The sequence below is a fragment of the Amblyomma maculatum genome, chromosome 3 (assembly GCF_055883805.1).
Source record: "Amblyomma maculatum isolate TAMU_Amacu chromosome 3, ASM5588380v1, whole genome shotgun sequence".
Classification (NCBI taxonomy): domain Eukaryota; kingdom Metazoa; phylum Arthropoda; class Arachnida; order Ixodida; family Ixodidae; genus Amblyomma; species Amblyomma maculatum.
The window spans coordinates 42,318,863-42,390,951 of NC_139346.1; the positions used below are offsets into that span (position 1 = coordinate 42,318,863).

At 46.1% G+C, this 72,089-nt stretch overlaps 1 protein-coding gene across 1 annotated transcript; it reads right to left on the reverse strand.

The window, feature by feature from the left end:
* Positions 1 to 3,021: 3,021 nt before the first annotated feature.
* On the reverse strand, positions 3,022 to 59,557 carry LOC146194651 (Golgi-associated plant pathogenesis-related protein 1-like). Its single transcript, XM_084597487.1, has 4 exons — positions 59,451 to 59,557; positions 28,749 to 28,901; positions 27,938 to 28,073; positions 3,022 to 3,707 (listed from the first exon to the last, which is right to left on the reverse strand). Exons 1-4 carry the CDS (start codon positions 59,508 to 59,510, stop codon positions 3,448 to 3,450), a joined length of 609 nt encoding a protein of 202 aa, XP_084453613.1. The 5' UTR covers positions 59,511 to 59,557; the 3' UTR covers positions 3,022 to 3,447.
* Between the last annotated feature and the right edge of the window lie 12,532 nt (positions 59,558 to 72,089).

Here is a 72,089-nt window from a genome sequence, read left to right on the forward strand (position 1 = left end):
TTACTTCCCTTCGCTTGACCCCTGTCTCCCCTATCTGTGTCACGCATCCCTTGCCCAGCTCCCTCTTCTCCATGCTCTATGTCAAACCTCTTCCCAAGAACATGCACCCTGAGCATCATGCCGCTCGCCGATCTGCCCGCGCCTCCACCCTGTGGTGCCAGTACGGTACACGGCCTGACGCCGTGTATGTAGATGCGGCACCCTACCTCTCGCATCCCGCCTATGGCCTGGCCACTGTTTCCAATACACGAACCCTCCTCTCCGTCGCCACTATCCCTTTTCTCACTTCCACTGCTGCAGGGAAGCAGCCATCGCCCTCCAGCACACCGGCCCTTTTCATATTTAGCGACTCTAAGACCGCAGTCCGCAACTTTGCAAAAGGTAGAATCTCTTCGCAGTGCTCAATAATCTTAAGCACTCCTCCCCCCCCCCTTCCCATCCTATCCAACTCTTCTGGGTGCCCGCTCACGCGGGGCACCCTGGAAATGAGGCGGCAAATTCTATCGCTCGCGAGATGACCGACCGAGCTGGCCCTCTCCACCCCGGGATGGACACACGTGACTCCCTCCTCACCTTCCATGACATCCCGCTCCCCTACCGCAACTCCTGATAATTCCACCCTCCCCCTCACAAGTCCCTATCTAAAATCGAACAGAATACGTGGCGCCATTTACAGGCCTACACTTTCCTCTACCTTGCACGCTTTGCCCTTATTCACCCCGGTGCCTTCTCGCCCCAATAATACTACTACTAATAATAATAATTATTATTATTATGATTATTATTATTAGTCTGCTCGGAGAGCTGCAAAATTCTTACTCTTGTCCGGCGTACTTTCCCTCGTCTCCTGTGAAATAAACAGCCCACAGCTGTGGGAGGCTGCTTTGGCCAGCTCGGAGCCGCATAATCAAAAGCGGCTTACAACCTGAGTAGCGGAAGTCGCAGCCAGGCGTGACCTGGAGGCCACGACCAGCAGCCGGAAGGCCACCCACAGAACGGGGGCAACATAATTGGTTTTTTGGCCTTCACTGAATAAAGTTTTTACCACCACCACCACCACCACTGACTTTTCTGCAACACGGGGCCCTTACCGCAGTCGCGTTAAAACGCCGTCGGGACGCTGTCTATTAGTCCCACTACACAGCCACCACCCAACACTTACGGAAGAGCGCGTACGATTTCCTGAAATCTGGAGATGCACCCTGTACGTACACCCTCTTCCGGCCTACATGACACGTGACGACGACAATGGCAGGCGCCTTGCGGAAGCGGAGGCACTCACACACGGCCGCAGTCGTAAAACAAAAGGTCATGGTGAATAGCCTAACGTTCCGAGCTCAAGACAACACATGCGGAAGAGGGAAGAGAAATATTAAAGAGGGATACATTTCTCTCTTCCCGCACCATATTCTTTAAAACAGCGACTAACATGGGGCCCCCGCGTCTCGAACGGTTGTATGGGCTCCAACTCACATGGGCCTCGAAGGTGGAAGAGGAGGGGTGAAGGGTGGCTGTTCCTGGCCCTGATGGGGATGGAGCAGGTAGGTCACCGCCGCTTGCGGCGCAGGCTAGCCTGCCACCGAATTTGCATCTGTTGTAGGCCGTCATTGCACCCGCCACCGCTTAGGTGGTGGACGACGGCTGTGGCGGCGCGCCGTTTTCTTTCCCACTTCTTTTCCTTTATTCTCTACTTTCTCCTGTCCGCACGAGGCAGCAGAGGTGGCTCAGCTACAGAGCCAGTAGCAGAACCGTGCATTTTCTTTTCCTTCTTCCTACAGCGACAACAGCCTCGAAGGCAATAAAACGGCAGACAACCGCTGCCCGTGCGCTCACTCTCCGGGTAACGCCTTCAATCCCTTTTGGTACGGATCCTGAAACCAATCCGGCCCTCACTCTTCGAGAAATTGCTGAGTTATTCCAATTCGGCCATGAAATTTATTCCAAGACTTGTAAGGGCCTAACAAAGGTGGGGGAACGCGCACTAGTCCCTATTTACACTAAAACGCTGCTTTGCCCGGCAGTTTTAAAGCACTTTTATCCTGCCTGTACATAAAAATGCCCGCACTGGGCGAAGAAGCCTTCGGACATCTTCCACATGGTATGGGCGCGCCAATCAACCCCGAACTTCGCCCCCAAACCCAACCTCAGCATGGAGGACTGGGAGGCAGCCCTGCTCGGCTGCTTCAACCTGGCGAGTCAGAAGGCCCTGGTCCATCGAGCCTGGGCTGCGGAGATGGCCAATGGGCTCTTGTAATGAGGAGCCCAGCTAGTGATTACGAGAGGTGCCCCGGCTACCTCAAGCTTCCTCCTTCTAATAAAGGTTTCACACACACACACACACACACACACACACACACACACACACACACACACACACACACACACACACACACACACACACACACACACACACACACACACACACACACACACACACACACACACACACACACACACACACACACACACACACACACACACACACACACACACACACACACACACACACACACACACACACACACACACACACACACACACACACACACACACACACACACACACACACACACACACACACACACACACACACACACACACACACACACACACACACACCCCGCCAGTGTGGTGCAGTGGTTACGGCGCTCGACTACTGTTCCCAAGGACGCGGGATCGAATCCCGGCCTCGGCGGCAGCTTTTCGATGGAGGCGAAAAGCAAGGCGCCCGTGTGCTGTGCGATGTCAGTGCACGATAAAGAACCCCAGGTGGTCGAAATTTCCGGAGTCCTCCACTACGGCGTCTCTCATAGCCTGAGTTGCTTTGGGACGTTAAACCCCACAAACCAAACCAAACACACACACACACACACACACACACACACACACACACACACACACACACACACGCACGCACGCACCCGCTGCAGTACGTCAGGATTTACTCTATAATATATGAGACCAACACATGCATGGTCTGAAAGACAAAAATAGCAACATTTAAGCACGTACTATGGGAGTGCAAGGTGTAATTGACACATTTTATTCCCGAAACTCTCTTGTCATGGTGGCCCGCCGCTTTGGGCTGCTTCAGCCTAAACAAATAACTCTGGGCCGTCTAGCATACGCTCGTGGCGGCGGAGACAGCTCTCGACGTTCCCACGGGGGACAACTACACCATGTCACGTTGAACTATGCAGTACACCAAATAAAGTTATTCCTCTTCCTCTACCGTTGCTGCTGAAAACAATTGAAACGCGCTTAAAGCACTGTGTTCAAATTTCTCATTAGGGAGTACTGTAATTGTCATTCAATTGTTTTCCAATTTATCCAGTTGCTTAGCTTTATTGGGGGCATCTTAAAATACATTTCAAACACAGAGCTGAAACAAAATGCTTGTAGCTTATGGCTGAATCATTCGAGCTATGTTTAACATGGCCGCTGGGACTATACTTTAATCATACGCTGCTGCTGCAAGCCTTGCTGGGGCCGTGGAACGTTTTCCTCGAAGGCACCCTGCATGTTTCCCGCCGGGCTGTAGTTAGATACTATGAACACTTTGTTATCTCTGGACCGAGCGACACCAGTGCCGATGCGGTGGCTTCCACGCCAAATGCATTGAGTAAAGTGTCCCGCCTTAGGGTTGAAGTTGTTGCCATAGTTGTAGTATTTGATTTCGCTATGCCAGGTGTCCACCGCCTTAGTCCCTGCAAAGAAAATAATATATAATAATTGGTTCATAGAGAAAAGACGAAAAAGACATTTGAAAGCACAGTAGAGGTTTATGATCAACGTTGCTTACATGCATCCTCCAGTCGCAATCAGATCGAAACCGAATGGAGAGCATGAATTACTGTGCTAATATTAGACAGCGCCACTATCCGCAAATCTTTACAGTGGACTAGCCGGTCGTGCATCATCTAAGCGTAGTGTTTCGTTAAAAAAATGCGAAAGGATTGCAGTACCTGGGTCTAATCATTGCCCAATATGGTGTGGGTCTTCCAGCAAAATACGAATATAAAAGTTTTAAAACAGCCAACTTGGGAGGGCTGAGAGGCGGCCCTGTTCAGCCCGGACCTGGAGGCCCAGCGTGCTCTTGTCCAGCGGCGGCGGCCAATGACGAATAGGGCCTGCCTAGCGCCATTTAACTGGCGCTGGTCTGCCACCCAACTCCACAAGTCAGCTTCTCACCGGTGGTCACAACCTTGCGGAGACTCACCGCTAGGCGGCCATCGTGAGCGGATGCCTGCAACGACAGCTCCTGCTAACGGTGCGTGCTGTTCCTACCTTTGATCTCCTACGGCCACTTATCTGCTCGGAAAGAGATATTAGCGCCCAAGGAAAGTAAGGAAGCCGCCCATCCTGGGCGACATTCGGCCATCTAATTATTGGACTGAAACACTCAGCCGGCGAGCTAAGCCTAACCCAGCTTCGATACCTCGCCGACAGTGACGGCGACACCGGCCGTTACCATGGGAGTAACGATTGAAGGTCGCACCGTGACCGCAGAAGAGCTCGAGTCTTTCGACTGGGTGTCAGTTATATGCAAAGCCTACGCCTCAAGACCAGCCACGTCAACGAGCCTATCTCACCACTCCGGCAACGCTACCAGCGAGGCACATACCCTGAACGCTCGGAAAGCATTCCATGGAGGTGCGACCACAACCGGCAGCAGCAAGACGGGGGGCCGCCTTCCGCCTGCGACCAAGGAGGCCCGAATCACTGTGCAGCGCAGCAAACAGCTGCCACCCCTCCCGCCCAACGCTGTTCGAGTAGACGTTCGACCGCGCGGTGAACTGCTACTTCGAGAAATTACAACACCTCGACTCTGGAAAGCAGTGCAGACCGAGCTCAAAATCACACTACCAGAGTACTTCTGCCTCCGCATTCACCCGACCAACGATACGTTCACCGTGGCAACGAGACACATCCCAGCAGTCAAGACACTCAAGACACCGACCTCCCTCCCCATTGGAGAGCGAACCTACCCATGCGTGGCCTACGTGGAACCCCCACCGGGTGCTACCAGAGGTGTCATTACAAACGCCTACGACGACGAGAGCCCAATAGAGCTATATAGGATCTGGTCAGACGAAATGCAGAGCACACCATACTAGCCGCCCGGCGCATGGGCAAGACGCACTCGCAAATACATGAGAGCCATCCATCGCTGCACCCCAAACCGCGGGATCCCGGACGCCTGCACCAATAGTAGGCAGCCGGATCACCGTCCTGACGTATGCCCAAGCCCCAAGAACAATCTCTGTCCCCGCTGTGGAACGCAGCATCCGCAAGACCAACCTTGTACACCCAAGTGCATTCTGTGCGAGGGTCCTCCCCTTACCGGCACGGGATCGTGTAAAGGACGCAGCCTTCACCAGCCACGCAAGCAATCAAGCCAGCAACGAACGCAGCTACAAGAATCGGATGCACCTATGGACCAGTTTTCTTAGTTGTCCGAACTGAACCAGCCCAACCAGCATAAGCAGGCCTGGGCAGTGCCGCTAAAACAAGCCTGGAACTCCACTGCCTCTTCACTCAATCAAACATCCGCGACGCCGACTACCAGTCTACAACACGCTCTTGCGAAATCTCAGGAAGAGGCAGCGGCGGCGAAAGGGGAAGCTACAGTAGCGCGAGCAGAAGCCGCCGACCTCACAGCAACATATCGCCAGACTAGAAGCCCAGATACGTGCCCTCGCCACTGCATCTCCAGCTCCTCCTGCACCCACTACTACCGTATCTAAGTCTTCCTCACCTAACTTATCCACGGTCGATACCATGTCCAAAATCTCAAACACTAATTCCCCTCCTGATTCACTACCAATGGAAGCTGACAGGCAACCCCTACAAACACTACTCTGTGTATAATGATCCCTCCATCCACCCCCAGCTCCCTAGATGGCTAGCCAGCCATACTTGTGTCATTGGCTGCTCGATTTGAGGCAAAGTTACAGGAGGCTATAACACAAATCAATCAGAAATGTGCTATACGCAAAGATGCGGTAATCCGCATAACGCAAGACATTGCTATTCTTAATCACAGATTAGATGCCCTAACGCAAGAACTCTCTAACCGCTATAAAGATATTGAGACTCGGCTCAGTACTAGTGCAACGTGTCTTCCAAAGCGCAAGAAACCCAAAGCAGCAGGAAGACAGGAAAATCCTCTCCCTGCTATAGCTCAGGAATCCCGCCCTACCGTTTCGACTACTCCTCCGATGTGTTCTCATGATGGCATATCGAAACCGTTATCTTACTTTTTGGCAGTGGAACTGCCAGGGCTTTGACCATAAGCGTCATTATTCCACCAACTGCTGTCCTGTGCTACGGGATCCGACATCCTTGCTCTACAGGAACCCTCCAACCCACTCACCCTCCCCGGCTATACACCCATTCTGCCAACATCTCCTGCTCCCTCTCTAGTAGCCTTTTTAGTTAATCGCTCTCTCCTCACCATCTCACATCCCCTAGCGGTTACCGACATTGATAATCTTCCAATTTAACTTGTGCCACAACACACTCGAGCGAAGAGTGTTTTTATCGTAAATGTATAGTCATCATAAGTGCTAAAAACAACCATGAACGGCTATTTACACTTGCGAAGCGCGTAGCTAACAAGTGTCCCTTACTCGTTGGCGACTTTAACGCTCCACATACAGCCTGTTGTTACCCGCATGACACACCTAAAGGACGTTGCGTGTGGTTAGCCGCGCAACAAACTGGTCTCTCTCTTCTCACTGACCCTACCTTTCCTACCCGCACGGGAACCAGTGTGTGTAGAGACACTTCACCAGACCTTACTTTCGCACATCGTCTCCTTCACGCGTCTGGGTGCAATACCCAAGAAAATGAAGTGATCATTTCATCATAGAAATTCGTCTAAACATCCAGCTGCCCTGTAGGCCTCCCCAGAGGTTCAACTTTCACGAAGTGGGATTCTTTCCGAACGTGTAGAGCAGCCCGCGCCTACGCCCCCATTAATGAAATAACCGAATGGTCCAAACAACTACAAAGCGATGTCCAATCAGTAACTTGTCCCCTACCAGATGACTGCCCAAGCGACATGGTTGAATCCCGCCTCCTGCATTTATGGGAGGCTAGAGGCGGCCTAGAACGACGCTGGAAACGGCAGCGTTGGAACCGGACCCTGAAACGCCGCCTCGCCCGTATAAACAGAGATATAGAGACGCATGCAGCGACTCTTTCATGACAGAATTGGGAATCGTTATGCAACAAGATAGATGGAAATAGAGTGTATCTCAGACTTGGAACCTTTTAGGCACTTATTAGACTCCAGTAAGATTAAGACAACCCAACGAGATAACCTCACAACGAGACTAATACATACTTGCGATACACCTCCACTGGAACTTCTCCAACAACTACGTGAGCACTTCTTCCCCAAGTACCCTTCTATATTACACCCCGACTATTCAGGGCCCCCTAATGACTTCCTCGACCAACCCATCACAGTATCAGAGGTGCAGGCTGAGCTTTAGAAGCTTAACACATCTTCATACCCCAGTCCAGATGGAGTGCATAATAGGGCACTCCGGAATCTCGATTCCCAATCTATTGCCGCCCTTACTGAATACTTTAATGAGTGCTGGCAACGGGGAACCCTCCCGCCGCAATGAAAAGAGGTCAAAGTTGTGTTTATACCAAAACCTGGGAAACCTCTGCTAATTTCAAACCTTAGGTCCATCTCTCTCACCTCTTCGATCGGCAAACTAATGGAGCATGTACTACAGACCAGAATTTCTCAATATCTAAAAGGCAAAAATCTCATGCCAACCTGCATGTTTGGATTTCGTCCTGGCCTTTCTACACAAGATGTCTTCTTACAGCTACAACATCATATTCTCGACTCTCAAGCCTATGATTCCAAAGCCATCCTAGGTGTGGATCTTAGCAAAGCATTTGGTAATGTTACACATTCAGCAATCCTTCAGATTCTTACAACCCTGGGAGTCGGCGCCAAGTTGTATAATTACGTCCGAGACTTCCTCAGCCAGCGCACAGCCACACTTACCTTAGGCGACCACTGCCTTCCAGAGATCACGCTACGTTCACAAGGTACGCCCCAGGGCGCCGTCCTCTCCCCTTTACTATTCAACATAGCACGTCTCCGCCTGCCCGAAAAATTAGCCCAAATCCCCGACATTCATTTCAGCCTCTACGCCGACACCCGACGACATCACTGCCTGGGCTAACCGCGGCAGTGATGCCGAAATAGAGGGACATCTGCAATTGGCACTAAGCACCATCGACACCTATGTAAGGGAACGTGGCCTAACTTGCTTCCCTTCAAAATCAGAGCTTTTTCTCTACAGCCCCAAACAATACAATTCAGGCAGTCCGCCTATTTCCCTCAAGCTAGGTACCCATTTGATCCCACTAGTTCCACAATCCATGTGCTGGGTCTAGTTCTTCACTCTCATGGCGCGCACGGAGAAGTCACAAAGACTCTCCATACACAAAGTCAACAGACCACCCGATTGATTCGCCGCATAGCCGACCTTGGGGCTGGCTTACGGAGCGAAACACACTTCGCCTCACCCAGGCTTACATTATAAGCCGCGCCACATATGCCCTCGCATACTTCCCCCTCAATCAAAAGGAGAGAGACCGGGTGAACGGGCTCCTACGAACTTGCACGAAAACGGTTCTACGACTTCCCCCCCGCACATCTAATGCCCGACTCCTTAAACTCGGTGTACACAGCACGTTCGAGGAACGTAGAGAGGCTACATTAACGGCACAAATAGCCCGCCTATCCAACTCGGCGGCTGGCCGCTCTTTATTATCCCACTTAAACCTAAGCCCAGTTACCCCATTGACGATGTACCCCTTTCTTCTAACCTCCGCTCTAATCTCATCTTACCTCCAGTCCCCAAAAACATGCACCCTGAGCGGGACCAGGACCGCAGAATAGCCAAGGCTCATGCCCTTCACAGACAATATACGAGGACCAAGAGGTGGTCTATGTGGACGCAGCATAATATACATCAGGCTCCCGTATGGTCCTGGCTGTAGCCGACAATCAAGCAAAACTGCTTACTTACAGCTCTATAATCACAAATTCTACCACATAGGCAGAGGAGGCAGCCATCGCGCTTGCTCACATCTCTGCATCTGCTACAAGAATGATCTCTGACTCCAAATCTGCGACTCTAAATTATGCCAACGGCTACATATCCCGCACCACTGCTCGCATATTACGCTTCTGGCAGCCCCGGAACACCATAAGCCTCATTTGGACGCCAGCACATGCCGGCCTCCCTGGCAATGAAGAGGTTAATTCCCTAGCCCGAGGTCTTACATTCCGGGCTAGTGAAACAGAGCCCTCTCTACAGGCCGGGGAGCGCCTTCTCTCCTTCCGTGATATTTTCTTGTACTACCGGAACAAACGAAGGGAATATACACCTCCAGCCCCCTCTCAAACCATAGCGCAGGCCGTACACTGGCGATGCTTGCAGACTCGGACGGCTCTATACCCTACACTTCTACATGCGCGATACCCAGACCAGTTTTCGTCATCATATAGACTCTGCGGCAAACCAGGACACTTCATACACATCCTTCTTAGATGCCCCATCTTTCCTCATTTCCCATCACCGAACGTCGCGGAGTCCTACTGGGAGTCTCTCATGAAGAGCACTTCAAGTCAAAAACAACGGAAGAGTATCTCCAGTGCTATGAGGAGGATTGCTCTTCAAGGACTTTCTTTTGCTTTATAAGGGTGTCTCCCACATGCTAAGGGAGCACCCAAGTGCCATGCAGGGGTCTTCGCCCCCACTGTTTGTTCAATGGCAATGAAATGTTTCTACCACCACCACACGCACATCCATTTCCCAAATTGTTTCATTGCAAATATGGCGCTGGAATAATTTTTTTTCCTAAGGCACCCCACTACTGTGCCGGAGTACCCAGGTTCGAATCCGACCGCGGCGGCTGAGTTTCCATGGAGGAAACGAAAAGGCGTCTGTGTGCTGTGCGATGTTAGCACACGTTAAAGATACCCAGGTGGTTGAAATTACTCCGCAACCAATCTCTTTTTCCACTTTCATTTCCACCTTACTCTCTTCCCTTATGGTGCGGTTCAGGTGCCTATAGAAACAAGTGTGACAGATACAGCGCCTTTCATTTAATGTGAATCAATTTTCTATTCCGGGTCCGATCCCGACCGCCGGCGACTGCGTTTCCATGGAGACGAAACGTAGTTATGGCTGTAGGAAGGAAAAGAAAATGCACGGGCCTGCTACTGGCTTTGTAGCTGAGCCACCTCCGCTGCCTCGTGCGGACAGAAGAAAGTAGAGAAGAAAGAAAAAGAACAGGGAGAGAACGACGCTCGCTACTGTGACCTCGCCGTTTTTAGAAGCGATATATGGTGTGGGTAATGCACTGGCTGGACTGTATCCACATCCCCAATATCCGCAGCTTGTTCTTTTCTAGTATTTCGGCCCCGTGAAGCAGTATCCTGAGACCCGGTTCTGCTGCGATCTGCTCTTTTGTTTTGCTGCCTCACCAGATTCTTATCAGCTCCGACTTTTCTGTCGAGCATGACAGCCCCCGCGCCTTTACGTACTAATCCACGCAGGTGGCCGTCGCTTGTAGCTTCTCCTCTTTCTCTCCGAGGGATCCCGTATTAGTTCAAATTGTTATATCGTCCGCACACAACGCATGACCGATACCTTCGATTTTCTCATTTTCTGACCAGCCCTATCATTGCTGCAATGAATAGCAGCGGTGAAATGACTGACCCCATCGACGTGACCTTGTTGGGTGCGTGGAACATTTCGGATTGGATTTCACCCAGTCGCAGCGTGGCCGTCTGGCCCGACAGGAACGCCCTGACATGTATGACGTCTTCCCACAGCCGACCTTCTCAAGCCCTTCGAGGATCGCCCCATGGCTGACGTTGTCAAAAACGCCTTTGACGTCTTAAACCATGACGACGCCCCCGTTTGCCTTCGTTGCTTTCTGGATGACCCTCTTTGAGCTGTAGCAGGACGTCTTGTGTTGATAGGTTCGCTCGGAAGCCAAACATGGTTTGGGTAAATAGATCTTTGTCTTCCATGTAATTCTGCAGCCTTTCGGTGACCACCCGCTCATATAGAGTTTGCCAAGGCAAGACGCTAGCGAGATCTATTGCCAGTTTCTTCCCTGGCTTGGGGGTCATGACCACGTCCGCGTGCCTCCATTCCTCCGGCACCGTATCATCCACCCAGTTCTTGTTCATCAGATGTGTGAGCTCCTGTATCGCCTCGCCATTCAGGTTCCGAATCAGAGTGTTGTTAATCTTATCCGCCCCCGCTGCCGTGTTCTTCTGAGCCTTTTTCACGGCTGCATAGACCTCCTCTTTGGTGATGGGTCTATCCGGATACTCACTGTCCTTTCCTCTGTAGGGCTTGTCCTTGGCTCTCGTGTGTACTTTGTCTCCATAGTATTTGAGCTTGATCTTCTCGATCAGCTCTTCATCTGTGCCTTGAAAGATGTGCACCAATCTGGCCATGGCTTTACCAATTTCGGTCTTTTTTTCTTGGATTTATCAGTGCCCTCAGTATATACCACGTCTTGGCCGTACCTGGCGTCCAATTGAGCGAGTTGCTAAACTGTTACCAGTTCTGCCTTGCTAACTGTAAAGTGTACTCGGGTTTTGCCGTGATTTCCGCTATTCTTAGCTTCAACTTTATGTTGTGCTTTTGTTTTTTCCTTCGCTTGGTTAAACCCGTCCTGGCTTCCCACGAGCTTAAGAACCGGCTGTCCGCTTCCGGTGTTTCCATCGTCCTGTTCAGCGTTTTCGTGCATTTTTCTCTGATGTTACTTAGCCTCTTGCACCATTCTTTAATGGATTCTAGGCTTCCCAGCTTCCCCTCGCTTTCTTTTCGGAAGGCCTCCCAGTCGGTGATTTTGGCTTCGCCAATCTTTTTTTTTTTTTGAAGATTTCTGCTGCCACTCTTGTGCTCAGTACGTAGTGATCGCTCCCCAAGCTTTCCATTATATTCGCCCAGTCCTCCTCTCCGTTCCTGATTAGCGTCAGGTCCGGGCAAGTGTCCCTGCTCACGCTATTTTCTATCCAGTAGGTATGTTGGGATTCGTTAGCAGTTCCAGTCCATAGTTTTTGATTTGATTCAGTAGCGTTGTCCCCTTCGTGTCCTGTTTTGGGTAACCCCAGCTCTTATTTTTATCATTGAAATCTCCTAAAATGAGCAGTGTATTTTTTTCGGCCAACTTGATCGTTTCGCTGAAGAGTTTGAAGAACTTCAGCCCTCTTTTTTTCTAGGCGGACTGTAAACGTTCACAACGAACACGGTCTTCCTCGGAGCGTCTTTCTTCCTTTTGTTCACCAGCTCGACGATTACGTGTTCTATAGCCGTGTTTACATGAAGGTGACAGTAGCGCATCGCATCACATCCCATTTCGTAGCGCCTCACGGTAATGCGATGCGACAGCGTTTACATGTAGCGCATCATGTCTAGTGCGGTGGGGGCGGAACGCGGTGTCAGCTATTGAGATTGAGAGGGTTAAGTCGACTTATCCTAGCGCATTACCCCTGTTTACATGAATGCGATGCGCTAGGAACCGGTTGTGATGCGATGCCATACGCTTGCTGTCGCAATCATGTAAACACGGCCTATGTTCGTCTCGTCTACATTTGGATGCTGTACAGCAGTGATCACTTTGCTGCCCAAGACGGCCGCTGGCCTTTCCCCCCGACTCTCATAGGTCTCGTTTCCCTGCAGGATGGGCTTAGTGCCCGTTTCCTGTAATGCAATGACGTCCGGAGGTATCAGTTGGGCTTCTGCGTATTGCTTATAAGGAGGCCCTGCTTTTTGCGGAAGCCTCTGCAATTTCACTTCCATATAGTTCTGTATCCGTCCGACTTTTGCTATCCATAATTAGTTCTTTGAGACAGTCGTTTGAGCTGTGGCCTCATTACCTTGAGCTATTAACCCCGGCCTATAGTAGACCTTTTCTACCTTCTCCTTAACTGTTGCAAACCCGAGCTGCTTTCTAACGTAGCTCTTCAGTTCATTACTAGATTGCGCTAGCTACTTGTCCATCCGAGCATCGAGTTGGGCTAGCTTCTCGTCATCTCTGGCATTTATTCTTGTTTCCATATCTGGCAAGCTTGGCGTCACCATTAAATCTAGTAACAACATTAAATCAGACACAAATGACGACGCTGAATGCTCTCAGCATCAACAGCGACATTTATGCAACAATGGCAACATTGAAAGTGACGCTAGCAGAGATGATGCTGCAGATCACGCAAAAAATCACACAGCTAGAGGTTATTCCATTCGGAGTTGTCACCGGTTGAAGACGATTCAAGAGAAGCGCGACGCGCTGTTAGCTGCATATTTAGCGCGCCGTCGAGCGAGACGCATTTCCCGTTCTTCATCTGTCTCTGTAGCCCGCTGTCGTTTCCTGGCTTCATCGAGACGGCGTGACTTTTCTTTGTTTATCCGGATGTATAGCGACTGCCTCATCAGTTGTTGTTGTGGCTGTAGGAAGAAGGGAAATAAAATGCACATGCCTGCTACAGGCTGTGTAGCTGAGCCACCTCCGCTGCTTCGTGCGGACAGAGAGAGAGAGAGAGAGAGAGAGAGAAAAGTTTATTGTCGGGAGTAGTCTTACTGGGAAGTTATCCCGGATTCATCTCTTTCTGAGCACAAATTTATTTCTTTTTCTTTTATTTCTCAACCTTCATCACAGTTTAAGAGGCTTACTAGAGCCAGTTTATGTCGCTTAATTTCCCAGTTAGCGTCTCTAAATTAGTTTCAACATTTTCACAATCATCAGATCTATTCAGGGCCTGCCCTTGATAGCGTCCTTTCAAAGTATAATCACGTCTTTATCAAACTCCACAAAGAAACTTAGTTTTGTTAAATCTACATTTCTTGAGGGGTCTGTTTGGTGCTTAGTTGATTTGCGCATGGAGCGCTCACGTGTTCGGGCTCTTCGGCGTCGTTTTCAACTTATTTCCGATCCTACACACAGAATTTACCACTGATAAATTTATTATAAAGCTGTTGCTGTCTATAGAGCTAACGTCAGGCGCACACCTGACAATTACGTAAAGGAACTTTGCTCAAATGCTAAAAAGAAATTCCTTTTTGGCAAGCCATAGAAGTATGCTTTTGGAAGGCTCTGGACTCCCTTAATAATTCCTATGCTGAGATACCCTGACGGTACCCATACACACACGTTTCAAGACACTATAAAGCTTCTGCTCAATACGCATGTCGCTGTGGACGATTCATTTTTAGATCTACCTTTACATACTCAAGTTAAGGATTTTATTAAGCAGCCTTATAATAACTCCATTCAGTATCCACCTTCCACTCTTGAAGAAATTGAGGCTGTTATAAATTCAATAAATTTAACGTCTTCTTCTGGCCCTGATCTTATCTCTTCTCGTTTTGTCGTTTCCTTGTTTAACGCTCATCCCTTCTTCTTTTCCTCTATTTTCAATTCGTCTCTGTTTTTGGGTCATTTCCTCAACCATAGAAAATAGGCAGAGTTATATTTATTCCCAAAACCCAACAGACTACCGGACCTTCTGAGTTCATACCGCCCGATTTGTATTATTTTGTTTATTTGGTAAAGTACTCGAGCGCTTGCTTTATGGTCGACTGTACTGCTTTTTATAACAAAAAATAGCTTGCTTCAGAGGAATCAGTATGGTTTCACTCATGGCCGGAACTCTGTCCAGGCCCTTTATAAATTACGTGAATTATGGCAGGATTACAAACAGCAAAAGCACTCCGTGGTTTTAATTTTTTTGGACTTTAAAGGCGCATTTGATAGTGTTTTGCACCCTTTAATTGTGCGTTTTCTAAGGTAGCATCGATGTCCAAAAAATATATATTCCCTTTTAGCTTCCTTCTTAGATGACCGGTATTTAACACATCAATCTCCTTTTTGTTCTATTTCGGCTCCTTCTCCTCTTGGTAGTCCACAAGGTTCGCTTCTTTCCCCATTACTTTGGAACATTGTCTTTTATGACCTCCTAAATATATCTCTCCCTTCTCCAGTTCACATTCAGGCATCTGTCGACGACACCATTATCCTTGTACCTGGTAAGACAAGTCGCGAGTTATCGACAAGGGCAACCAGCGTCCGAACTTTAGTCCAGCAGTGGTGCACCGAAAATCGTGTTCAGTTAAACGCACAAAGATGTTCTTACGTTTTACTTCATAAACGGAATACCAGCATTACATAAGCGTAAACCCACCATTCGTCTAGGATCTCACAGCCTTAAGTGCGAGCCAACTAGCAAATTATTAGGGGTTGTGTTTGATTCGTACATTACCTTTATTCCCCATGTAAATCACTTGCAAACTAAAACTCTGGCCTTTACCACTAAGCTCCTTAATTGGTTTAATTTACACTTTCGCGTTTCACCTTCTAATTTGCGTCAAAGTTATCACCAAGTCGTTCTCCCCTCGATTACAATTTCTGCCCCTGCATGGTGGTATCACTGTCGACTTTCCCAACAATAGATCGCGTTTTATCACTGCAACTAATACCACTCCTCGCTCTTACCGGCGCCTACACAACCACGCGAACAGCTGCACTTCGTGTTCTTGCAAATGTTGTTCCATTGCCTATTCATCTAGACCAGTTATGCGCCGAGTTCAAGCTTTTTAAAGTCCGGCAACTTATAGTGTATGGCAACGTTACAATCAATCCTTTTGAAACCCAGCCATTGTTCAATCATTGTACTGACCATCCCTCCAATATAGTTTAAATTTCATTTTATGAAATTCACCTACCAGGAAGCCATGTTTTTGCTCTTCTCAACGCGCACTACATATCTATGTTGATGGGTCGTTCACACTTCCCTCCGCGGGTGCAGCTTTTGTAGTGCTTAACTCAACCCAAAACATATTATTTGTTCATCGCCTTTCTTTGCAGCCACCTTCCAATGCGTATGGAGCGGAACTTGTAGCCTTTAATTCTGCAGTTGATTATGCACTTAACCCTCCCACTACGCCTATTCATTTCTATACAGATTCTCTGTCTCTGCTTTCTGCCATCTCTTCAGAAAATTCGTTTAACCCCACAATTCTTACCATTAAAAAGAAACTGCGCGCTTATCGTCTCTAGCTCCATTCATGTTATTCCATATCCGGGGTCACTCCGTAATTTATGACAATGAGTTGGCCGACCACGTAGCTGGTAGAGCAGGCCAGTACGGCCGTTTACATCCTTCTACCCTTTCAAGACGTTATGTCCGTTCACGCTTGCATCGTTCTTCCCTTGTTTTGTGCAGCCTATATAGGCGCGAAATTAATGGCGGGACAGAATTTTTTAATTGGATATCTGATACCCTTATATACCACGCATTTTTCCGCCCCGTAATGCGATTACAACTCTAACTACAGGGCATGGCAGATTTTCTTTTTATTTTAAAAAGAGTTGCGTCTATCCTCCTCTTCACTTTGTTCCTGTGGCAAGACGTGTAATGACGTCCGTCACTACTTCCATGACTGCTCCCTAAGTGCTCCTTTTGCTTCCCGGCTAAACTCTTTTTGCTCATCAAATGTTACAACGTCTCATTACCCGACGCTGCTTCGGAATCCTGTCGCTTGTGCAATTTTAATTCAAATAGTTCAACACATAAGCAGCACTATACCTGACTACTGCCGCTGGCATTCTTCTCATAAGTGAACAATTTGCTTGCTATTTCGCATTCTTTAATTATATGCCACAGGGATTATTTTTCTACATACCTCCTCTGAAAGGTTACCTATGTTGTTTTCTTTTTTTCTTTATTTCTGTCCTAATTGGTTGGTTGGTTTGTGAGGTTTAACGTCCCAAAGCGACTCAGGCTATGAGAGACGCCGTAGTGGAGGACTCCGGAAATTTCGACCACCTGGGGTTCTTTAACTTGCACTGACATCGCACAGCACACGGTCACCTTGCTTTTCGCCGCCATCGGAAAGTGGCCACCGAGGCCGGGATTCGATCCCGCGCCCTTGGGAACAGTGGTCGAGTGCCGTAACCACTGCGCCACCCCGGCGGGGCTTTCTGTTTTAATTCATTTTATATATATTGGTACACACTATAGTTGACAACGAAGCGGAGACAATCAGTGGCTAGTTGGCGTAGACGACGAAGTGGTGGCTGGTTAGTGTAGACGATGAAGTTGGTTGCCTGGAACCACGCTCAGACCGCTCCTCGGACCGCTCTCGGACTTCGGCAGTCCTCTAGGCTCAGGGCGTTGCCTGGATGTTTGGCGCAATACCCGTTACAGTCTGGTGGAGGTGCTGGGTGCGCTTTCCCGCGCTTACACGACGGATCTGACTCCAGTTCACCAGCGACTCAGTCGCCGCCACCGCGGACAGTCACCTGAGGTGGGCCCCTTTCCACCCCTTCGAGCACGACGCAGCCGCAACTCTCGAGCCACCTCGACATAGCCACTGATCCCAGGCTCTCAGCTCCGATCCTCTGCCACCCGCCGCGAAAACCACCATCTTTTCACAGCGACGTCTTCGAAGACGCTGAGCATTGGCTGGCGACCTTCGGGCGAGTGACTCGGTACAACGGCTGCAGTGACGAGCGTAAGCTCAATAATGTTTACTTTGCCCTAGAAGAGTCTGCGCGTACGTGGTTCGAAAACCACGAGGGCGCCATTACCACCTGGCAAGCGATTTGCCCTGAACATCTGACCACCTTACCCAACGCCGATCGCCGCGAGAAAGCTGTAGCTGCACTTCAGTCCAAAAACCAGGGGCCAAATGAAAGCGTGCGCATGTACTGCGAAGACATGACCCGTCTTTTCCAGCGCGCAGACCCCAATATCACAGCGCAGAAGAAGCTTCGCCACCTCATGCGTGGAGTTAGGCAGGAGGTGTTTGCGGGCCTCGTTCGCAGTCCACCGCTTACCGTTGCTGAATTCCTCGTAGAGGCAACGACCATGGAAACGACGCTCCAACAACGGGCCCGGCAGTACAACGAGATGCCAGACGCCTGGCCCCAGGTGTTTTTTCGTCGTGCCATAGAGCGGTGCGGACGCCTATGTAACCTCATTCGGTCGGTTTATCGGGAGGAACTCCAACGTTTCCGTCTGCCTCATATTGCGCCAGTGACATCACTGACCGAATTCGTCAGAGATGAAGTACGCCAGGCTGCTCGTGAATTCCCGGTCACCAACGTACTGCAGCGCGTCGATAAAATGCCCACGCACACATCCATTTTTCGTCATGCAGCTGCATACGATCCTGTCGTATACCATGCCTCCACGGATCGACGACAAACCAACGTACGCGTCCGTTGCACGTCAAGCAGCTGCCTGTTCCTATTGACCCGACACCTGTAGTTAGCCACATCAGTCCGTTTGACGCATCGGCGCAAGCTGTGGCGCCTGTTCCACGCCCTCGCAAGACGGACGTGTGGCGTACGCGGGACCGCAGGCCAATCTGCTACCACTGCGGGGAGGCCGGTTACCTTTACCGTGCATGCTCGTATCGGCGAGTGGGACTTCGCGGCTTCGAACCCGATGCGCCCTGCCCACGGAACCGCGAACGGCCGCCCGAAATTGAAGCTGATCTGTCGGCCCGACAGAGGCATGGGAGATACAAGCGCTTTCACTCAGGATCGTCATCTCCGCTGCGGTACCGTTCCCCAAGCCTTCGCAGAGAAGCCAGCAATACTGAGCGGCGTTCTCCCAGTCCACACCGGGAAAACTAATTACAACGGTCTCCGGAGGCAAGACCGCTGCTGTCGGAAAAATTGAAGATCCGCTTCTCACAGGGGCAAGGTAGCGACAGCATCCGACGCGCTACTTCTGATTTGGGCGTGACACTTGACGGAACTGACACGATCGCTTTACTTGACACCGGTGTAGACTATTCAGTGATGAGCCACGCCCTCGCCCAGGAATTGAACAAAGTTGTGACGCCATGGCTGGGCCCTAGCATTCGCACGGTTGGAGGTCACCTCATTAGTCCGGCCGGAAGGTGCACAGCCCGAATTAGCATCCGCGGTTTCGTCTACGTCGGGGAATTCGTAGTCTTGCACGACCGTTCGAGAGATTTGATCCTGGGGCTCGACTTTCTGCATGCAAACGATGCTGTGATCGACCTACACGCGGCACGAGTCACATTCTCGACCAAACGGGCAGTGGCACGCTTAGACACCCGCGATCCCTGTAGCCATGCTCTGCGTATTGTGGAGGATGATGTCACGGTGCCACCATGGTGCAGTGTCGTAATGCGCTTGCAGAATGACCTACTTCATGAGTTTGAGGGCATGGCGGAGGGTCATATCCCGCTGCTACTTGAGAGGGGTCTCATTGTTGCCCGAGGTCTCGTCCACCTCAAATCATATTGCTCTGACCAGGACACTAAGGGAGCCATACTTGGCAAATATCATCTGTGTGTTAGCATCAGTTTCTAGAAGGGAACGATAGTTAAGGTGGTAGTATTTGATATCGGAGCGTCCAGTAGAAAAAGCAGGGCAATCCCACAGTAGATGAGATATGCCGCCGCGCGTTAGAGTCGTACAGTACAACACGTACGTTCTTCAACTGGGACAAGTTTCGGGCTAATACTACGACCCCCTTCTCGGATATTGACTCCTCTGTGATATGATACTTTTTTGCCTTTTCTACTGCGGTTGTCACGCAAGTCCGGTATAGTGGTGCAGGTTTATGTATTTTCCTCCATCGTTTCTCTTTCCCATACATTTTGCGGTTAATATAATCTGGTTTAGTGACGGACGTCTTTCGCATCAGATTAGATTTAATAACTTTTTTTCTCCTAATGTTTTTTCTAGGTTTTACATTTTTTTCTCATCTCCTCCCTCTTGCCTGTGGTGTCGGCACATACTGAATTTTTTTTATTCTTCTGCTCTTTTATTTAGCATTTTTCTCTCTTTGTGATTTTATGGACCAACGATTACAATGCCGTAGGGGACTGCAATTCTCTATTGTTCTCCCGATTTTTATTTCTTTGTTGGGGAGTGTCCTGTTTACTATTCTACCTCAGTCTCCCTTTTTTCTTAAGGTTTGGGGTTTGTACGTTTGCCTCTCTCTTCGTACGTTATTTGTCATTTTGTACGACCGTTGTTTTGCTGCTGTTTCCTTCTTTTCTGGTTTTGGTTCCAGCTATTGTTTCATTTTGCACGTCTGGATGCTACCTTCTGTGTTTTTCTTTATAATCTTCTTAAGCCAGCGTGGACCACCTTGCGACATGGACCTAGTTTTTTTTTAATACCTTCTTTCGTTTTTTAAAAAAGTGTTTTTTTTTTATCTCGAGTTTCTGCTCCCTTTTATTTATTTTTAATTGGTTTTAAGCCCGGCAAAGCTTTTGCTGGTCCAGGCTCCCTTTCTTTTTTCATGTTTTTTTTTTTCAGTTGCAGAGTACAAATAAAATAGAAATTGTGTCTAAGCGAAGAGCCAAGTGGCCGTCAGCTGGTGGCTGCGGCGACTTCTTCAGCGCGGTTTACAGCGTCCAATTGTATATCGGGGCTCGCGTTACGCAGCATTTCCTCCCAAGATTCAAGTGAGGGAGCTTCTATGAGATTCTTGGGAGGCGGATCCTCTGAGCAATCCCACAGGATATAATTAAGGTCGGCGTTCTCTCCGCACTTAGTGAATGATGAGCTTATGCTCTCCGGAAATATGTGTGAGTAAACCGCAGGGTTGGGGAAGGAGTTGGTTTCTTGTTTCCTCCAAACAATTTCTTGTTGCCTTGTTAGTGATTTGTGTGGTGGTTGGTATACTCTCCTAGAGAGTTCAACGAAAAAATAAAGAAAGAAAAAAGAAGAGGGAGAGAAGGACGCGCCGCGCGCCGCAACAACAGCCGTCGTCCACCACCGAAGCAGTGGCGGGTGCAGTGACGGTCTACAACAAATAAATCGCAAGCGCCAGCATTTATATACCCATCGTTTTCCTCCTCCTCAACTGCTTGAAAAGAGGTGTCAGTAGCGCCTCCACTCGGTAGCAGCGCGTCTCCAGCGTCAGCGCGCCGTGCCTACCAACCGCCGCCACCCGACGACTCGACTTAGTAGCTCATCTCTCGAAGCTGGTATGACATCGCAGTGACGTGATCATCTCATCCGCGCGCGCCGTGCCTACCGACCGCCTCAACTCGACGACTCGACTTGGTAGCTCACCTCTTGCAGCTGGTATGACGTCACAGTCATCTATGGTAATTAAAGGTCAAAAGTGCCTACCGACCGTGACTACGTGAAGGGCTGAAAATGGGAGTAGTATTGCTTTCACAATAATAAATAAAATAGAAATTGAAGGCAAATACATAAAAGTAAAGAAACGAGCATAGCAATCTAGCACCCACGTGTGGCAAAGGAATGAAACTCATGTGTCCACATCCAACACTGGCACAAAAAGCAGGCCCTACTTTTTTTATATATTCACGTCAAAAACTTATCAGCCGACAAAGACAATCCTAAAAAAGTCCAGTTCTTTGTTCGACACAACCACTGATTGATGACTGACGTAAGTGTCGCCTTACGTTTCCATAAAATAAGCTCACACATAAAGATAACGTGTCTAGAGAGGTTATGGAAGCTTAACCTAAGCGAACGACCTTGTTTAGCAGATGTTTTCTCTTAGCAGACAATATCACTTGTGCAGGTGGTGTTGCCTTGCGCATAAGACCGCATTTTTGTTGGTGCGTTTCATTTATCTTACGTGTGTCTTTTAATGTGCGTTCATTTGTGACAGTGATTACTAATCAAAAGGCAGCATCGCAAGAATGTCCAGATAAAGCAGTCTTCTAAGAACAGGCATGCTTAATATCGATGTGCCGGAATGGACCTCTCAAGCGTTAGAATTATGTCCTTATTCACGGCCTCGGTTGACGCTGCACTAGTTGCTAATTGGGTAAAGACATTAACCGGGCAGATGGAAGGCCCACATATGCCGAAGAAGTCTCGCGATTGGATTGAGTTCGCCTCGGCCTACTTCCTGGCAGAAACGCATACTCCTAAATGATTGATTGATTGAAAACTTTATTGCCACTGATATCGGAGGCTCATCTACTCTCCCACTTATAGGTACACAGGCCCGAATAAGAGGCTGGGACCCTGCAAATAGAAGTGTGAAAGAATATGCGTATTGTTCATGGCCAGGCGAATGACTTCGTTTTGGGTCTCAATATTTTCGCTTTGTAGGAGGGACTCACAAGCTTCCGTGTCTTGAATGTTGGCCATTGCCCAAGGCGAAAAGCGGCATTGCCAGATTATGTGGTCTAGTGTACCTCTCTATCCGCACTGTTTACAATTTTTGTGTTGTCTGTCCTCTAGTTTGAAATGGTACAGCCTTACTTGGTTGGAGTAATTCACGGCCTCCAGTTTGCGAAGACTTTGGCCTCTTCGTTGTTGTTTATGTAGAGTAGAAAATGTTTTCCTAATGAGCTTGTAGCATTTATAGACCTCATGTCAGGTGTTTAACCCCTCCTCGTGTTCTGCGTTGTCGATATCCTGTTCGTCCGCTGGTAGATATCTCGGGTGAACGCGTCGGCGGCTTCGTTTCCAGGCACTGATTCGCCGCTGTAAAACCATCCCGCACCCTATAACCAGTGATTTTTTGTGGCAGCCACTGGCAGTCATTGCTTTCGGTGCCTCATCGCTGCCCTCGGATGGCACACCAGGCGGTATATTCTAGGCAGTCTAATCACACTGAGTAGGGTTCAGCGCTGCGCCTCAAGGAGTCGACTCTGCTAGATCTCGAGGTAAATAGTATGCAATTTTACACTGTGTGATGCGTGTGGGATGCTGCGTGGGCTTTAGTGGGCCGATGGAAATTGTCTACTTGCCACACTGCTATAGTGGCTGTGAAAACGAGAGCAACGATATACGATACGTCATGTACGCATATTATACTTACGTAACCGGCACCACAGAACGAAGCTGGTAATTTTCCTTGGGCTTTCCCGGCGCCTGCATCTGCACTAAGTAGTTTATATCACCTTCAGGGGCCGCTCATCTTACTAGGGAGACGATAATTAACATAAGTGAATAATTAGATTTATGTGTATATACGCTTCTAAGTAACTTTTCTATGGCATGAACGAGAACTGAACATTTGCTGAGATGAGCCTCAGTTCGCAAGCCAAGACGTTTCTACAAGAGGACTTGCATTTCTCTCGGCCCAGAAGAAAAGTCGCCTTGTCGAACGTCTCGGCTTGCAAACTGCGGCTCCGTCCAGTCTTTGTTTACTTGCACTTAGTACTGTGTAGCCATATTCATTTCGTTCTACCCTATATTCTCAATAAAGTGCCACATAATCATTATTATCATCAGCCTCATTATACCTACGGCAGAGCAAAGTCATTTCCCATTATACTCCAACTAACCTGGTCGTGTGCTAGTTGCATCCAGTTGACCCTTTCGAAATTCTTAACCTCATCTGCCCAAATACCTTTTACCGCCCCCTGCTACGCGTTCCTTCCCTTGGAATTCGATTTGTTGCCCTTAGCGGCCATCGGTTGTCCTCCCTTCGCAATACATGCCCTGCACATGTCCTTCTGTTCTCTTGATTTCCACTAGAATGCCATCAATTTGATTTGCACGTTGTTATCTGCACGTTCTTATCTCATAATGGTAAACCTTACATTTCCGTTCCATACCTCCGCGTTGCCCTCAGCTTTAGTCGAACCCTTTTCGTTGGCCGCCAGATTTCAACCCCATAGGTGAGTACAGGTAAGGTGCAACTGTTGTATGCTTTCCTCTTGAACGATACCGGTAGGCTGCTAGTCATAATCAGTGAGTACCTGCCAATGCGCTCTCTCCTAATGCCATTATCCTGCTTATTTCCCTTTCCTGGTCGGTTCTGCAGGTTTTACCTCAGCTAAGTATGCATATTAGTCTACCAATTCTAGTGTTTCGCTGCCTATTGTACACGCGTAATTCTATTCTCCCAAAGGTACAGTCCCGCAACGTCTTTCTCCTTACTTGCCATCTGTCATCAAGTTAAAGGGCTGTTATTACTGAGATGTGTCTCTGGACGAAACCTAAAAGTATCATACACCCACTGTAGGCAGGAAATGATTTCGGTAAAGGTAACAACCTAGTGTAACTGTTCCTATATCGCACCCTCTTGGCTTTCTCCACGGCTTGTTACGCAGCTATTAAGAATTAAAACATCACATAATGCAACCTAAAGGGGAACACACCACAGGGAAGATGTTTGTAATTTTTTTGAATGTCGTGAATCTGAACAAAACTCCGAAAACAATTTCACTCAGAGGATTCGAACAGATTTTTTGAATCCAGAGGTAAATATTTTGTTTATTGTCAAGTTCTAAACCTCATTTTCACATACAAATTATTTAGTGAAAAATACACAACGGGTTAAAAAACCACGCCATCTCGGGCTACGTGATCTAATAAAATTCGCGCATGTCTATCAGCACTTCAATTCTCAGAAGCCACTCAGACACCAGTTCTTGTGTCCTGAAAGCAGCTATAAAAATACCAACGGATTCTCGAAATTACTGCGTTATTTTCTTTGCACCAGTGTCTGCACGCCTGAAAGCCATTCTGGGTCGCCAATTACTGTAAAGGACCAAAACCTATGATTATAAACAGCCGTAGCCGATCATCGCCTTCAAAAGGCAAAAACTAATTCCCAGCGTATCCACGGTAAGTTATTTTCTAATCGTTCGTTGTAGAAGATCCCAGGAGTGGCAGGCTTTCCAACAGTCTAAGAAAACGTATTGGATAGTTTCCGGCTTGCGGTGTATAGATACACGGCACATAATGAACAGGACGGAACAAAGATGTAAACACGAACAAGGCGCTGTTGCGCCATGTATCTACTCTTATAATGTACCAAGTAGACCAACAGTCGATTCTTAACCTCTTGCGGCTCAATCCCTTATTTGTGAATAAGTCTTAACACCTACTGTGTTGCTATTGAGTTTGAAAAAAGAAAGTGTTTGCTCTGCAGGTAATTCTTCGCTCATTTAGGGATTGAATTTTATGGAGAACGGCATTGGAAGAAAGAGAGCTGACGCTGCTCAGAGGGCCCTACCGCTGAGAGAACGGAATCACGCATTGCCGACCGCTGTTTGAGATACATGATTACATTACTGTGACTTGAAATAAATTACCGCCACTTTATTTCTCGCTTAGGAAAAACTTATTGTTATTGGGCAGTTTTGTTTGAGGTAATTTATAGCATGGTCAACATGCAGTAGCTGTCGACCTTGATTTCAGGTGAATCTTTCAGACACGATCGGAGCATCACAGCCTTGCGGAACGGTACCCCACCATATACCACAGGCATGATCGTCGTTTTTCTAACCTGCAAGGCATCGAACGGATGACGTCGACATCATCGGACAAATTTTAAATACAAATTTTGGTCTTTGGCTTTACCTGTTTTATGCGTGTACGTCAGAACGCTAAGGAGGAGGGAAAAAGTCACACGAAAGCGGCTAGACGATGCTCCGTTCCCCTGGACTATGCTGGGGGCAGGGATTAGAAAGAGCTATTTAGCTGCACTGGAAACACTTCGACCGTTCACAATTTGGAGAAGTAAGAATTATTATTGTGATGCCACAGCTCATCTTCAACTGAAAGGAAAACTATACGAATGTTTGCGCAGCAAAACATAATCTATGGCAAAAGCAATCAAAATCATGCAAACTATCATTAGCCATGACGGCATTCGTCCAGACCCAAAAAAATAATCGCGGTCTTGAACTTTCCTCGTCCGCAACGGACTAATGATTTGAGAAGTTTCCTCGGCCTGGCGTCCTATTTCTGGCAATAATAAGGCATTTTGCAACAATTGCTGTGCCACGTAATGAAGTACTTAAAGCGCGCAGCCCTTTTGTGTGGACTGAACAGTGCAACAATGCTTTTGCCGACCTAAAGCACGCCCTCACATCAGATTCCGTTCTTGGCCGCTTCAGCGACAGCACTCCTACCACCATGCACACTGATGCCAGTGGTCACGGTCTTGGCGCTGCCCTTTTGCAGCGCGATGCAACTTCGCGTCAGAAAGTGATTGCGTTCGCCAGTCGGACCATGACTCCAGCTGAGAAAAACTACACCATTACCGAGCAGGAATGTCTTGCTGTCGTCTGGGCTGTTCAGAAGTTCCGCCCTTACCTATATGGTCGGCATTTCACAGTTGTGACCGATCACCATGATCTTTGCTGGTTATCTTCACCGAACAGTTTGACAGGCCGACTTGGCCGTTGTATTCTAGGCTTGCAAGAATAAGATTTCGACGTCGTTTATAAATCGGGTCGCCAACACCAAGATGCCGACGCTCTTTCTCGCTGTCCAGTTACGGAATCAGCCTGCTGTTTTTCTTTCCAATGACTTTCCACCTCTGACCACAGCCGACCATCGCTTCCACCGAACCTTATCTCAACAGTTTCTTTTGACGGCTCTGATAAAAAACACGCTCTGCACTCGCAGCAATTAGCTGATGCCTACTGCTGGCCCATCGTCGAACGCCTTATCGGCGCTTCGATCCCACCCAACGCTAGTCTTCGCCGACAGCTTCGCAATTTCAAGCTTGAAGATTGCATACTACGCCGCTACGTGTATTATCCTGATTTAACTTGCTGGCTCCCAGTCGTACCGCGTGTGTTTCGCCCACGTATACTAGCGGCTTTCCACGATGACGCTACTGCAGGTCACCTTGGTTTTGACAAAACATACGACCGCGTGAGAAGACGATTCTTTTGGCCTGGCCTGTCTACCACCGTAGCTGAATACGTTGCATCCTGCCATCTGTGCCAACGTCGCAAGCGGCCGACTTCTTCCCCCACTGGCCTCCTACAGCCCCATCCTTGTCCCGCCACGCCATTCGACGTAGTCGGCATCGACTTATATGGTCCTCTCTCTGATGGGGGTAACCGTTGGATTATTACAGCTGTCGACCACCTTACACGCTATGCTGAGACAGCCCCTGTACCGACTGGTTCCACTGAAGAGGTAGCTAATTTCTTTTTGCGATCAATTGTATTGCGTCATGGCGCTCCTCGATTGCTCTTAAGTGATCGCGGGACGGCCTTCTTATCGACAGTCGTACCCGAAGTTCTTCATGCGTTATCCACTCTCCATAAGACAACCTCAAGCTACCATCCCCAGACTAATGGTCTGACTGGGCGATTTCATCGTACCCTATCGGACATGATATCCATGTACATCACACCGGATCATCAAAATTGGGATACTATTCGACCATTTGGCACATTCGCCTATAATACTGCAGTACAGCGGACTACCGGTTACACTCCATTTTTCCTCGTTTTCGGCCGTCCTCCCACTACAATCCTAGATAGACACTTCCTTCTTCTCTACGCCCAACTACTCCTCATCATTACCAGCCCAGTTCTTATCCCGTGTGGCCAGATGCCGTCATCTTGCCCGCCGTAACGCAGAAGCGTGCCAGCAAGACCGCAAGAGTTGCTACGGTTCGACGCATCGTGTGGTCTCTTTTCGTCCTGGTGACGAAGTACTGCTCTATAAACCACTGCATACCCCTGGTCTTAGTGATAAATTTCAGCGCGGCTATCTTGGTCCCTACAAGGTCATCAACCAAACTTCCCCAGTAAACTACCAAGTCACACCTGTTGATCCCCCAGCCGACCGACGCCACCGTGGAACTGAAATTGTTCATGTGTCTCGCTTGAAGCCGTTTGTGCGCGGCGGTGCATCGGTTGCTTACTGTGAAAGCTATAGGGACAAAGCTGCTTGCTTGCGGCAGGGTTAGCTGGAGCCCTGTTAGCGGTTCGGAATTTTCGGACGCCGCTTCTTTTTCGAACATTCTGTGCAAATAACCTATATGATCCTGAACTCTAATCAAATACATGATTGCAGTGCGTTCCAAAGTGCACGCCGCTTACTTCGTGTTGCGTGTCTTAGAACGCTCTACCAACACCCGAGTAAAAAATATGTAACGAATATTATACGTCTAAAAAGGACTTACCGAGACCGGTAAACTTTGGTTTAGGGGCGCTGCTATATGACATGAAGATGTTTTCTCCATATTTGTGCTGACTCCTATGCTTGAACTTTCCCGTCTTGGCTAAATAGTTGGCCCACGCTTGAGCATATCGGTTCAGCTAGGAAACCAAAGAGCAAGCATGTCAGGCACGTCGTCTAAACTTCCTGCATGAATTAGCCACAGCCACAGTGCAAAAGAATGCATTCACTTCAATAATTGACCCACTGGAATTTTCTTCCTGTGAGTTAAATATGATTTAAATTATTGTTAGCAACACGTAGCTTCTGAGATTAGTGCTAGCTGTTATTTGATTTTAGGAGAAAGAGTTTTCGTCCTTTAAGAAAGACCAAAAATTCTCGTCCAAAAGGTTCGCGGACAAAAAAAAAATGAGGTAAGGTACCGTTTTCTACAACTGACACCAAATGTATTAAAGTTCAAGGCATGCTATAGCGAACTTGGTACACTGTATAAATGTATTATCTCTTTCAATGAATGTGCGCTTGGTCATAGCGAGGAACATGAGCATAGAACGGGTAATTAATTTAATGTAGTTATCTGGTGGACGATAAAGCAGAAGCTTGCAAAAAGACCTGAATAAACACAACATCTGAACAATCACTTATCATTTGAGCCTGACGAGTGAAAACGCAGACCACGAAGGACCGCTTGCTTCTCTCTATTCTGGCCCGTACGTAGGAGCGCTCGGTACTCTATTCACTCATGCGAACCCTCAAAACAAGCGGCTGGCGTCTGACATTTTCATGGATCAAAGCCGCCACCTCAACTCGCTCACCTGTTCGTCCGGTTCCAGAGGAGGAACGCCATGTTGCTGCCTGTATTCATTATGGCGCTGCAGTACCTCCTGCTGAACCTTGCGCATGGATGGTCTGAAATCACCTTGGAAGTAGGTTGGCTCACGTCCTCCAGGTGGCGCTCCTCCTATTGTCTGCGGAGGAAGAGAAAACTTATCTGATCAAAATGGCCGCGATTGAGACAATATATGAGTCCCTGTCTGCGCTAGTGGTGCCACTCAGTCCAACTTCATGTCGTTATATTACTGATTGAAATGCCACTTAAATTGCTGAACAGACCACATCAAACCTGGGGCCCTATTCTCGACACACATGGCCGCCGTTCAGCGCCATTTTTTTTCTCTGATTGGTTCTCAGAACAGTGACTTGTTTCAAATTTGTGGCGCGAAATTTTAATGTGTCGAAATGGCTTTTGCGGTGACGTACAAATGACATGAGCGTAAAAACGGATATATAACAGTATCATTCATGATGCATGGAAGGTATATATAAGTAACTGTGCAGGGAAAACAGAGGTATGTATGATTAAAAGAGAAGCACTTACGCTTTTGTATTACGAATGAGCTGAAATGAACCGCCTACTATCAAGAGCCGACTCCGAAAATCTGAGTTCTGACGTTGTGTGGCGGGAAATACGTCATGCATAAACATTTAATGATGACGTCAAAATGACGTTTCATTACGCAGAGGATGTTCTGCCACTGCTGCAAGTGACAAAAGTTGGGCGCCTCATTTTGAACCACTTGAGGCAGCCGTTAATCAAATGGCGAATTCGACGTGCAGTATGGGCGGCTATCAGTTCACCGCAGTTTGGTAGAAAGTTTGGTAGGTGGTGAAGTAAGCTGAAATATCTTGTTGTAATTGCAGAAAGCACTGAAACGACGTCATAAGTTTAGATGATTATTAATAAAGTAGCACATTTACAGCCGCATGAGGGGCGTAGCTACCCTCTCGTTGCAAATGCTTTGCTCTCTTAGAGAAACCATCGATCCGCGTAGTCGTTTCCAAAAGCAGCAATGCGGCCAGCTAATTCAAGCGGTTGATCTGCGCGAGACGAGGCATTTCAGAAAGCCACAGAAGGGGAAGTTGGGTGAGTTTTAGGTTGTCCTTGGTGGTTTCGTGGGCGTTCTTTAACACAAAGACAAAGAAAAGAAGAGAAATAAAGGCACCAGTCCCATTTTTCTTCCCTTTGTCTCTGTGTTAAATAGCGCCCACCAAACCATCATGAATTTCAGAGAACGCCGCTATGCTTTCTAATTATCTGTCTGATCGGTTCGTGAGTACAACCTGAGGGGTCATATGATTCGATGGTTGTGCAAGAACGTCGCGTGACAGGCAGCGAGGGATCACCAAAGACTTTCTTTAACGTCGGCCCTAAACACTGCCTTTTTTGATTTGTACTGTGCACTCACTGCAATGTTATTGAATTGAACAGCCTTTCCACGATGAACAAAGCAAGCAAAAATACTCGCAGCTTCTATTTTAATAAAGGAATGTATTTTTCATGTACATAGCACATGTTTGCTTACCACAGGTGATGTGTTTCATATATAAAGTTTTCTTTTAATATGCATGCGTGCTCACTAATTTCTTATTTTTTAGAAAAAAAAAATAAGTACACCGGAGCATATTATGAAGATGCGCTGTAGTCATATGATGTAGTTGAATGACATTTTGTGTTGATTCCTTTTTTTTATACAGCCTGAAAATAAACTCCCTTTATTGATTTCCGTTTTACCATTTCGACTGTAAGGAATACGCGCGCGGGGCGCAGCCCTAGCTTTATAGCATGATTTCCTCAGTCATCTTTCGCGTTCTTTCCTTATTATCCGTTTATCCCCCTCTTCACGTGTACGGTAACCTGTGAATCGCCTAATTAACCTTCCTGTCATTCTGTTTTTCTGTTTGTTTCTCTTTCTCGGACATCTTTTACGTTTCGTTAGAGCTTATCGCACGCCAGCGCATAAAAATGTAACCGACTAGGTGTAAGGCCCAGCGTATGCCTTCCACTTCGTGTGTTGTGTGTGTGTGGAAGACTCTCTCTATCTTTCCCTCCACCTCTTTCTGCGCTGCTTTCCGCGCTCTACCAACTTAAGCCGACACAATATGTTAGAAACTTAAGCAGATTTGGTGACCTGACGCTAGCTGGTCATAAAGTGGCTTTTCGAAAAAGGTGGGTAGTACAGCCAGTATCTAACAGTAATTTATACTTTGAGACTGCTAGCGTTGTCCTCAGAGATGGACATTACCGGCTGCGCCGGCAAACTCTTCTTCAGTGCTGGAGCTACTTTGGAAATCTGTCGATTCCTTCTGTTTACGACTAAGTCCTTAAACGTTTTAGTTCCTGAATTTAAAAGCCGCTAAGTGAATGTGGGAGGTCATCGGCGCTTATGAACAGAAATCCTTCTTTACGCTCCCATTCTGCACCAACCTACTGCGAATATTCTCTTGCCATTCTTGCTCTTGAGCTGAAACTCGCGCAGCCTTTCCGTGCGTAGCTGATGCCGAATGTTCGATCGCAAGTATGTCGTGACACACTGATACCAAAACGCCGCAACATACTTCACTCGCCTCACTGCGACCCGAGGCTTCCGAATCACGGAATGCATCGTAGAATATCGGTTCCTGCAGGAGCGCCGTCGTTTTTCATACTTGTCGCCAATATATAGTAGCAGACGACAGCGCGCTTTTTTCTGTCACTTTATTTCTCTTTTTCTTCAGAATGCGTAACCCCATTGTGTGCTTACGTAACCTGGCGCCATCCTACTACACACGCCACGCGTAAGTCACAATTTGAAGAAAATTGCGAATTGTCGACAATAGGGCCCCTGCTATGGCTGACTGAAAGAGTTGCCAAGTTTTCCTGCCCTCACGCCAGTTACTGGCGCAATTTTCACCGTTGAGCTGCACAACAGTGTATCATTCTGTGTACAGTGCCTTAGTCAACATATAGTGTGCTAGAAATTCATGAATGTCTGAACTGTCGAGTTTTGTAATAATCACGGTTAACCTTAAACGACGTTGCCGCACTTAACCACAGTTAACCGCCAGTCGCGGTTTGCTGTTGTTACACAGCTCGCCGCCCTACTCAGTTAGGCGGCCATTTCCCATCAAGTACAACAGCTGAAGCGACGTGGTGATCGGTGGAACGAAGATGCATTTACAAATATCTTATTCCTGACCTGGTTTCAGCACTACCGGAGTGCCGGCCGACGAGGCGTCAACAGCGCTCTCAAACACCGCACGAAGTCAGCACCTCCTCGACAGCCGTAAACACCACCATAATGGCCCCTCCTGTCAAAAACAGTACGCGAACGACACGGCGGATCGCTAGCGCCGACGTCCGAAATAAAGCGTGCTAAATTTGTTGGCGTCTGGAATACTGAGCCGAATATCACGAATGAAGCACTCGTGAGGATCGCTGAATAGCAGCAAATTGCTGGTAAGAGCGATAGCCACGATACAAGCAAGTTTCTGCTCCAGTCAGCTGCCGCAGATGCATTGCGGCTCATCCGATCTGCTTGTACTAGCTCTGCGAGTAAAGCGTCGCCAGAGTTAATCCTGTTGTAATGAAGAAGCTGATATATCGCCGACACTAACGAAGATAAAGACGCCGATCAGCTGGCGCACGCACACAGAGCGCGGACTGTCTTGTTCGGACGAGATTGTGCTTAGCTTTACGATCGTCTTGTGTCACCAGTCGCCGTCTCCAGTGCTCCGCATAACCCCCCAATAAACCCCTCTTCATTTGGTGGAGGTGCGGGGTCGACTCTTGCACAATCGCCGTGGAGTTCCGCAGCGTACGATACCTGTGGCGACAAACGAGGTAGGCCAACCGCCAGTGGCAGCTCCGTCGCAGTCCATCTCATGCTCCGGTGCCATTCGGCAGCAAGACCCCGCAGTTTTCAGCAGGAGGGGCGACCAGGACGTTGAAGATTGGCTGGCCCCGTACGAGCCGGTGAGTCGTCATAACAACTGGGAGGACCGCATAAAGATCAACAACGTAATCTTCTACCTGAGTGACGTTGCAAACCTAAGGTATCGAAATCATGAGGCTGACATGTCAACTTGGTCTAACTTCAAGGCAAAGTTCTCGGACGTTTTCGGTCGTCCGACAGTGCGGAAACTACGCGTTGAAGCCTTGCGGGGTACTAGTTCAGCATGAAGGGGAAACCTTCACAAGCTACACTGAAGACGTCGTGAATTTATGCAAGCGTGCCACCCGTCTATGGATTAGGCTGCCAAGATAAAGTCCATAATGAAGGGCATTGATGTCGATGAATTTCACATGCTGTGGGCAAAGAGCCCAGCCACAGTGGCCTCAGTAAACAATCTTTGTCAAAGTTTCGACGAAATACTCAAGCAACGCCTCTGCACTCGTCGCTCTCCCGCACCTGCTGCGTCCATCCCTGGCCTGGCTGTGAGCAGCGACCTTTTGGCTCACATCAATGATTTCGTTCGAGATGAGGTTTCCCGACAGCTTGGGCTTTTGTCTCGCCCACGCCCGTCATCTACAGCCCAGCTACTTACCCCTGCGATCCGACACACCATCCCGCAGGAGGTTGCCGATGCGCTTCCCAGTTTTGGCCAGCCAGCGCCTGTCACACCTTAGGTCGACCCTGTTCCACTACAGCCCACACCTCTTGCTGCACCACTGAGCAACAACGCCCCTGTTGTCGTGCCGCCTCTACCTCATCATAATCATCAACCTGACTATACCCACTGCAGGGCGAAGGCCTCTCCCATATTTCTGCAATTAATACGGTTCTGTGCTAGCTGCATCCACATGACCCCTCGAACTTCTTAACCTCATCACCCCACCTAACTTTCTGCCGCCCCCTGCTACGCTTTCCTTCACTTCGAATCCAGTTCGCTACCCGAAGCGACCATCGGTTATCCTCTCTTCGCAACACATGTCCTGCCCATGCCCATTTTTTCTTCTTAATTTCCATTAGAATGTCGGTAACATGAGTTATTTTTCTGACCCACTCTGCACTTTTTCTATCTCTTAACGTAGCCCCTACCATTTTTCGTTCCATAACCCTCTGGATTGTCCTCAACCTAAGTAGAACACTCTTGGTTAACCTCCACGTTTCAGCCCCATAGGTGAGTACAGGTAAGATGCAACTGTTGTATACTTTCCTCTTGAGCGATACCGGCAAGCTCCTAGTCAATCTGCGAGTGCTTGCTAAAAGCGCTCCATCCCAGTCTTATTATTCTTGTTATTTCCTTTTCATGGCCCGGATCTGAGGTTACTACCTGTCTTAAATAGACATTTTCGCCTACTACTTCCAGTACTTCGCTACCTAATTTAAACTGCTGTTCCTTCCCGAGGCTGTTGAACATTACCTTAGTCTTCTGCATATTGATTTTCAAGCCTACCTTTCTACGTTTCCTGTCTAGGTCATCTATCATTATTTGCAGTTCATCCCCCGAGTTGCTTAGCAAGGCAATGTCATCAGCCAATCGCAGATTGCTGAGGCATTCTCCATCTACCCTTATTCCTAACTGCTCCCATTTGAAGTCTCTGAATACTTCCTCTAAGCAAGCTGTGAATACTACTGGGGAGACTGTGTCTCCTCGCCTAACACCTTTCTTTATGGGAATTTTGTTACTTTTTTGTGAAGCACTATGGTTGCTGTGCAGCTACTATATATATCTTCCAGCACTTTCACGTACGGCTCGTCTACTGCATGACTTCGCAACGCCTGCATCACCGCCGAGGTTTCAACTGAGTCAAATGCTTTTTCGTAATCAATGAATGCTAGGTATAAGGGCTGGTTATATTCCGAGCATTTTTCTATCACCTGATTGATTGTATGAATATGATCGATAGTAGAGTACTGTTTCCGAAAACCTGCTTGATCCTTTGCTTGGTTGCAGTCTAAGGTTGGCTTGATTCTATTAGCGATTACCTTAGTAAATACCTTATACGTAACAGACAGTAAGCTGATTGGTCTGTAATTTTTAAGGTCCTTAGAGTCCCCTTTCTTATGAATGAGGATAATGTTTGCATTCTTCCATGATTCCGGTATACCATCGATGGCACCAGGCACTGCGTATACAGGGTGGCCAGTTTTTCTAGCACTATATCCCCCCCTGTCCTTCAACAAATCTGTAGTTATGTCATCCTCTCAAGCTGATGTCCCCCTTTTCATAGTTTCTAACGTTTTCTTCACCTCGTACTTCGTCACTGGTGGAACGTCCGACTGTTTTTCCCTACCGCCAATTTCATTACGGTCCTGACTACTTTACTACTGTAGAGATCTGTATAGAACTTCTCGGCTACTTTGACTATCTGGTCCATATTCGTGATGACGTTGCCCGCCTTGTGCCTTATCGCATACGTCAGGTTTTTGCCTATGCCCAATTTCTGCTTTACCGCATTAAGGCTTCCCCCGTTCATTACAGCATGCTCAATTTTCTCCATGTTATACTTCCTTATATCGGCCACCTTGTGCTTATTCATTAGCTTCGATATCTCGGCCAATTCTATCTGGTCTGTTGGATTGGAAGCTTTCATTGTCTGGCGTTTCTTAATCAAATCTTTCGTCTCTTTAGACAACTTACCGGTATCTTCTATAACGATCCTACCACCTACTTCTACCGCGCAGTCAGTAATGATATCTCTGAAATTACTGTTCATTGCTTCTAAGGTAATGTCGCCATCCTCGGTTAGAGCTGAATATATATTCTGTAGCGAGATGCTGAACTCTTCCGCCCTCCCCCTCACCGCTAATTCGTTGATGGATTTCTTTCTTACTAACCTGTTGTGTTTCTTCTTCAGATTTAGGCTAATTCGGGACCTCACCATCCTGTGGTCACTGCATCGCACTTTCCCGATCACCTCTACATCTTGCATAATGGCAGGGGTTGAACACAATGTAAAGTAAATTTCATTTTTAGTCTCCTCGTTAGGACGTTTCTATGTCCATTTCCGGTTCTTCCGTTTGCTGAAGAAGGTATTCATGATTCGTAAGTTATTGCGCTCTGCAAGCTCAACTAGTAACTCCCCCCTGCTATTCATAGAACGAATGCCATAGTCACCTACTGCCTGGTCTCCTGCTTGCTTTTTCCCTACCTTGGCATTGAAGTCGCCCATTAGTACAGTATACTGCGTCTTTACTTTTCGCATTGCCGATTCTACACCTTCGTAGAAGCTTTGAACTGGCTGGTTATTATAACTACACGTAGGTGCATAAGCCTGTACAACCTTCAGTTTATACCTCTTGTTAAGCCTTATTACAATGCCTGCTACCCTCTCATTAATACTGTAGAATTCATCTATACTACCCGCTATATACTTATTGACAAGGAAACCTACTCCTAGTTCTCGCCTCTCCGGTAAGCCTCGATAACACAGTACATGCCCATCCTTTAGTACAGTAAATGCCTCATTCGGCTTCCTAACCTCACTAAGCCCTATGATATCGCATTTCATACCCTCTAGTTCCTCTAACAGGACTGCTAGACTAGCTTCACTAGCTAGGGTTCTAGCGTTAAACGTTGCCAGGGTCAGTTTCCAATGGCGGCCTGTCCAGCGGAGCCGGCAATTTTTAGCACCCCCTGCTGCGTCACAGGTCTGACCACCGCCGTAGTCAGTTGTTCCGCAGCTGCTGGTAACTGAGGGCCAGGGTTTTATGGAACTTATCATGAGAGGTAGAGGCCAATTACTGCACCAGGGTGGCCAACTCCTGTTCTGGTGAGGGAGTGCGTTGCTGGAGGTGTTCACCGGCATCAGGTCGCACCCCAAACCTGTTTATGCAATTCCATCGACACGCGGATTTTTTTTTAATCCGGTGGAGAATTGCGCGGCACCGGGATTTGAAACCCGGTACTCATACATGCGAGGGGGATTTTCTATCACTACGCCACCGCTGCCTGTACCAGTACAAAAAGTTACCGCCCGCCCTCCGCCGCCACAATTCTTTGCGTACGTGCCGACTGTCGCCACCGACTGTCGCTCCACGGTTCCGATCAACGATGCCTCCCTACAAGCTTTGGCGCACGATGACAACCGGTCTTTTTGCTATGCCTGCGGTATTCCAGGCTACGTCGCCCGCCTGTGCCGCCGTAGTCTGCATTCTGCCCCAGCACGCATTATGGCTGACTGCAATTATCGCTACGACACCTTGGGTCCACCTTCGGTGACATCTCCAGGGCAGCCGCACAGCTAATCGGGCCGCCAGCACATTCCACTGCACCGCTCGCCGCCCCCTCGCCGTCGGTCCTTGTCGCCAATGCGGCGTCGCAGCGTGACACAAGACTCGGAAAACTAGCAGCCGCAGTTACTGGGGCACGAACTGCGCACACTTCACCTACCACAGGTCCTGGTCTGTCTTCGCCGAACGTTCTCGAAGTTTTTGTTGACGGTGTTCGTGCACTTGCACTTGTCAATACAGGGGCCACTCTCCGTCATTAGCGAGAGTTTTTGCCGCTCGCTTCATAACGTCACCACCCCGCCTTCTGGACTCTCTCTTTGCACCGCCAGCGTCGATTCCATTCGTCCGTCTGCTGATTGCACAGCGCGCGTAGTTATCGCGGACGTCTTATACGTATCGAGTTTGTAGTGGTAGCGTCATGCTCGCATGACTTAATTCTTGGCTGGGATTTCCTTTCCCGCCACAAAGTTGTTATTGACTGCGCGCGCGCCCACATCGCCTTCTCTGAGCTCTGTGATGCGGTTCGTGGCCATGCGCCGTCTCTTTCTTGCGCCAAACTTGTTGTCGCCGACGACACCGACATTCCGCCCAATTGTGCTGTGATTGTTCCCGTGTGTGTTACCCTTTTCTTTCGACGCGACTATTCTTTTTGCGCCTTCTCCCATGTTCGCCTCTCGCCGTCACCTCCTTCTTCCCTTTGCTATCATCGATATATTACCTGCGGTGCCGCTGACATTGTTGTTGCGAGCGCCTCAACCGCTGTGATCCGGCTACTTCGTGGCGAATGCCTTGGTCATATTGAAGTTGCTGACCTCATCTCGCGTTTTGAGATTGATGGTTGTTTACCACAGAGAGCTCACGTGGCCTCCCTAACGCCGATTACTGCATCCGATATACCGAGTTGGGACCTTTTTCAATCATGTGTGGCCAGTGACCTCGACGCGACTCACCGTGAGCAACTGTTTGCTCTCCTCAACCAGTTCCGTTCTTCGTTTGACGCTCAGACGACTTCGTTGGGCCGTGCACCAAGGTTGTTCACCACATCGACACCGGCAGTCATACCCCTCTTCGCCAGCGCCCTTACCGTGTTTCGCCTATGGAGCACCGTGCTATTGCTGACCAGGTCGACAACATCATACAACGTGGTGTAATTCAGCCTTCATCTAGTCCGTGGTCGTCTCCCGTGGTACTTGTGAAAAAGAAGGATGGCTCCATAAGATTTTGCATTTACTACCGCCGTCTTAACAAAATTATACGTAAAGACGCATACCCACTACCCCGCATTGACGATGCCATCGATTGTTTACAAGGCCCGAGTTTTTTTTCATCCCTGGATCTGCGCTCTGGCTATTGGCAAGTCCCTATGGCCGAGTCTGACCGACCCAAGACAGTCTTCTTCCTTACACTATCAATATTTTACTATGACAGAATAGGTTCAGAATAAAGCAGTTTCATACGTGGACAATTTACTACAGCGTTGATCAGTTCCAAAGCGCCGACCAACACGGCTTCAAAGCGCAACAATTTAGGCCTATAGCGACGACTAGGGACGGTCACGCTCGGCGCCGTCGTGCACCGCCTTCGAGCTCCCCACTACCGCGTTAAGTGTAACGTAGCTCAGCCTGCTCGCAGCATCCCGTGCGGTAAGTATTCCAAACCCGCGTACTTTTATGATACAGCTAAGGCCACACATGTTTTGACGTTCCACTCAGCAACAAGCAGTTCAAACGATATTGCAGGCAGGACGTGGCTTCAGCACGCAGTCGCTGCGCTGTCGGCCGTAACCGAAGACGTCGGGCGGCACAGTAGACACTGTCTATTTTATACATCGATGTTAAACGTGAAGTAGGAAAATGAATAACATTGCGAAGCAGACCCGCTCCTACGCTTCGCGCACTCGGGCGCCGACGAGTATAGCCTCCGTCAACAGACGCCGCCATAGCCTCGGGTAACGACGCAAACCGAGGTCACCAAGCTCGGTTTGCGATAACCGCGGTTAGTGGTGTAAGCACGACTTGGGCCTCCGTATAGACTGAGCTAACCACGGTTTCTCGTAACCGCGTCAAACCCTGCCCGTGTAACAGGGGTATAAGCCACTATTTAGGTGACAGTATTTCTTGGTAGAGAAAGAAAGGCGGTGAGGTTGGGTTGTCTTCGTAACATTGTCATATTGTTGCTGCACGCAGTCACATGAACATGAGGATGTTGTTCCGGTTTGGCATTGTTCACAACGGCACTTCATCCTCTCCAAGTGCTGTGGTTTTTTCCCGGGAACCTATGAAGCCAAATCAAACCTCTCTTCTTAAAAGCAGTGTAGAGTATCCGCTTATATTTGCTACTTCAGAAAACATACAGTATTTACCTTTATGTATTATTTTAGGCATCCTTCTTTGTGACTAACAACGTTCAAAATTCCAAGACAAGTATATCGCAGTTTTTATGTCATTAAAGTTACACTACAGGCCAGGCTACAAGAAGCTTCTCCTGACGACGACAGCTACAGTGACATTGCTTGAAAGCACCAAGGAAACAGTAGCGCGCTGGGTGCGTTGGTACGGTCGGTTATTTCCCGTAACAAAGCCTTTCCTCTTATAAGGGACGAATATTTTTTTGCGTGTAACCTGTGGAAATTTATTAGGGCCTTAACAACCGCGTTGAGTCCACGGGTGCAGTATACAAAACCATATCTACATAGCAAGTTCAATGGTGAATGAAGCGTCATATGGCCTTAACCAAGTGGCTCTTTTTAAAATTGATTTGGCGCAAACTTTTTATTAGTTTTATTTATTTATTTATTTATACAGACCATTTATTTATTTATTTTCACAACGTATGTTATTATTTTCAGTCCGTAGTCTTTTCGAGCATAAGAATTGTTTTGCTTGAAGGCATGAAACCACATTATAAAATGCCCTCATAAGATCAATTGTTAAACGCAAGTTCACTGCACCGATTCCGTTTAAGTCATTCGTGCGAAAAGGCTGCTGACGTCACTTCTTATATTCAATTCATATTGTGATATGTTTGCATTGTTATTACCGAGAACACAGAATATTGTGAAATGTGAATTCAAACCTTTCGACATTTTTCATGACGACGCCGTATTTTCTCGTGATAAAAACAGTGCACTCGATATCTAGCATGTTACTGAACAATTGTACAGGATTTAGTGTTGGGCTGTTTTTCTTGAAAAATCAAACGGGTTCTGCTCAGGTCACTGGAGTACGAAACCAAACTTTCTGGAGGCCTCAGGTGGGACTCCGAAGACATATATTGGCCCACATATATATAGGAAGAGAAAATAGAGAAGAAAGAAAAAGAAGAGGGAGAGAAAGACTCGCGTCGCAACAGCCGTCGTCCACCACCGAATCGGTAGCGGGTGCAGTGACGACCTACAACAGATAAAAATGCGGTGGAAAGCTAGCCTCTGCCGCTAGGGCACTGACCTACCAGTCCCAGCCCCGTAGGGCCAAGAGCAGTCACCCCCAAACACAACAACAGTCATTATAGTGCGATGGGTCGTAGCCCTCCACTACGGCATCTCTATCTCCATCTCTCCATTCACTCTCTCTTTTTCTCCCTTTCTTTACGGCGTAATACACGAGTCCGCGAATTATTGCGACAGATACTGCGCCTTTTCTATCCTGCAAATCAATTTCAAAAGTCGCTGATGCCTGCTGTACTAACGCATCCTAGACATCTGGGGCTACGTCTGTTTGCTGTGTGGTGCGGCGTTCGAGGAAGCGGCAAATGAAAGGCGCTGCATGGGCGCCTGGATAGGACGTCCGGCAGGGTCCACTTCGTATATGCATAAATTCCTGATGTCATGACCTGTCGTGACGATTGATGGTGGTGTTGTGGCTGTAGGAAGAAGGAAAATAAAATGCACGGGTCTGCTACTGGCTCTGTAGCTGAGCCAACTCCGCTGCCTCGTGGGGACAGAAGAGAGAAACTAGAGAAGAAAAAGAAGACAAAAAGAAAGACGCGCGCCACAACAGTAATCGTACACCACTTAAGTTGTGGCGGGTGCAATGTCGGGGGCGTGGCGGATTACACGATCGGCTACCGTTCTGTGCGGACGTGGTATCATGAGCTCCTACGCAGCGGCGATAGCGGCCTTTGCTGACCTTGGAAACAGGATAAACGCCCAAGGAGATAAGGGCTATGAGATTGTGCTGCCTACTCTGCCCACCAGAGGTGTTTTTATGCGAAGCATATTGCTAGAGGTAAACCGCAGCCCTTCGTGACGGTTACACACCGTGCAAAGAATGTGGAATGCTACGTAACACCACGTGATACGCTGACGTCACGACAGAGGAGAGACGGGGTTCCAGCTCGCGCCGTCGGCTGTGGTTGCACGCCGTGTGGACCACGTGGTATGGTGACGTCACACCACGTGGTACGCTGACGTCACGACAGAGGAGAGACGGGGGACCGGCTCGCGCCGTCGGCTGCGGTTGTACGCCGTGCGGACCACGTGGTATGGTGACGTCACACCACGTGATACGCTTACGTCACGACAGAGAAGAGACGGGGACCGGCTCGCGCCTTCGGCTGCAGTTGCACGCTGTGCGGACCACGTGGCATAGCGCAGGTTTATATATAAAGGGGAGACGAATGGGTTTGGTACAGGTGGGTCACCGCCGCTTGCGGCGGGGGCTAGCCTGGCACAGAATTTTTATTTGTTCTAGGCCGTCATTGCACACGGCACCGCTGGTGGTGGACGACGGCTGTTGTTGCGGCGCGCGTCTTTCTTTCCCTCTTCCTTTTCTTTCTTATCTGTATTCTCTTCTATCTGCACGAGGCAGCGGAGGTGGCTCAGCTACAGAGCCAGTAGCAGGCCCGTGCATTTTCTTTTCCTTCTTCCTACAGCCACAACAACAACAACAACAACTCGCCTCCAGTAGACCCTCACAAAAGGTGGCGATTATGCCTCAGTGACGAAATTACAAGTTTAGCCAAGTTGTAACCATGGAAAACCGAGTTTAGCAATGAATATGCTTCGCATCTGACCAGGCTTAACCAAGCTAAGCCTGAGCCATTTTTTTCAAACATATTTTTTCTGCACGGGGACGTGCGTGTGAGGCCATACAGGGCGGAGGATTTCAGACTCCCTCGCTGATGTTGGAGCGCATCCCGACGTTGTGGCGTTAGGGGCGTATCAAATTAACCATGTGTGGGCAGTAACATTGAGCAGTGCGAAAGCCACAAAGAAGGTGGCCGCTCTCAAAGAGCTTCAAGTCAAATGACGTCGCTGCATTGTTTTTGATTCCGTGGACCAGCATGTGAAGCTGCGCCTGCAATGAATGCTGCACGGCATCGCAGACGACGATATCCGCGATGCTTTTGCGGACTTCGGGAACGTTAACGAGGTTACGCGGGAGCTCTGGCGTGCTGCCAGTATGAAGTAGAAGGGGTCCACCACGAGAAGAGTGCTGCTCAAGCTGAAGCCGGGCAAGAAGGTTGAATACCTGCCTCGTTAGGTTCGAGTCACCGGTGAGTTGGCTGTAGTGGTTGTTCCCGGGCGGCCGATGCCGTGCCTATGTTGGCACGGCTCGGGTCACGTACTGTCAGGTTCCCAGGTGCTCCAAGTGCAGGCGCGTCGGGCACACGGATGAGGACTGCATTTGCACCCGTGCGTCGCCAACCAGCCTCGGAGCGAAGCACGATAGGGAGGAGATGATGGACGTCACTGAGGCTGAGGACGCAGCGAGAGGTACGAATGAGTCCGGCAAGCCGTCCGGGTCGCTGACTGGTCGGAGGATTCCAGTGGGGACGCATCCCCCTGCCGATGAAGCTGCATCCCAGCCACCAACGGGAGATCCGCCTGAGACACGCTAGGTGGATTCAACGGACGCGATGAGCCTACGAGAGCACAAGGGTGCTAAGGCAAAGAGGCGATGGAGGTCCACCAGCGAAGAACCAGTCCCCGCACGAACTCTGTGGCCACCGCTGGGAAGCGTCCCTATGCCGTCAGCAGCAATGACAGTGAGAAGGCTGGACAATCCAACATCGGATAACGACCAGCAAAGGTGTCTCCAGCAAGGCGATCCACTCTGAGGGCGCGGCCTAACATCTCGACCGAGAAACGTGCCGCAGACAAGGCGTCTCCCGACAAGGGGCAGGTGCTCGCCCCGGACAAGGCCGGCGACGGCGGTGGCGTCTAGCCGCGCGCTAGACGTGAGAGGTAAGCACCATGATCTCGATTTCTTCTTGTTATGTAGAGATGGCTCCTGCACCTGTTTTAAATGTCGCCACCTTGAACGTCAGAGGTCTGGCAGGAAACAGAAATCAAGGCCAAGCCTATCGACTTTTAACAGAGCAAGACATAGATGTACTGGCTGTGCAGGAGACGAAAGCTGACGGCGACGAAGGGACTGCGGGCATGGTGCGACGTTTACGCCTAGGGGTTCGCCATGCTGTAGGCACTTCGGCTGGCTGTATTGTTTTTCTTAAGAAGTTACCTCAGCTAAAAGTTCAGACTCATCATTCGTGTATAATGGGACGTTGTGTGGTTGTAGACTGTAAGCTGAACGGAACTCAGTGACCGTTTGTCTGTTTGTACGCGCCTAATGTAGTTGACGGCCGAGCAGTGTTTTTTCAAAGTATTGAACAGCGCCAGTGCACAGACTGATAGCTTGTAGTTATTGGTGAATATAATTGCGTCCTCAGCGCACATGATAAGACAAGTAGCCGCGGCTATCGAGACAAAAGTATACAAGTGTTATTGCGAATAATTGAGAATAGTAAATTAGAGAATGCGGCGGAATGTCTCGAAGGAGCGCGTTCTGTAAAGTACACGAGATTTCACGGCTCTAGCCATGGTTGCCTGGATCGCATTTATGCATCTGCACACACCGTATCTAGATGTAATTAATTATAAAGTATAGTACCGGTATCTTTTTCAGACCATTTTTTAGTCGAATGCTCCACGGAGATTGGAAAGCTTGGGAATTCATTTTCGTGGGAATTATGGAAATTCAGTAAGCTCCTTTAGGATCATTTCTATAATTAGGTAGTAAAAAACGAAATTGTTAAAATATATGGAAAAACATGTATATAGGGCAGCAGTGGGAGCTCTGTAAAGAAACTTCGAAAATTCAAGCAACAAATAGGGTTGCCTGTATACGGTTTGAAGAAAAAACAGAAAGAAACGGAGCTAAGGGTATTGCTACTTAAGTTCCTTCATCAAGAATTTCGAGTGCCAGGGAAATGGATGGAAGATATAAGAAAAATAAAACAAGAACTAGAAATAATGGAAGAAGGATGGTATCGGGGGGCATTAGTGAGGGCAAGGGCGGAGGATACAGCCGTTGGGGAAGTGCCATGAAAGCGGGCACTGGGGTTGGAAAAAGCAAATGTTGAAAGAAACCACGTAGACAAAATAGAATGGCGCGTTTTCTTGTCATCAGACAACGATCACATCTAAGCGGTTTTCAGGGAACATTACCAGGCGCTTTTCGCGTCGCATGTGGTAGACACTAGCACATTAAAGGTAAGATTCTGGATCTGATGACGCGCCTCGACGATGAAGAAAAAGATCGGGTAAACCTAGACATAAGTGATACAGAAGTCAAGACTGCAACTGACAGGTTTAACCCCAATAAATCAACGGACCAGATGGGTTCAGCGCGGGTTTTTACAAATACTTCAACCAAGAAATTATCCCTATCTTGGCCTTGATTTTCAACTATGTCTTCAATGTTAATTCACTGCCTCCATCATATGCGTCATCACACACGGTCCTCATCCTTAAAACGGATCAGATAGATAAATTACGACTGCTTACAGCCTACTGACCAATAGAGCTTACAAACGTTGAGTACAAAATTTTTATGAAGGTATTAGCTGGAAGGTTGCAGACCATGATTAATGACATAGTTGGTCCCCAACAGACGCGTGGTATAAAAGAACGCTCGAGGTTTTCCAGTACTTATAAGGCGCAAAGTGTTCTTGAGTATTGTGATGACTAGAATGGTCGCGTAGCAATGCTCTAGATCGACTTCGAAAAAGAATTTGACTGTGTTACCCACGAAAGTTTGCAGTCCATTTTGGATCGTGCGAACGTTGGTTCAGTTATCTACAAGGGCGTGCCACTGGCGTACCAAAACTGCACGACAAGGTTGTTCGTAAATAAGAATCTGGGGTCCCCTAGAGCGTGCAGCGTTCGGTGAGGCAGGGCTGCCCCCTCAGCCCTCTTTTGTTTTATATTTACATTCAGACCTTTTGCATGAAAATATTGAAAACCGACACCATAATGGGGTTATGTTACAAGCAGCCGAGGTGAAGTTTTTGGCGCACGCGGACAATGTTGCTGTTTTTACGGTTCAGCAGGAAAGCGTACTTGAGGCTATCAAATGTGTCCGTGAGTTTTCTCATGTTACCGAGTGTGGGGTGAACAGGGCCAAGTGCCTTGGGCTATGGCATGAACAGTGGCAATCGAAGCCTGACCACTTTGCCAATGTGACGTGGTCGAAGACCCCGACCAAGTTCTTGGTATCGAGCTGGATAGTTACCGCCAAACGAGCAATATTAGAAAGGGAAGACACAAGAACTACAGGAGAAAGCAGACAAGTAGAAAGACGTCAACATCTCCATTTTCGCCAGAGCTTTTTTTCATCAGCAAGCTATGATATGCGTTGAAAGCGTTGCATTCTTCCCGGGTGCACTTACAAAAGCTTCACAGGATTTCTTCCGATTTCATTTGGGCGGCGGAATGGCTCGCACGACATTTGGTATTTAAGAATCGATATTGAGGATGGGGTTCCATTTGACGTAATTTTGCTTATGGGATTCCACTGTACATGGCGCTCCAGAAAGGCAGACTATTACTATGACAGGGATGCCAGAACTGCTTGAATTTATTTTCGAGAAAGTATGGAGTGGTTTATTGCCATTCAAAAATTGCCTGCAGGACCTCCCGAATGGCTCTCAAGGGTAGAGCCTTTGTTGTCACTGCCAGAATTTTAATACAACGAGGCTAGTCTAACACTGGCTGATCATGACATTCATTCATGTATATTGCCTTGTGTGTCTCTTTTCATGTTTTGATCACAGTTTCATGTTATGTCGTGTTCCAAAGCCAGGCAGTAAAGAAAAAAAAAACAAATACGGGACGTGGCGTAGTTAGTAAAGCGCTGGGTTGGTGATAGAAAGGTTGCAGGTTCGATTACTGGTAGAGACAAGGTGTATTAGTTTATTTTTAACTCTAGCTCTCGAAAGCGTGACACCATGCTGACACCCTTCTGTCGACAACGAAGAGGCATTAAAGGCTTTCGCCGTAATATATATTGAAAGCAAGGTTATACTAGATGTGCAGTCTTCCTCTTATTTCTTATTTATTCTTGATTAACGTGTTAAATCGGGCGTGTTGGTACATGTCTTGAACAATTACATAACAGCGCGAAGAGACAAGGACGAGGCGAGACTCCGAGGACGGTGCTGAACTTGCCACGTTTATTGCGAACGAATCGTGTGAACATATATGTACTCTAAAACAATCTGGCGTCATTGTCAATGCATGCGCAGATAACTGTGTTCTGTTTCAGAAAGATTGATAGGGGCAGAACTAACACATGCTTCTCCCCGATCACATATCAGTTAAGATTGTACGATTTCTCGTGTTACAGGTTGTTTGCTCTTTTCTCTAATAACAGTGCTAGCAAGATCTGGGGAACAGTCCTCACAGCCCGCTACACCTTGCAACGTTCATATTGTAGGTGATTTTATATTGCCAGATTACGCAGAACGTGTCCTTTCTCTCGGGCCAAGGTTTGCTGTGCCGAACTAGGGAATCAATGTTAGAGCAACTACCTTCGGTTCGTCAGGTGTCTCGGTATACCCAGGCGGATGCAAGTGCTCGGTTTGTCTTGGAAGGCGTTGATGTCCTATATCGATGCAAGAACTCCTGTCTACCTGTCAGACGAGTGGCCTCCTTTTTACGTGATCACTCGCTTCGTCTCCTTCTGGCTGATAAGGGGGGTGGATTCACTGTAATGCCTACGACAGTTTTTAAATCAAAATCTAGGGATGCTATTTCGTCGGTCTTTACCAATAATCCAAATGTATCCCTCACCAAAGTCAAGACCCACGCAAAGAAACTTTGCGAAAGGTTAAATCTTTCGGAGCTTGTGAAGGCGATTGATATGAGCAAGAATAACGTTTAAAATGTATTTTTAACGCGAAATCCCATAAGGTAGATGTGCCACTCAGGAATGTTGTCTCTGAATCTGGAAAATGGCAGCATTCTGTCACAGATTTTTTTACAACGACAACTTAAGCTTTTTCTCATGGGCGATCCGCTTTCGGTCAACAAGTCTAACCAGGTTTTAGAATTTTCAGTAATAATTGTGACAAGTGCTGCCAAGCCCTCTCAATTGACGTTAAATATCTTTTATTCTCTTCCTCACAAGCTAATCTTTGAATTCGTTGAGCATTCTATTAAGCAGTTTTGCTGCATTGCCTTCTAGAACACAACTGGAGTTCCTGTCCGAGTTTCTTTAAAGCTTTTCAACTTTTATTTACAGTCAACATACGTCAAGTTTGAAGGGACATCGCACCTGCAAAAGCAGGGTTAATGCATTGGGTCTTGCATTGCCTCAGTCCTTAGTGACCTAGTACTTGCTCATTTAGATTGTCTTTTATTCGCGTCCATGAAAGACCGAAACGTACTCAGGGTCTTTCAGGTCGTAGAGGACTTTTTAGCTGTAGACTGTGACGCGCAAGCAATTGAATGTGTTACTAGAAAGATATTGGCTACATTTGAAACAGTGATGAGCCCTTTTGACCTAACACATGAACTCCCAGTAAATGGCCAAATCAGGATTTTAGATATCCGGCTTCGCTTTAACAGGGATGGTGTCTGCTGGGGCTATGAACCGTGCGCCAAAAAACCGTTTCTGCTTTCCAACTCCGCCCACTCAAAGCTCGTAAAAATAGCCATTGCCACGTCTTGCTTTAAAAACGCCCTCGGCGAAAGCTGCCCGCAACTCATCACAGAAGCGCTCAACCACCTAGCCGAAAGGCTGAGCCGCGCCGGCTATCCGCAGCACCTTCTCATCTAGGTTGCTGATGGCCTCTTAAAAAAGATGCGTACTGATGTGAATAAGTGTGAATCCCACGCACAGCGTAGACTAAGGGTAGCTGTGATACCGTACAGGCACAAACTGCCACACAAACTGAAAAAAGATGCGCAGCGGTACGACGCGAAAATCATTTTCTCTACTCCACACAAACTGTCAAAACTGTGCAAAATGACTCAGCCAGAGATACCGAAGTAAATGAACTGCGGCAAGAAGTATCGCCGGCCCTTCGTTGAGTGCGCAGAGGGCGTAGTGTGTGAAATTCCGTTAAACTGTGGAAAAAAGTATGTAGACCAAACTGGGAGATGTGTAAATGATAGGTTGAGTGAACACACCAACAATGTTAAAAATGCCCATGACGGCAAAGATTTTTAAGGTTTTCTGGCCCCCCACTGCCTTTCTTGTAAGGACTGTTCCCAATACATTGCTAGCACTGGTATTAGAAAAAAGAGCAAACAACGTGTAACTCGAGAAATCGTAGAATCTGAACTGATATGTAATCGGGCAGAAGCATGTGTTATTTCTGCCTCTGTCACTCTTTCTGAAAAAGAAAGCCCTTATTTGCGCATGCATTGACAATGACGTCGGATTGTGTCACAGTATACATGTTTACGCGATTCGTTCGCAATAAAAGTTGCAAGTTCAGCACCTTCCTTGGCGTCTCGCCTCATCCTTGTTTCTTTGCGCTGTTATACATTAGTTATTTATTGTTATTTTATTTTCTAATTTCTTATTTATTCTTATTTACTATGCTATAATAAAATAAATAAATCAATTTTATTTCTGCCTCAAAGATATTTGGACAGAGGAGCTGCAGAAAAAGCTGTAAAAATACAGCTTGACAAAGCCGCAGCCCCCATTTTACAGGCAACAGCAGAAGACAAACAACGACTCAACCTCTGGTGTCGTATAAACGAAACAAAAGAACAAAAAATGTAATGCTATACATCGCAAGAGTACTTCAAGCGTACTGAGTAAACACAGGGATAAAAAGATTGTTATTACATATCACACTCTCATACATAAATATAAGATACAGAAGCAAAGACTTATTTTGGCACAACTGAGGATGAAAATTGTTCGGAGCTACCTTCTATATACATCCTACGCAATACCTTATGAGTACAAGAGAATAAGTCAAAATGTGCGGATGTATAAGCGTTCAGAAGGGAAGGGAGTGTGAATTGCAAACGTTCTTGCCCCGAGTTTAGGCGTGCTGTTGGCACCATCCATTGTTCAGGTTGTCTGAAAGGGTAATTTGTGGTTTTCTCTTGCAAGTTTGCCAATTGTCGAATATGGTTTGTACCATTTTTTATTTCTGTTTTGTAAGAAATGCTCAACCGGTATCTATATAATTCATAGATTTGGACCACACCGGCTGCAAGAAAGAGACCTTTGCTGGGTGACCCATAGCTAACATTGAAGGGGGTGACCCATAGCTAACATAAACTTCCGTTACCTCGTTTTGGGTACTGCATCAAAAATACCAAAACATTATACACGATCTCGAAAAGAAGGCAATTACACTGATTGCTGGTGCATGTTGCGCTGCCCGCACGGAAACATTATTTCTGCAATATAGGTCGCGCGCATACCATGTCTGAGCATCGCTTGCTGCACTATCTTAGATTATCACCTCAATGCTCAATCGACTTTTTGAAGACTATTGTCGGACTTAAGCCTTACGTCCACCGCTTTCATGCTAGAAGTAAACAACTATGGGACATTCCTCGAACAAGGACGTTATACGGTAAACAGAGCCCTCGTGTTACTTTAATATGCATACTAAATCATTATAACGTGAACATCTTTACCGCCCCTATTAGGACTTTCAAGCTATATTTCATCAAAGCCGCACTGTCGTTCTGCACTTTCCGTTCCTTGCCTATAGGTGAAATTGGCGTAAGTATAGTCACTTTTCATTTTCACAACGCTTTGCCACGTTGCGTGCAAAGTAGACGGTCGTTGGTCGTTAATTACTGGCCTAGTTATTATTGCGACAGCAATACTGCGCCAGGTTTCGGCCCGTCGCGTCGTCCCGAGAATGGCTACGTTTGACCTTGAACAGCCGCGAAGAAGAGGAAGCAGAAGGGGAAGAAGAGGAGGAAGGAGAAGAAGAAGAAGAATGCTTGTCACCGGCAGCTATTGCTTGCGCACTACATTCGGTTCAGCAGCATTGCATAATCCTCATTTTTACGTGGGCTGGTAGCTTACTCTCTCGCGCCATACTCTTAAAGGATGAGCTTAAGTGTCCCCAATAATGTAGCACCTTAAACTGATAAGGCATGATAGGGGAATAATGTAACAGGCAAAAGAAGCTTCCGCCGCTGTTATCGCAATTCAAGTAGGGTTAATTAGAGTTAGAACACAACTATTTTTTTATTTTGCTTGTTTCATTTATATATTTGCGCTCTTTCCAGGATACACAGATTTCATGTTCTATATGTATATGTGCGCCCTGAGTGCACAGATGTTCTGTTGCTCAGCCTTTACTGGGCCCTGGGCATCTCTCAAGCTATCCTTGTAGCTTTTCGCCCGAGGCCCATTTCCTATATGTTACTGGAAATTAATTTACAACTTTCAATTGCTGCATGCATCAGCAGCCAGAAGCTATTGAGCTGGACATTGTTTTGTACTTCTAGCGCTGTTTTTTTTTTTTTTTGCATTCTTCTCAGCACTCTCAGAATCGACAATGATTGTACGCCTTATACATAACTACTTTGATAAAGTATTAGGTTCTAAGGCTCCATTTGCCACTCTGGTTCTCGTGGGATTGATTAGCTTGTGGTAAGGTCGCATGGTAGACAACCGCGCATAACAGCCACTTGCGCAGAGGTGTTTATACAAAGAGTATAATGTGCGTCTTTATGAGGGGGGGGGGGGGTATATGCTGCGCAGCATCGACATCATGCTGGCGGCGTTTACGTGAAGAATATAGTTTTTATATGTTGAAAGAGATATCTGCGATGTATGACGTGTTTATACGATGCGGATGTATTATTAATTATCGAAGCCTTTCAGTGTTGGACACTTATGAAACGAACTCACCAACACTCTTTGGCGGTAGTAGAAAAAAAGAACCTCCACTGTGTCGCAATTGTAACTCGCAAAATTCTCAACATGCATTCTAACATTGCGATGCAGATTCTTTTTCACTTTCAGCAGAAGTGCATTACATTTTTTACAACCACTTTGTAGATTTGCTTGACTTAGCTTCAAATCTTCGAATTACGTCAAAATTGGGATGAACCTGTATCCGGTGTTCCATCCGAACTACCAATTGCCAGAGCACCTTTCACGCGGAAGCAAAAATCTCCAATTTGTGAAAAGGATAATGATGTCGCCAGAACAGGCGATCTGACACATAGTTCGTCGGGCTGTATGGCCGCAAGACTATACGTGACCTACCTCGACCAATAAGGAATTTCCCGACTGACGCAGGACCTTGGAGGGCATTTCTTAGCAACTGGAACCCTTAACTTTCTCAACAACAAAAAATATTATACTGTTTGTGTTTGCAAGCTTACATACATACTTCGAATATTACATGTACCACAAGGAAAGGTTAGGGTCCTGAAACGGGAAAAGGAAAAATTATCATATTGATTACAGTGGAAGTGAGAAAGAATCATTCCATGGCTGTATCTACTTGGATGCAGGAATGAGAAAGCGCTCTGGGTTCTGTCACGACGCCTAATGGATTCGCCCGAAACTACGCAACGGGAAATAGGACGCACCCTTTCATATGGCTTGTGTGTATGGCGTATTTACATATATTAAATGAGATAGCGGTGCAAATGCAACTTCTTTAAGACTACGATGTTCACTGCATAGCGGGAGACTGTGTTCAAGACTGTAATATAGGCTTGAACACAGGCGACTATAACACGGTGATCTGCTGCGTATGGGCCAGGCAAGCTGATGCATTCGTTTTAGCACGACCTCGAAACCCTGCTGCGGCAAAGTCATTTTTTTCTCTATTGGTACTATAGGTGCAGACGCGCTCTGTTGGCTATTCTTGTCCACGACACTCATGGTCAACGAAGTACTTTCGCTTTAATAACCGAAGAACGGCAGGTTGGGCGAGCTGGTATTGATTTGGAAGGATGGATAGAATATAGGAGCGTCCCCTTTGAAACGGGGTGATAGCAGTAGCCATCATGCTCATTTTTCTCCCTATATCTTAATTATTGATTTAGATTGGTTAACTATACCATCATTCTATTTATTAAATTTTGCTTTCTACATTACTAGCATTATGTCACTTCTCTGCTTTTAAGCCACCAGTCTTCCAGTCGTTTTTTGCTAGCTTCCACCGCCGGTTTATTCACCCGGCCACTGGTATCTCTAAACCCCAAAGCTCCAGGACAGTGACTGCGCCTGCATCGACTTCCGGATGAATACCATTACATTCGAGTATAATATGGTCAATTGTTTCACTGGAGTTAACACATACAGCTCATGCGTCGTCATCATTGTTAAATTTCTGTTTGTAGTTGCGTGCTCTAAAGCACCCTGATCTAGCTTCAAAAATGAGGGCACTGCCTCTTGAGTTATCGAATAAAGCTTCCTTCCTTATCTGCATTTTCCACTTTCGGTATAATTCCACACTCTGTTTCTTTTCCACCGAATTTATCCAATTTTTACCTTCTGTGTTTTTCACCTGTTGCTTATTGCTCTTTATTTCTCCGTCCTTGTGACTAGCATACTTACTAGTTAGTTTCCTAGTTCTTTTGCTCCATTCTGAGTCAACGCTTTTTAAGTACAGATATTTAAATACTTCAGCTGCCCATCTGTTACTGTCCAATTTTCTCAGTTTCGGCATAATTCCACACTTTGTTTCTTTGCCATCGAATTTATCCAATTTTTGCCTTCCAAATTTTTCACCTGTTGCTTAACGCTCTTTATTTCTCTGTCCTTGTGACTTTATATTGTTATAATATATGATTGTTCGACAGCGCCATCGAACCCCGCCGTGGTGATGCTGTGGTTAGGGCGCCCGACAACTGTGCCAAGGATGCAGGATAGAATCCTGGCCGCGGCGGCCGCTTTTCCATGGAGGCGAAAAGACAGGCGCCCGTGTGCTGTGCGATCGATGACAGTGCACCCCAGGTAGTTGACATTTTCAGAGACCTCCCCTACGCTGTCTATCATAGCCTGAGCTGCTTTGGGACGTTAAACACCATAAACCAAGCACCCAGCCCCATCGGAGACAACAGCGAAAAAGGAGCGTTAAAAAGTCAGCGCCTTCTGTGCGTCCTCTGTCGGTCATCTTCTTTAGCGTTGTTGAAGATTTGGCAAGAAACTTGAGGTGTAGGTTTGAGTTAGTTGAAGTAAATTGAAGACCATAATATACGATTCTGCAAGCCTGCCCCACTAATCTGCTAAGAGAGCTGAATTTGTCGCACAGATTACAAACGATTCTTCAGAATGAATACGGTAGAGGCAGGATTGTGTTCGTACACAGGGCACACCTTGACACATTTACTGTAAGTTTTTCTGAAAGGCTAGAAGCACATAGCTCCCTTGGGTTATTATTTTACGCTGCTTATTTTATACATGCACCAGTTCGTTAGGAATAAAGCTTCCAGATCGAATTAATTTTGAATCGCTTTTTCAGTTACTCTAGCGTAGCATTCAGTTAAACTTTATTCCATTGTTGTTACTAGGCACTTTTCCCATTTTATGTGGCACATGCAAAGGAATAAAGGACAAGTGTGTACTGCTGCCCCAAATCTCGACAGGGCCAGCACTGCGCTTCAGATAAGATGAGGCGCGTCAACATTCTCTGTGTGCGAGGATGTTTTTATTGCGAAAGCAATACTACTTTCACTTTCAAGCTTTTGCGGTGCGACGGCGGTGCACATGAAATGACCTTTCGCATGACCTTTGTGTGACGTCACGCCTCAAAGCTGGGCGACCAACTCTCGCCGTCCGTGAGAGACGGCGATGCGCATGAACGGCGGCCTAACTCCCGCTCTCTCCGCCAGGAGCGCCACAGGTGTTACGACGTCACGCCTCAAAGCTGGGCGACCAACTCGCGCCGTCCGTGAAAGACGGTGGTGCGCATGAACGGCGGCCTAACTCCTGCTCTCTCCGCTAGGAGCGCCACAGGTGTTGTGATGTTATAAACCAGCTTTCGCATTTCTGCAGTGTAGATTCTACAGTGCCCTCATTTTTTTTTTGTTTCACGCTTTCTCTTCGGACCTGCTTCGAACTAACTTGAATCATTAAACGGTCATCTGCCACTAAACATCTCTAAGTTTAATGACCTCTATCAATTGAGTACGAATAATGACCCATGGAAATAGCCTGGCCAGTTGACAAATGACCCTTAGCAACCAGTGCACGCCGTAGTAGGATCCTCTTGTCAGAGTTCTGTTGTACTGCTAACCTGCATGTTGTTATGCCAAGCAATGTTTTTCTTTTTAAAATGCATGGGTGGACCAATATTTAGGTAGCATTAAAGAGCGGATTATTTTCTCCCTTTAGATTGTTGAAGCTGTCACTCCATCGTCGATAAAAACATATCGACGTAGCTGGTGCGGAACAGCAAGTACGGATCTATGCAAATTAAATGTGGCTCAATAGCTATTGTACAATGATTGCTGATTGGGAGCTTTCTTTTGCCTTCAGACACCAAATGAAGTGGACTGTAGTAGAAGCGGAATAAATTTAGAATACCACTCTTCAATTGCGATTTTGTCCTTACAGCTTCAGTGGTGGAAGCTAATGACTGAACCATCTGCGGGAAAGGACATAAATAAGTGCGGGTTTAACGTGGGTCGGTTAATGCTATCGACCGTAATGTTTGCAGAACGTGATCGCGCGAAAGCAAATATAGCTGCCGATTCAGCTAACCATGTTGGCCAAATGCAGACTACATACGCTGGCACGTCCGGTCTCATTTCGCTTTCGGTTCAAGCCTTGATTTAAAGGCCAACGTTCAGAAAAATATCGCAGAAATCGGTGATAAGGATATAGTGGCAGCACACTGGATATCCATGGGACTGTTTAGCTTAATATAAGAGGCGAATGCGATAGTTGTGCATTCTGGATGCAATCAACACCGATTATCACGATGGTATGCAGTTTACAGTCCGGGAGAGTGAGAGATAAATACGAGGTGTCACCACTTGCTGGAACAGCATTTTGAGAGCTTATTGTGATCGAATCACGTCGTCGAAGGTGGCGGTATGTATTGTCCGTGTTTATTTGCAGCGGACAGAGAAGCTATTTGTGCGTGATGAATGCGGGTTTCAAAAGAGTCGCATTAATATTTGTCTAATTTCTTTCACGGTTACACGGACTAACAGAATCTGAGGCAAGTGCTCTGAAACAAGCTTGAAACGCGGAAACGACGGGAGTCCATGTTCTATCTGCTGGCAACAACCGCATAAGAGCAGGTTTCGAGCAAGGCGCACAATAATAGTTTTTTTCGACAAACCACTTCCCGTAAACACTTATAGGCAAAATTTTCGAAACGTATTACAAGCTTAGCAGGCATCCCTTCTGCGTTGTTCTCTAATTGATAACTAGCAATCCACAACCTAAATCTTCCTGCCTGAAAAGTATTTTGTTTGCTCACATATGACTACGTGACACGTTCTACGGCTAGCTCAATCGTGATTTCTGCAGCTTCCTTTTCTTTGGATAGAGATTCCAGTTTACACCAGGTTGCGTCGTGTAATTGTGCGATTCAGGTACCGAACAGTTTCACGGACTCTGGCATAGTCATACATGGTATGCTTTTTTATTGCGATAGCAATACTACGCCAGGTTTCGGCCCATCGCGTGGTCCCGGGAAGGGCCACGTTTGACTTTTAACAGCCGCGAAGAAGATGAAGACTAAGAAGAAGGCGAAGAAAATGAAGACAAAGAAGAACAAGACAAAGGAGACTAAGACGAAGAAGAAGAAAAAGGCGAAGAACGCTCGGTCACCCACAGCTAGTGCTTTTGCTCCGTATTCGGTTCAGCAGCATTGAACTCTTCTTATATGTGGGCTGGCAGCTTACGCTCTCGCGTCATACCCCTAAAGGATGAGCTTAAGTGTCTCCAACAATGCAGCGCCTTACACTGATAGGGCGGGATAAGGGAATAATGTAGCAGGCAAAAGAAGCTTCCGCCGTTGATTTAGAAATTCAGCTAGGATTAACCAGAGCTAAACCACAACTAAGTGTTTAAAACCATCACTATGCTTAACGTGGAAATGCCCATCAGAAATGAACAACAGATTTTAGTTGAAAACTGTAACATAAAAACGCGCCTGCTAGCATACATCCAGAAACTATAAACGAAGAACTAGCAGCAAATTTCATATGTGATAATAAGGAATACTCGTCCAATCTCTCGTCTGTGAACGTAACGTGGTGTTGACATGAATGTTTTATTTTCTACCGGAGCCAGCGTTTAATATCTGTCAAGAGGAAGAAAATCACGGGGAACAGTGAGAATAGAGACACAACAGGCACTCATTTTTCTCTCCATTCTTTCTGTTTTCCGTGCTTTCCTTGCCTTAGCTAGCAATGCATTCCCATCAACGTGTTCAGATATCTGCGCTAACCAGCTTTAGTTAAATCGTTTAAATGTCGCCAAATTTTTCCGCTGCTAAATAAAGTGTTGCTTACAGTTAGTTGGGAGCTGAAAACGGGTAGATTCGCCCCTTCAAGAATGCTGAGTTCTCTTGTACACCGAAATGCATACCTACCGCTGTGCGCAGTGCAAAGCCTTCAATAGATTAGAGGAATCTGACAGCAAGAAATCGACACAGGTATTTTGTTCTACAGGTAACTGACTGCGGCCTTCCAGTTTGGTTCAAGCGTATAGTGTAGCACACATCGGAGCCAGTGGCGTGAATTTTCCTTGCGAAACTTCTCCCGGCACCCGTACATTGGAAACAGTCGGCGTGTACTTGAATAACAAGGATTCGTGTTTCTTTGCGGGCACAAAGACATTTTATTGGTTGCTTACAGCAAATATCACCTATTATTTCACCCTAATTTCAAAAACAACCAATGGAATTTTAGAGTGCGATGGCGTTTTCTCGAACTATGCAGACAATCTGTATGGAGTTGACATATTTGACATCAGAGCTAACATCTTTCAGACTGCAAGCTTATAGCGTTAGTGATTTGCACACCTGCGCTTTTCCGTTCCAATTATCTGTGGATGAAGGCAGTGAAAGTGGCGCGTATACCTAACTTATATTCTCATACAAATATATATATATATATATATATATATATATATATATATATATATATATATATATATATATATATATATATAATGAAAAATGATGCTTCTGCTCGCATTGATTGAGTATAGTGAGCATAAGCCTAGCATAATGGTAAATCAATCTGCCCTATAGAGCAGACAGGGTGCCGCACTAGCAGGTAAGAGATAAGCTGTAGGCTTAAATTTTAAATGTTATTTACCGAAAGAGGGAGTCCTTGCGTCTCACTGGAAGCTAACAATAGTGGTTCGCTGGCTGGCGCTCGACGCATTTATTGTGCAATGAATTGTGCTATATTATTTTTGAAATACTTTGGCAGAACCTTTGAAATATTTGCTCTTCCTAGTTTAGTGTGCATAATCAGAGATTTTGATTTCAACACTGCTTTGAGCATTGTTTCTACAAGGGCCGCACAGCAGCGTTACTAGGGTTATTCAGATACGCATCTACAGATTTCCCCAAGAAGAGGGAGCCACCGACCTATGAGTAGGCGATGTCCTCTCCTTGGTGCGATAGGAGGGGCAAAGCGACGTTCCGTCCCTTCGATCACTTTTCTTTCCCGTCGTCTAAACTGTAGCTGTCTCTCATCTGGCCCTGCATCCATGGTTCGCATGAAGGCGCAGTAGATTTTATCACATCGAAAAAAGATCCTCACAAAGCTTTTTACAGCTTTAGCTCAACTACGCTCATTGGCTTGCAAGTTTCGCGTTATTCCATGACCCGGTACCTCATTCGTTCCACAGATGACAGCACGTACTCTGGCGCCTCGCGTTGTTTAATCTCGCGCTGCGCATCAAACACGGTTGTCTTCAACATGCTTTGTATAGCCGACATCTTTATGGTTGTGCCCAGGCACGAGAGCAGTATACTTTCGCCGTAGCCAATCACGCCTCTTGTAAAACGAAAACACCCTATCGCGCCGTGCAGCAAACATCGTCGTCCCCATTAAGTTCTACCGCACAAGTTACTTGCTCTGTTAACTGAACATAATCTTCATGAAGTTGCATCTACTCTGCTTCTTCATTTAATTTAGGATAATACGCCGTGCTAGAGAAGCTGTCGAGACAATCGTGGAACGAGAAGCACAACTACCCTCTTGCCGAGAAGCAGAAGATCGAAGCTGCAGAAGTGACTGCAGCAGCGGCAGATGACGAACGCTCATGAAACTCGTATCAAGGATAGCTGAACCGCTATCACCGTTTATTATGATCGTTATGTCCACTTCGCTTGCCGCGCAGAGGCGGTTGTGCTCCGTGCTCCGGGCAGGAAATTATGGCAGAGAAAACGGAAGCGGTACAATAATAAACTTGAACGTTTTCGCGTGCAAACTAAGCAGAATTGTGCATGTTCGATTCCTTGTTTCCGAACCGACATTTAATAATCCTTCCGACAAAAATAATATTGCAGTAAGTGCCTTTTATCAACGACGAGTTGGGTATTAACAGCAAGCTGTTTAACCTATGACCTGCTCAGTTTCTCGCCGTTAACAAAAAATATATATTGGGCTCTTGCTCTTGCTTAAGGCCTTATTTCCAAATGCTACGTTAAATAGGCAGTTTCCCGTAGCCATTGACAAATGCAACACGAGACATTCTTTTTTGAAGTAGTAATCTTAGGTAAAATAGTGATTGATGCAGCTCCGTATTCGGCTGCTATATGCGCAGCGTCGTACGGGCCACCCGGTGTCAAAGTTGAAGCAAGGTATATTTTCTACACATACATGAACTTTAAGAATAGGAAGCCTATTTCATTCTACAAAGATGCGTGATTACCGTTTCCCCGTTCAGATTGCCAGCCGCCAGTCACACGTCAAGCAATACATACCTGTAGATAAAATGAGGACGGGCGGGCTTACACTCGTCACGCATGACTGTGCCTTTTTTGCAGCCGCCTGGGGAACTGTACCATGCTCTATTTCGAGAGGAATTTTGATTTGAATATTAAATATTTCGTTGTGAAGTCGGAAACAAAATTTTGTGTCCGAATTAAAATAGCATCAAACCGTATAAGCTTGGAAATCAATAATGACGCAAGAGTTTCTTGCTGACCAGTAGAACGGGTCAACGCAATTTGTGAGAACGCTGTTATCTAGCACGCTTTGAATGGATGGCTGGTCACTGTTTTTTTTCCTCACCACAGGAATTACTTCTAAACTCTTTCACACTTCAATGTTTAAAATAGTGCGAGGGTTATTTGAGCGCCTACCTTTACTTGTCCATAGGCGACAGCCACGAATGACAGTACTAGTGCAGCAACGAACTTCATCCTGATACGTTTTCCGAACCTTCAGCCCTTGCGATAGTAGGCCGCATCTTTTTTTCATTTTATAAGCGGGCTTGGCAATAGACAGCAGCCAAAAAAGTCTACAAGACACGTACAACCCGTCACCCCTTTGTTCCTCGACCTCAATACAATAATGGAAGTGACTGATGCCTCTGGCCCCTTTTTCGTCATTTCATGTTGTACGAGAGCCTATTTTTAAAGAACTGAAGTACGTCTGATGCGGACAAGATAATTTTCAGAAGGCTAATTAATAATAGGGAGATAGGTGAAGATACAAAGGAGAATAAATGCATAATTTGTCGTTGGTTTCAGTTAGACCACGTGGTGCATTTTGTGCGTTTCGAAAATCCTACCTAGTATTGTTTTATGCGTGGTGCTTTAATATACTTAGCTCTGACCGTCCTACCGCAGACCTTATTTTTAGGCACAAAGAATAGCCGACTGAGTCGTGGACTCGAGACTAACTTGCTGGATAAAAAAGACACGCCAACAATAACGTGATTCTTTTCTTTGACGTACGTCAACGTTAAAATAGAAAGGAAAACCTTCCGAGGCCAGCTTTCAACGGGACGTTCTAGTTAGCGAAGTCTAACCGTGGGATTACATGAACTGAAGCGCACAGTGCTGGGCCATTGGTGATGCAACGTTGAATTAAAACTATGCACTGTCACATCCACTGACAGCTTAAATAACTTGCGAAGATGCTTTTTTGAAATCTTATTTAGTTTGTTCAATTCATTTATGGATGCATCAAGGATTCCAACATGGGATAAAGCGTGAGGAGGGAGTGTGTATACGGCAATCATTTCGATGGATAGGCAGCTCCTTTCTGTATCCTGCTTGTATCAACGAAACAGAAATGAGCGAAGCGAACTACTGATAATCTGAAAAACATCATAGAATAAAGCGGGGATCACAACGTGTGCAAAATAAAGTAGAAAGTGCAGGGCAGTTTGTATGTGCGTACCTCGGCCCTTTGTCCTTGTCTGCCATTCCATAATTGTCGACCAGTACCAACTAGGCCAGCAACACACTCTTCATTATTTGACAAACTTTAGACCCTGTACTCCAGCCCCGTTACTGACGTCATTGGGCTCGCAACAAGTAAAATGTCATACCTGGTACGGAGAAAATCTTCGTTCCTTTAGACGAAGGCGTACATGAAACAAGCATATGCGCCTTTTTGTTTCTTTCTCCTTTACTCAGACTAGTAGCAATCCTTATTTTGATACGTCGGCTATCGCACAGAGGGCCATACCTTATCGCTTGTTCATTTAGTTTTTGTTTTCGCAAAAATCCATTATTCTTTCCGTTTGTATGCTACGGAGGGTCGTCAGGCTACCTATTCTTCTATTCTGCCTAAACTTTATTAGGTAGGCTAAAGGTCAGGGTAATTGCCGCATCATTATTTAATATTTCTATTTCGGGATCCCAGTTATTAAATTTTTATTTCTACACTTACGTTATCTTTCTGCTTTTCAGCCACCAGTGTTCCGTTTTGCTAAGTTTTACCGCATTATGATTTACCCAGTAAGATGTGTTGTCGGCCTAGTTGGTGCAGTACTTCAGACATCTTATAGTAGCGCGAACAAAAAACACACACAAGACAGGGTACAGGATGAGCGCTATGTGTGTGTGTTTTTTGTTCGCGCTACTATAAGATGTCTGATGATTTACCCAACAGTGAAGTCCTTTAACTCCAATGACTCAGAGAAAGTTACTGCGCCTGCATCGAGATCCTGATGGATAACAATCGCGCTTGATTAGAAAATTGTTTAGTTGTTGCTGCAGATTTGCAGCAAATTCTAAATTCTTTCGCCTTCTTTGCTATATTTCTTTTCGTAGCTGCGTCTTCTAAGGTACCCAGACCTAGGTTAAAAACGTAGAGCACTGCCTATTGATCTGGTTATGAAAGAAATATTTCTTCCTGATCTGTCTTTGCCAGTTTCGGATCCCTACACTCTTCTTCTTTTCCATAGAAATTGTCCAATGGTTAGCTTGGGCCATAGAAAATTTAGCCTTTTGTTCCAATTTTTTACTTAAGTTTCACGTGCCAGGTTACGTAAGCACACAATCGCGTAACACATTCTGAAAAAAAAAAGCGGAAAAAAGTAATAGAAAAAAACGCTGTCGTCTGTTACTGTATAGGCCTCAGGTATCAAAAACGACGATGCTCCAGCCGCTGCGGTGCATTCCACGATTAGGACGCCTCGGGTTGCTGTGAGGGCGAGTGAAATATGTTGTGGCACTGCGGTCTCAGTGGGTCATTACATACTTGCGGTCAGACATTTGGCCGCAGCTACGCACGGAGAGGCTAAGCGAGTTTGAGGCGCGATGAGCGATAAATCGGAAGAGCAAGAACATCAACAAAATATCCGCAGCGGGTTGGCGCAGATTAGGAGCGGAATGTGGCATTACTCCTCATAAGCGCCGATGACCTCTCATCTGCTCTTATCAGCTTCTTTTAAATGCTGGAAATAAACATTGAAATACCTCGTCGTAAACAGAAAGAATCGAGAGATTTGCGAAGCAGCTCGAGCACTGACAAAGAGGCGCCCTCGCCCCCTGCATGGTTCATGTCCGAGGACAACGCTTGCTGCCTCAGTTTCAATTACTGTTAGCTACTGGCTGTGCTGCCCACCTTTTCTGAACAGCCGTATTATGACCAATCGTCAGGTCAGTAAGTTCCCTTAAGTTTCTAACATCTTGTATCGGCTTGAGTTGTGCAGAGCGTGGAAGGCAGTGCACAGAGAGAGAGAGAGAAAATGTATGTGTGTCTTCCACGCACGCACGCACGCACACACACACACACACACACACAACAAACAACAAAATGAAGACACTCTCAACCTTACAATTAGTAGGTTAAATTTTCGCGCTGTCGTGCGAAAGGCTCCTGCGAAACGCGAATGATGTCTGAGAAAGTGAGACGGGAAAATAAAAGAACTAAATAGCATGGAGGGTAATTCGGCGATAACCAGTAGGCTATTGTGCATTTGCAGAGGGGATAAACGGGAAATAAGGAAAGAAAGCGAAATATGACTGAGAAAATCGTTGCATGAAGATAGAGTGGCACCGCGCGCGCGTATCCCTAATGCCGAAAAGCTGAAATGCAAAGCAATAAAGGAAGATGATTTTCTGACTGTATTAAAAAATCAATAATCACCAAATTTCCAGTAACAACATCACATGATTAGAGCGTCTCGGCATAACGTGGCTTGGAGTACTTATTTTTGATGTCTAAAAAAAAAAGCAAATGGTGAGCCCGCATGGACACCTGAGTAAAAACAACATAAAAAACACTTTATTTGAAACGCATCAAACACACAGAAAACGATTAACTACCTAAAGAATCTTTAGTATTATGGCATTCAGCACTTTCGCATTAAGGCCTCAGTTGGACGATGGGATGATCGTTCCATCGAGATTTGTCTTTCTTGGTCATCGGTCACCGTCGATTTGACAGGAATAAAGAACTGCTTGACGTAATCAACTATAAAGTGAAATTTGTTCCTTGCTACAGATTTACCGGCGACAGCTAAAATGTAGGTGCTCTACATGAAATTCAGGCCTCTTATTTTTGTCTCGAAGGCCACGAAGCCCTGCTTCGTTTGAAGACTCTGCTTCTTTACGGACAGCTGAGACACCTTTGTGAGATATGAGTATTCAAACTTTTCTTTTATTACCGAGCTTTTGCGACACGTTGAATAAAAGGCAATGTACTTTTGTATCACGAATGGCTGTCATGAAAACGTTTCTAGGCTTACAACAAGAATCGAAGGTGACATGGGTTAACCTTCTGTTATTGTAGAATGAAGTAGTGCCCATGGTCCAAGGCTTTTACTAATGAAGATTTGCTCAGAACATTCTTAAAAAATTATATTACCGCCCATCAAAGTTACCCGCCGAAGTAGCGTCACTGTTACAACTGGTTCATTTATCAAAATAGGCGGTTTATATATAGGCTATTCGGTATTGTGAAAAACGCGAGTTCTTACTTTTCTCATAATTCATCGCCTTACTGCACCCTGCCCCTTGCCGTTTGGTTCACCTGGCTAGCATACCTTAAATTTTGTTTTAAAGGAAACTCTGTATTGGTTTATTTGGAACCGCCTCATTGTTTATGAGGTCAGTGCCGTAGTAGCGGGTTGTTTTGTTTCATTGATCACGGAGAGAACGTCAAGGCGACGGTCAAATTAAATAAACAGGGCGACACACGCTGCCCGTTCTGCAGGGGTGCGATGGCTAAGCGACTAAATGCAGGTGCCAGAGAAGATGTTTTCGTCGGGTTACCATTAAATTTAAGTTCACCCGGAACCGTGAAGAGCTATTTGGAATTATTTTTGAAGTTGAACAAGGACCACGTACACATACAAATATCGGCGAGAAGCGGAAGTAGGGTCCCAGTAGAATCGCGGTAAAATAATCTATGTGCATGCTGAAGTCCTTTAGATATTTGTGTCAGTTTCACCGTCAAGTACTTTCAAGACAGAAGAAAATGACATTTTCTGCAATCCTAATTCTGTCCGCCATCTGGCCACATCAGCGCAGAAAACATGAAACTATAATCGACATTGACGTAGCGCAACACATAACTCATTTTGTTCTCGTCAAGACAGACAGAGTGATGGATGGACGCTGGAAATTTCCTATTCAAGCAAGCACACAACCAAAATATTTTTGTTTTTGTTTTACTATTGCACGCGTCGCTGCGATCTGAAAACTGGCATTGTAGACATTTATCTAATAAATACGGCTGTTTAGAATTGCGTTTAAGTTTATAAAATTGCGTTTATTATAAAATTGAGTTTAGGTTTATAAACTTTCCCTGCAAGCAAGTAGAGGTGTAAGAGCGAGTGAACCAGCAGATCGCACATGTCCTATAAAGGCTAGCTCTTTATCTAGTAGTGTTAACGAGGTTGAGCTAATATATTTTTCACCGCTTTTCATTATTAAAAAGGACTCACTGCCTTTAATAATGAAAAACGGTGAGAAAAGGCCTTTAATAATAAAAAGGGGAAAAATATATTAGCTCAACCTCGTTAACCCTCATAGATAAGGAGCTAGCCTTTTAGGACGTGTAATCTGCTGGTTCACTTGCTGTTACACCTCTACTTGTTTGTTGTTGATTTTTATGACTGACGCGACTTTTGCCTAGAAAATCGGTTTTATTCACTGATGTTTTTAGCCTTTTGGCTGTTTTATGGGTTTTAGTTTGCGACTGCCTATTTTACTTTGTTTTTAGGTCTGACGTGGCTTTACTATACAAATGCGTTGTCACGTGTGCTTCTCTATTTTGTGTATTTGTGTCTGTATCCGTGTGTGTGTGTGTGCGAACCGGGTGTGTCTGTATCCGTGTGTGCGAACCGGGCCGCTGATCGCAGCGCCAGCGTCGATGTAGCGGTGAATCTTCGCTGTAAGAAAAATACACAAACATCGACGGCGCCTTTGCGATAGCAAGCTGCTGATATCGCACGGCGCGTTTCTCCTGCGTGAGCTGTTTGCATGGCCCGAAAATGTTCTCTGTCGTCGCCAGAAGCATCACTGTAGCACTTTATTCTTAAGCCGTGCATCACTGCAGAAGCGAAGTCCAGAATAATTTATTGACTAGTCAATACTATTGATGTAATTTAAATCCTAACAACGAAGCGAAGAAAAGATTGAAGTTGCACTTTATTTTGAAATATGGGAGAGAGAGTACTACAGTACTCAGGCGTTAAGTCATGGTTATTCAATCGAAGGCCCCGAGTAAGCAGTTTTCTCACTTTGGACAGCGTAAATAGAGCAGACAAAGCGAATCCTGCGTTCGATTTGGAGAATGGGAGAAAAATACAAAACTTCATAGGGTATTCGTAACCACTTAATGAAGGAAATGGAACCGCGCCCGTACCACTTCTATACCGCACAAATCAATAACGTGCAAACGACTGATTGGAAGAATGGAATAAGCAAGAGAAATAAAGTACGGACGAGTTATGCGTACAAAAACCAGAACAAATACTGCCGTGATTTAAGGCTTTCCCGACTGCACGATCACAGGGACGCGTAACCAATTGCGCCCGCCTTGCCCCCTTTACAAATCTTGTCCATGTTGTTGGTTGGTTGGTTGGTTTGTGGGGTTTAACGTCCCAAAGCGACTCAGGCTATGAGAGACGCCGTAGTGGAGGACTCCGGAAATTTCGACCACCTGGGGTTCTTTAACGTGCACATGTTGTAGACACGCAGGTAGTGACGAAGCTAGTTGACACGCTGCCAAGTTCACCGGGTGGGCTGGGGCCGCTGTCGCCTCTGTAATATAACAAGTCGTCAGCGCACAGAATTCTGGGCTACGCCGACGACGAGAAAGGGACCAACTAAACTCGGGGACAACTTTCTGTGGCAATGGAGTCAAAGCTACGAGGGCGGGGATTTCATAACTGTATTACTACGCCACGTAGTTCCAAGTACCTGGCTTCGGCTGCGGTTTCGGCAACGCGCACGACGTACGCTGTCAAAAGCAGACGAGTGATACGAACGCGCGCAGAAATGGGCGGAGAAAAGCGGCCGACGCATCCCACCCGGCCCCGCCTACGCTCTTGCGCTTTACGAGATTGTCGACAGGCCGCGCAGTTATCGACATGAACGCTGTCTATTAAACTCCCACTGTACTAGCTAGTACTGTAGTTTAAGCCTGATACAATCATAAGCTTAATGGTTCCGTAATGGTTTAACATTCCGGAGCATCCACTGTGAAATTTCTAGAGGCACTATATGCTTGTGCGGAGTGAGATGGCGCGTTTCGGCTCCGTAGCTTCCACCACATTGCCACAGAAAATTGTCCTCAAGTTTAGTTCGGCAATGAAAATTTTGTGCTCTAATATATAGGTTTCAATGAGCTAGGTCCTCTGCATGGTCCGTATGCGCAGCAACCATCACACTTCATTTCATATTGTCGTAACCATGAAAAGTCTCAGTGCGCCATTGCAATACGGTGGCATGTGCACAATCATAATTTCTAAGAACCTGCAATTAATTAAATTTCTTGCCCGCATTTTTAACTAGCATCATTCATCCCATCCAACTCCAAAAGTTCCATACAACAGTGAGTAATATATTTGTGTTCATCGACTGATTTATATGCTGCTTTGGCGCACCACATCACATACTGTTCGTCAATCTGTAATGTAGATTCAAAAAAGCTGTTAACAATAAATTAACTCTATTATTTTGTATTGAATAAATCATACTTGGTGTTCTTTTTCCATTGTTGTGAAATTCCCTTAACCTCTGTACTGTACACTGAGGATAAAAGAAAGAGAGAAAGGATGGTTGGTTTGGTTTGTAGGGTTTAACGTCCCAAAGCAACTCAGGCTATGAGAGACGCCGTAGTGGAGGACTCCGGAAATTTCGACCACCTGGGGTTCTTTAACGTGCACTGACATCGCACAGCACACGGGCGCCTTGCTTTTCGCCTCCATCGAAAATAGAAGTAATGTTATAGGTAGAGTGAGAAGGGGGGGGGGGGGATTCAGTGGGAGCTAGCAGAACACAGTTCGAGGAGGCTAAGGATCAAACAAATGCACGTCGACAGGCCGAAAAGTTGAGCGGGCACAGCAAAGGGAGAACCAAAGATGCACAGTCAAGAAACAAACGAAACGACCGATGGTTAATGCTTTGCCGTCAAGGTGCTGCCGCCTATTCGTGCAGCAGGTTCAAATTCCACGGGAAACATTTTTCGCCTTCTACGTTTTTATTTAGGCTTTCACGAAGCCACAGATTCACGCAATTGCGCTTAATAATGGACCTAGACAAAAACAACGCGGCAAAATTATTTTTCGCTCATCATCGGCCCCAGTTTACAAGAAAATGGCCCTCAATAGAAAAGCCTTGCTTCCCACTACGTCACAGGCCGCTGAGCGAACTGCCATCTGGTACGGCTTAGACGAACTAGGGGACTTTATCTGGAACAGGCGCGGTCCGCTGTGTCCCCACCTATATATCTTGCACCATGGCTGTAAGCAATGAACCAAAGGCTGCCGAATGCAAGTACACAGGTTCTCTTCTGGTCGAGGCGGCCTCGTTTCGATGGAGGCAAAAATCGCGTCTCCCATGTGGTGTGCGAAGTCAGTTATAGGGTTCCCTCATGGTACACATATACCGAGATGCCCACAAAGGAATCCTCTCATAGCCTGTGTCGCGCCCTGTGTTAATCCATATAAGACAAAAAGAACACAGAATAGTCCAGAAATCTTATCTATGCTGTTTGGCTCAATTTACTCTGATTAATTTACTATTTGGTCTATAGGATTAAAGTTGTACCCGTTGAGATTTTAGTCTATTTTTGAATTGGTCATGTATATACCACTCAAGTACAAAGCGTCATCTCCTTGTTACCACCTGATATTAGTCGATAAGTTATAATATTTTCGTGCATGTGGATGTGGTTGTGTATATTTTCACAGCTGTGATTTATATCTCCTTACAGTCCATCATTCTAACACCATTCTTCAAATAATGTATTGGCCAAGTTTGGCAGGAGATATAAGTGGGCAAAGAAGAGCTCACTGCACTGAATGACACACATGCATACGCACCGTGGAACTGTTCACCAATGCAACATTGCCCTTGGAATGGTGTATTTTACGAGGACACTCGGCTGTGGCGCATGGAACTTTAACAGGTGGGGTAAGTAATTTTTAAGCGAGAGCTTATACAACTTGTTTGGCCGGAAAGCCGTCGGCGTTGTAGTTGTCGGCAACAGTTGTCGGAAATAGCCGGGGGCTGCGTTGAAAAAAAAAATATATCGTAGTAATTCATATTTGTATTGAATAATGGTTGATTATGTTATATGCAATGGCGATTAAATGAAAACATTACAATGGAATAATTAAGGAAATTAAAAAGTTAACAAATTGAAAGAGGTAGCTCAAATGTGTCAAAATGCCCAAAATAAAAAGCCGATGATTGATTATGGTAATCATTAATATTTGTACTGTCTATTTGATTAATAAAATAATCGAAAATGAGGTATTTAAAGCTGTCAAGTTGTCAAAATGGTCATAATGAAAAGTCAGTACCTTATGATGCTGACGAGAAAATTGAGAGTGTTTAATTGATTAAATAATTATAGCTGAAGAAATGAAAACTTTAAAACAGAGGGATCAAAGTTGTTCAATATGCTCACAATGAAAAGGGAATGTTTCATTATGCTAATGAAGGAAATGTACTGAGTAATCGATCAAATAACTATTTCAATTATTCACAGAATGGAAGTCTAATGGTTCCTGAAGATCAGTATCGGTGTACAAAAATTAATAATAAACAACAAGAAACAAAATTTATGAAGTAAGGACAAAAATCATCGTCTGTGTGTGTAAAGCGCTATAGCGTGTGCCTGCGTTTTATATGTATCAGTTTGCAGCTAGACACTGCTATGCTAAATCGTAGTGCAGAACATGTTATGAAAATTTAGCAAAGGGAAGATTTGTGATGGTTCATTTTAACTAAAGTTTTGTTTTATCAGCTTCTAATGTGTTATGAATCCAAAAGCCGCGTAATGAAATAAAATTTTCTGAAGTTACTGAGAAATATTGCCAGTCAAGTGAATATTTCTTTTCATGGCGGGAGCCTGATGTCCAGGCCCAGTTTTATTAATTAGGGCTACTTTTCTTGTGCTTATTGCCATTCACTCTTATGAGTGTCACCTTCTTGCTATTATTCAGAACATGGTGGAAGAAGCTATGCAGAAGGTTGGATGGGAGGAGTATGCAGGTATAATGCCAATAGGTAAAACGTTTACAGTGCTAATTGGTTAATGCTATTGCCCATATAGTCAAGTTATGCAGTGAATTGTTTACTATATTACTGTCCGTTGTTGTTTGTTTTAAAAATAAAGAGCGCAATACTACTTTTCAAAATTGGGTAGAAATGCATATCCAGCACTTAAAGAACGAAACTCCATTTCAAGATATAAGATAGTTAGTTGCTACATAAGACAAACGAGAGTATATGCATCTCTTCCGCGAGTGACCACACGCTGTAACCATAGAAAAAATGTTACTTGATGAAAGACATTGTTTTTGTGATAGGAGGCTAAAAACGCGTTGAGAGCTTTGGGCACGAACTGCGAAATTAGGAAAAGCTATTTTAAAATTTCTTATAATAAAATAATGTGTGAACACATAAACAGCGCATTTCAGCCATAAACGAAGCAGCCTGGCTAATTTCTTCGAGGCGGATTTGCGGGACACAGTAAAGAGATTAATTATAGCTGGTCACTGCAGAGGACTATTGGTATGAAAATAATGTAACTGATTTTAAAAGAGGGAACAGTGCCAAAGAAAGTCATAATGACAATCGCGCCCTCCAGGAAATCAACAGAAAGTTAGTATGGGAAGAATGATCGAGAACGCGGAAATATGCATTGTCAATATTATATTTCAATGTAAAATAATACTTGTGTTTGTATGGGGTATGAAAGGTACAAAGTTATCAATTTTGTTTGCTAAATGGAGACTTGTTCTAAACTTGGCCAACCAATAGGTGAGAGCAAGGAGGTGTATGTTCTGCTGAAAGTAATGAATAAATATTTCTAGTAGAGAATCAAGGATTCAAAAGTTGGTTCATTGCTGTCCATGATTATTGTTCGATTTCAGCTTACGTTTGAGCAAAAGCTTCGCTTTGAGAATACGGTTGACATATTGGAAGCCAAGCTCATCGAAGGGAAGCAAAAGCTACAGCTTGAAGACTTCGTTCTAACAGCTACCTTTGCCACAGAAAAGCTGCGTTCCATCTCAACACAAATGTATTAAATTCAATAAGGCTATTGAAGGTTTGAAATCCAATACACACAAATCGTTGCATACAAAGGAAAATGTCACGAATATTATTTTGCATTGCGTACCCTTCATAGTGGTTGGCAAAGAGCCTTACCACAGAATGCAATGCATAAATGCCCATCTTCTGCCGCTAATATTTCATTCTTCTTGCTTAAATTCAGTATTAGCAAGAAAGTTTCTGTATAGATGTGCAATGCATAAATATGAACTCGATATCTGTTTCATGTACGACAGACAGTATATATAAATATACTGACTTGTATGGTATACAAACCAGCAATAATTTGTCGCAAATAATGCTATTAATTGATTATTTTATTTTAATCATTATAATCACAATAAAAAACATTTCTATTTTTTTCGTTGAAAGGACGAAACTCGATTGGAGCTTCCCCTGGATCGTGTATTTTAGTGGCAGAGGAAGAACTAAGTCATGTTTGGGAAACATACTGTTCGCTTAATAGCGGGAACTAGCTTTGAACAAGCTTTATTCTTGTGTTTGACGACGCACTTCATCCTCGGCCTGACATACCCCAATTCGTTTGGCGAACCTTTAGGATTACTTCAAACCGTACTCTGTGAATATCAGCCAATTGAGATATATCTCATAACTTTACAGCTGAAATCTGTTTTGGAGAAGCTAGAACTACTCCAGGTGCAAGTTGGTTGCGGATAACGAAACGTTCAAGTGCCACTGAGGTATTATCGTGGAAGCTAGTCACACAGCTTTGTTGCTAAGTTAAATGTTTTATTTATTCAAGGTGTACAATATGCTGTGGCTAAGGTACTGATTGCTTTATGGGCCACAAAATCGGCACAAACAGCAAACCTATGTGAGAGTCCGCTTTTTCTGTGAACATGAACAACTTGGTTTACAGATTATTTTACAAGAGAAGTTTTATCTCTTCAATGTGGCAATCTTTAATAACCCTGATCGCCTGTGATGTGATCTTTGGAAACGCTCAGGAAACCAGCTTATAGTTGTGACATACATTGTGACCAAATTTTGTGTCACACACACCTTTGTATTCTTACTCAAATTGCTTCAAGAACAGATACTTTAAAAATTCACGTCGCCTACTGGTTCAGATATATACAGCGCAATAATGAAAGGAAAAAGAAACGGGGACACATACACAGGCACTGTGTTTGCATCCCCTTTTTTGTCCCTGCCAGTATTGCACTCTATACTTCTGTATCACGAACCAGCAAGCCAGCCACTACGTATTATACCCATTTGTTTTCTTTAATTTTCATATTTCCACATGTTATTCTTTCAGTTATTACTTCCATGTTATTTCTTTCCCTCACGGTTAAGCCACTATCCCAGCTTGCCTTGTGCATTTTCAATGATATTGCATCTCATTTCTTGAAATCACGAAACACACCATAAATATCGCTTTATCGCTTAGGAAAAATATTGTAATCTAACGATAAAAAATATTTTAGTCTTAGTGAATAACAATATGCACACACTACTCCACGAACCCCATTTAAAGGCTTATTTCTGATGGCACCTCTTCATCCTTACAATTCGCTGAGATCACGAATATTTATGAGTGCATTCGCTCAACTGTTTACTCACGTTACAATTCACTTGGAAGCATTAGTAGTGGTATAACAGATTATTTGTGTCCGCATATATTTTATTAAAGGGCATCATTTGTGCAGCTTTCATTATGTTGAATTCGAGTGTCTCACTACACATAAAGGTTGTGGTTCACAATAGTTGTATGCTTTGGTC

Excerpts from the sequence above, each read along its gene's own strand:
- LOC146194651 (XM_084597487.1), bottom strand. The coding sequence starts at position 59,510 with ATGAAGTTCGTTGCTGCACTAGTACTGTCATTCGTGGCTGTCGCCTAT. Across the intron at positions 28,074-28,748 it reads CTCTGGAACCGGACGAACAG|CTGAACCGATATGCTCAAGC; the intron begins GTGAGCGAGTTG and ends TTGGTTTCCTAG. Across the intron at positions 3,708-27,937 it reads ACCAAAGTTTACCGGTCTCG|GGACTAAGGCGGTGGACACC; the intron begins GTAAGTCCTTTT and ends TTTTCTTTGCAG.